Raw genomic sequence first — 72089 nt, forward strand, 5'->3', positions numbered from 1 at the left:
GGCAGTTGTTTTCCACTGCTTCCCTTGCAATACATGGCCTGCTCATTGCTACCATTTTTCCCTCCACTTGTCCTACCATGAGCCCCTTCTCAAATTCCATCCCCGGACTCAGAGTGGCACAGTTATCTTATCCTTTGCATGCACATGCACACATTCAGCATACCTATATGAACTGAGTTATTAATCTTTCTTCAAATCAAGTATTTGCTTCTTTTATCAGAATTGTCTTTAGTAGGCTCGGTATAAAACGTTGAGGTCTTTCAACTCCATCTGGTAAAAGTAGAAAACTAATCCTACAGGCAGACCTTGATACTTCCTTGGCTTTCTACATCATAAACTGAAAACGGATGTGGAGTCAATTAAGGCTTTTGTGACAGACTAGATTTGGGAGAGATGTGGAGAGACATGATATTTATTCTACTTTCGGCCCTGAGCTGAGTTTGGAACCAGACCTCCAGGAAATTCAACAGAAACAACTTAATTAAATCTGACATTCAGAACCAGACAGTTTTTGAAATGGCAAATGCTTTTCTACTCCAAATCCTTCATCACTAGGGTGGTGATAGATGGTAAACACCATGTTATCCGTAAAACTGATCACAGGGAAGCAGAGGTGGATGGAGCACATACACTCACAAAGGCAGATATTGATAAAAATACAATTGGTGAAGGAAAGATGAATTTTCCAAATTATATTATACTCTTAGATCCAGTGATAGATGCAGTCCTGTATAATTATCGCCAGTGCTGCAACACTTTTTGTTTAACCATTTGAGCTGGTATTCTTTTAGCTCTGCAAAGAGTGATTGTTCCTCTGAGCAGGCATCTGCTTTTTCCATTCTCAGGCTGGGGAGGCTTGGTTTACCAAGGGCTAAAGAGCTCTCCCTTTGAGAGCTGGCAGCAGAATATGTTGACATTGTCATAAACTATTATTACCCCTGTTTCATATTTAATTAACTGGAATCTTTCCATGAGGTGTCTGCAGCTATGGCTTTGCTGTGATCCTATCACATTTCACATGTAAATGGGCCTGGACTGGATCATTATTTGGATGTGAAACCTCCCAGTAATATACAGCAGCTGCAGAAAGCTGTCTTTTGGTGTTAAGACAGTGATGAAAGGAGCAGGACAATGGACTAGAGAACTTTGCATCTTGCTGCTGATTCACATGTAGCTTAATGTCAGTAATGGGTGAAAGATTTCACAAGAAGATGCTGGTTTGAAATTAATTGTAATATATATTTCCCTATGTCCAGATAACAAAAACAATCGCCTGCTGCAACAGGTTGTAACTGGGGTACCAAGAGTAGCCTCCAGCAGTCATAGGCTCCAGTGAGATAGGTCACTTCAGCCTGGGCACTCTCACAGGCTACGCTGTACGTACTGCTAATATATTACTTAGCCACATTTAGCTCTTTCTGCAGATTGAGAAACTTCTGCAGAAAGACTGAGAAACTTCTGCAGAAAGTGAGGTCTCTTCTACCTCTAACTTGTATAAATCTATATCTATCTGGCTTAAGCCTTTCTCTTTTGCTGGAGCAGAAATACACAAATCCTACAAAACGATCACAGCACAAACTGTTGCATTCCTTGGGCTGATGCAGTGTAATACTTTTGGACATGAAGAACTATGCACATCATCCTGTTGCCAAAGCACTACAACCTCTTCATGTTGCCATTCGAGAAGTCATTAACACAACAGGCAATTCCCCACGTTTCAAATAAAGTTAAGAATAAATTGCACAGCCTCCAAAGCAAAATATTGTGAAAGAAAAGGGTGATACATAAAATGCCACAATATGACCCCAGCATAGTTTGATGTTAATGAAAAACAGTGAAATGAAAGTGCTAAAAATCAAACTTATAGGTGTCTCTAAATACTTCACATTAGACTAATTTACAGAGTATATCAACCTAACAGACGTAATATTTGAGTAACACGGTACGAAGGAAACTGCTGTGGTTGAAAAAGAAGGAAACTGAAGCAGAAACCTATTTTTACAGGACAAAATAAGGACAATTTCACTAGCTACAAACCTATGTCTGAAACCCTTTGCCAAAGCTAACTTCAAATGGGATTGGTACAGGAGAGAATCTCCATCAGGGAGGGACAAAGGTTTTTCAGAAGGCTTCTTTGTAAAAGATAGTACACCTTCAGAGCCGCAGTAACCCCCTGCCTACTTCTGTTTCTTCTTAGCTTTTCCAGAAGAGACTGGCATCTCCACATAGTCCTGGATTAATCATCCCGCGCATTACTAGAAAAGTCCAAATGAAGCAATATCTAAAGCAAACAGGAATTCATGCACTTCTCATCTCTCACTACACACAGCAAGACCACACTCATTTCACTGAATTCAGGGCTTTCTCCTGCTGTTTTGGATAGGCAAGATGTTCTGTGCAGCCTCTACAGTAAGGGCTGACACTTCCACAATGGGTTTTTAGCTCCTATTTTCAAAGGTTTCCTTCAATAAGAGTATCCTTTTTGTGACTGAGCAAAGTAGAACTAGAAAAAACAGTCTCTCAGCAGGTGAAAAAATCTGCTGTAGAAACTGTTGCTAGCAAGCAAGGGTGACTGATTTGACTAACTCAACAGATTCAATTTGCATTATTAACAGTAAACATAATTACATGGGTGTATCAACCATACCTTCAGATAGCGCTGCAATTAGAGATTGATTGAACAGACTATGCATTATGAAACTGAAGCCACAATTATTCAATAGAGGATGTGAACATGCTGAGACGCTTGTGCAGTATTAGATTACAGTGTTGCAGGAAATGACAGACAGGAGTGATTATATTATAGCCAGCATATTAATGCAGAACCAGTGCTTCAGTGAGGAGCAATTAAAACCAACATATTTTCAGCTTAATTACAGTGGCAAGGTGTTGAAATTATTGACTCCTAGATATTAGAAACATTAAGATTCGTCCACTTGTTTTTCTTAATGTCTCAGACAGTGCCTTCCCATTTTCCTACATCAGCTACAGTCCTCTCCATTCTCTCCTCTTTCTGCTTCTCTTCAATACTCTGGTGCATTCAGTCCACTTATGCTATTCATTATAGCATTAGAACAGCCTTTCTTTCTATCTGCTTCAATGGGCTTTGGGACTGTCCCTAAGCGCTCTCTGACTTCAAGCCTCTTCTCAAAACTACTCTCTTTAATGAAACCTTTGCTGGTGTTTCTGTGCTGATGTGCTTTGCCCTCCAGCCTCCCTCCTGTAACTGTACAGACCGTGAGGAGATAAGCCCTGTAGATCAGGCGCAATGCCTTACTTGGATTTTGCAAAGCATGAGCACTTACAGCATGAGGTAAGTAGTTACAACAACTCTGCCTTTTTGTGGGAAAAAACCATACACATCATTAGTAGTTAATAATTCTTGGCAAACAACTATTACTGTCTAAGAATTTCATATTCACAGCCTGAGTAGTCAATATAAAAAACCTGAGTAGTCAAAAAAAAAACCCTACAAAATATAGATTGGCAAATATGTTAGAACTTAGGAACAAATCAACCGATTATTACATTCACCTGCCAGGCAACAAAAAGTCACCATAGCAACATAGTTCTTTGCTTGCTGCCAAAGTACTGAAGGACCTTTCCTTACAGAAATACAAGAGCTAATAAGTCACAGAATACCTAGTATTTTGCCAATGACTGTTTCAAAAACACAGAGAAAGACATTTTATTTTTCATTCACTGTTAGTTGGATTTAGGACGCCACTTTCACCTTACACGGATTTCACTCGTTGGAACCCTTAGGGCCAAATTTTGCCATCACTTATGGGAATGCATTTGGCACCAGAGTCAATAGGGTAATTCTGATATCGTTTACACTACGAGAGATGTAATTTCATTTCAGCCGTTCAATGATAAGATTGAGGTAATCTCCTTCATCTACCTCCCTTCTACAATACTATGAGGTTTAACTTCTTCGTGGAATTGTGTTTTGCTTTGAGGCTATTAAATGAGACCATATAGAAACAAAGTATATTACAAGCATTATTTTTAATATAATGACTTATTCTACTGTATTCTAAAAACACATATGAGCAAGCATTCCAGGTGTCAGGCTTTCCTACTGCACTGACAGATTCCAAAGCATTTTACTACCGAAATTTTTCTAGCTATTCATTTGCTTTAGATGTTTTGATTTCTGCTGGTCCAGTTTCAGATAATTCCTGCTCCAATAAGTTTGGTTTCCAGTAATACTCAAACTTCACAACACCAACAGATATTAGTGGGAGCTGTTGTTTCGAATAGGTAATTGAAGATAAAGTGATGCAGATGAGCTATCCTAATTAATAGATACTTCAGAAAAATAGGCTTAAAAATATCATCTGCAACACTCATCAACCCCCAGTGCAGCCAGCATCGAAACAGGAAGGGACAGATATTTAGAGCATGGCATCACAGTTCAACTTCTAGAACAAAAAGGGGAAATTAAAATTATGACGTCCTGTTTAGACGGCAGATAGGTGCAGTGTAATTAATCCAGTTGCCGAGAGTGAGCATTTGCTCTAGCGTTCAGCTGTCCCCTTGATAACTATTAAGCTAAAAAAGAAACGCATACTTATATTTCCTTATGCATCTTGTTGTTCAGTTGTTGACAATTTTTCCTTTTATGCCGATCTCCCTCTCAAATATACACACGTAAATGGAATACTTTCTTCCATATGTAACAGTATGATTTGAATGAACTGTGCCCTTTGCAGATTAGAAATTGCTCTGCTTTACTCCATTCTACTTGGCATGAAGCAGATGCTGTCCTTCAAATAAATCTTTAATGTAAATGTAATGTAAATCTTCAATTGCCTTTTTGGCTACAGGACCAAAACCAGCTTTGCTCAGCTTTAAACGTATTGTTGATCTGGAAAATCAACAAACTAGTCACTTCTTCCTGGAGCTAGTTAGGAATGTCTGGTTAGACATTTTTCTTTGGAAAGTAATTTTTTTTCTTCAGAAGTAAGACTGTCGAAAAGGCTTGTTTCAATTAATTTTTTTACTCAAGGAAAACTTAGGGAAAACATCAACATTGTCAATCCATTCTACTTGGCTTTTTTAAAGGAAAATTATTTTATTAATGCCTTTCTATTCTAAACTTTATTTAACTTATGCTTGAAATAGTCAAAAATAAGAAGGTCAAAATGAAATACAATGCTTCATAATTTCTCTAAACTTTCATTCCACTTACCTAATTTATTCTTTATCATCCATTTGATTAAAAACAGGAAATAATCTAAAACCTCACATATTTCAAAAATATCTTATAAGCAACCTAGAAATTTAAATCATTAATTAGGTCCTTAGATATCATGAGAAAAAATAGGCTTCCTCTGACTAACAAAAGCGTGCATTTTAAGAGAGATCTACAACTTCTTAACGAAGAGGAATTTTTGATTAGCTGGCAACCTCTTAATCTAAAAGAATGGGACCGGTTAAGGCAGACTATCAGCCATTTTTCATAGCACAAAAAGCTTTTTTGAATTATAAACTAAAGATTGTCAAATGGACTTTCATGGTGACAGCGCAAATAACTTTCATGGGTTAGAAACCCTCAGCCAGAAAGTTTTTGTTTATGTGTACCTGTCTTACCAGCTTGACTTAGGAGGGAGGACAGGTCAGTCCGGTAGTTAACTTTACCACAACCACCCTGCAAACAGCAGTGGTTCAGCACAAGTTAACAACCTGTAAGTGCAAGGGGCAACCCCAACCTATTAGAGAAGAACCAGCAGATACTGGGGAATACAGTGCTCGCTGCCCGAGTTTAACACTCTGCAGCATGCAAGCTAATCTCCTGCTGACAGCATCTCTGCCCACTCCATGCAGAAGCACCATTTTTAGGGATACCTTGCTTCTGGCTTCCACCTCAACCTCTGCACACCCCCATCCTTCTGTAGACCTGTGTGTACCAGTTGGATGACAAGAGTTTGGCCCAAAATGTGTGACCAAGAAAACCACAGAAAACCACAGAAAACCACTATTACTATTTTTACAGAAGCTGCTGAGATGGATGCTTTAAGTTCAATACATAGTCTGTTAAGTTAGCTTTCATGGCAACTTTTTCTCCCTCAGGGTATTGACACTATAACCTTTATGTCAAGATTTTAAGGTTCATGTATTCAATAAGATATCTCCTTTGCATAAGGATTTAGAAAAACCTTATTTTTCATCACGAAACACTTTTACAGAATACTCCAATCTTAAATAATAAAACTCTAAGCTGATTATTGCAAAACTTAACTGTATAAACATTTATTACCTGCTTTCAAAGAATGCTTACAGTAACCTTTGTTATCTGACTGTCTGCTAAACAAAACTTTACTAATCAAAGCTTCAAACTGAGTCTATATGGAATGCTGTCAAGACATTTAATTTTTTAGTATATCTAAATATTGCTTTAATGTGGTTGTAATCAAGAAATAAAATTTCAGAACAGAAAACTGAGCATCAGGATGTTTATGAATACAAAAAATGCCAATGCAGGTTGTGTGAATGGAGGACTTTGTATTCAAGAACATGGACTTCACCCACATTACTCCTAACTATGCAGAGAAAATGTGATTTTCTAATTCTTCAGGAAATCAAACTTTAAGGATTTCTCCTCTATGCTTTTCCATGGGTAGTAGAATCTACCCACTCTGGCATTTGTTTGACTTCAACCAGGTAACCAGTCTCACTAGACTCTTTGCGGCCACTGGTGGGAATGTTAACAAACACATCCATTAATGTTTTGGAAGGATAAGTCTGTAGTTACAGCCCTAGTCCTCCATCCCCTTACATTTCTTCACAGCTGAGTCAGGCTTACATCAAAATTTAATAAGCAAAGTTCCTTACTCACAGAAGCGAATCCTAGAGAAAATATGAAAGAAAAGACAACATCAAAGCAAACAGCAAAACATACTCCACATCCTACTGACTGCTCTAAAATTAAGGTCTGTTTCACGAACGCTCTGATCTTCACACTGAAAACTGCAGTAGATGTAAATATACTCTACCTGCTTGTTAACATCCAGAGATCAGGTGAAAGCAGAATATAAATATTTTTAGACTACACTTTCATCATGATGAAAATCTTTCTGCTGCTAGTGATAATCATAAACAACAAAAAAAACCACATCCTTTCACACCAACTCCCTGGGCAACGACGCAAAACCTTGTCACAGAGTTTTCATCCCAAAGAAGACAAAGTATCTGAAAATGCATTAAATTCATTAGTGACACAGCTACCAGCGCTGCAGCAAGTGGGTAGGGAGCAATCGCTACTGGCCCCAAACAAGGCTGGGACCTACTTTTTTAGGCGCTGTGCATACATGCAGTGTAAAAGAGTCTACCCAAAATAGTTTTTTGGCTCTGACTTAGTAGTGCAGAATTGCACAAAGGTGCAGAATTGGTGCAGGTGCAATTGGAGCACTGGCTGGGTGCAGAACTGGACAAAAGTAGCCCTTGCACTTTTACTTACTAGGATTATACCTAGCCTGTATATATTGTGTGTTACTAAGGTAATATATTGTACTGCCTTTCGTGCACTGTTTCGAACAAATGAGCACATGCTTGTGTTTAATCTGAACTTTCAAGAATCTCAGAAGTAGTTAATGAAAGTTTCCAATATACTTCCCCAGGAACGCTGCATACACGTAGAGCTCATTGTAAGCAATAAATGTTACGTTTATTTCGGGGGAGATGTTTCCTGAAAACTTTTGCAGTGTTCTTACACTGCTACCTGTAGGAAAACCAATTCTTGCTCCAAAAAAATTATGCTTTTAAATTAACTAGCTGATGGAAGAGACGGAAGGAAGCATCAGGTCTAGGGAAAAAAAAAAAACATTTTAACTTTAAATGCAAGTCACAAAGAATATTTACCACTCTTCCCACAGCAAAATTAACTCTTGGGGGAAGAGCTACTGGATTTTTATTCACACAATTAATTCCTATGTATATTATTGGAACAATCATAATGCAAGGTATCTGAAGATACAGTTGGAGAACAACCAGCACTAGTACCATTCTAAAAACATTTGTTGCAAGCAGTACTCACTGTACTAGTCCACACATGGTCTCAGTAGATCCTTCCATCAATATTGCAAAGCACTGTTTTTGTTCCTTGCCTATTTGCAGGCTACCTTCCTGAGGTCTAAAGCGGCCACCCTCTACAGTGTTCACACACCTTCATTCACAGCACCAGGCCACCCATTTAAAGCAGACTTTGCAATGTGTGTAAGGCTTTTAAGTCAGTAAGTGTCATTTATGAAATCGTGAAAGATTTGGTTATGATTACATATGGACAGTCTCGTGCTTAATACAAAAGCAGGTGAGAGAATGCAAATTGTAAGATTTCCACTTCTGGCACAAAAGAACCAAAGTGTTTTCGTCTGTCAGGGAAAATCTATGTCTTACTCTGTAGTGCTTAAGGGAGGTAACTTGAACTAACAGGATTAAGACATGCACTTTTCAGTGTATTCAGAATTTTCAATATAATTTTTTAATGGATAGTAACATTGTAGTGGCTGATTGTGAGCTTTAATATGTATCACAAGCTTATTGTTTTTATGTGAATAATGCATACTCAACTGCAAGAATATCTGAGAAATATCTCATGGGGAAAAGAAGGTTGTTTTCTTCTAGGTTTCTAGAGCTGAGCAGGCAATTTTACACATTTGAAACAAAAGCTGCTGTTATCAGATTGTTCACGGATGGCATTTCTTCTCCACTTCTCCCTGTTCAGGAAAATGAAAAGTGATATTCATCTGAAACGGTATTCCAAAGTTGCTGGGACTTAAGCACTGGTAAAAACGTGACCACTAAGTGTCTGCCAAAGGGATCAAAAACCACTTTATGTTCCTTCAGTAAACAGCTCGTTGCATTCGGGGGGAGTAATCCAGATATATTTTGAACGAAGATACATTTGCAGTCAGTAATAAACACCAAACCAGATGGCTTTAACTTATACATTATAGAGTTAAAACATATATAACGTTATAACATATAGCACCTATCGGCTACGCAGAACAAAAGAGAGGGGTTACGATGAACTGACGGCCTGTAAGAGCGAACATCGCAACCCCCCTGACCGAAGCCCACCGCTGAGCTGGGCCGGGGGCGCCGGCACGGCCGTCGGGGAGCTGCGGGCCCACGGGGCCCTCTGCTGCTCGCTGGCTACGCGACACCGCAAACGGCCGCCTCGCGCGGCTACTCTGGGGCGAAACGCGCGGTTTCAGGGTGCGCGGACCCGCCCCTTTACCCCCCCCCCCCGGCGGCCGGGCACCGCCGCAGCTAACGCGAAGGGCCCCTGCGCCCTCACACCGCCGCAGCGGGGGCGAGGGATGGCCCGCGCCCCGCCAGCGACACCGCCGCCGGCAGTGCGCCGGAGCGCACGGACCCACGGCGGCGGCCTCGCAGCCGGCGGAGGAGGAAGCCGGCGCCGAGCCGGGAGAACGGCGGCCCGGCCGCCCGCGGCGAGCAACTGCCGCCGCCAACGGCCGCCGCACGGGCCGCGGCGCTCGCGCCACCCACGGCCTGGCGCGGCTAGCCCGCGGCCGCGGGCCTCTCGCCCCGCCCGCTCCGCGACGGGGCTTGGCCCTCGCCGCACGCCGTAGTGACTCCGCCGCCGCCGCGCCGTTTTCCGGCACCGCCGGAGCAGCGCTTCCGGTGCGGGGCAAGGCGCGATGGTGAGCGGGCGGCGGCGGGCTCTCGGGGCGCGGGGCTGTGCGGGGGGCACGGGTCGCTCCCCTGGGGCTGGCGGGTGGGCGGGTGGCGGGGTCGCCGCCGCCGCCTCAGGCATCCTGCCGCCACCGGCTGGGGTTTTGCAGAGTCACTGCCGCCCCGCGCCGGGCCTCGGCGGCCGCGGGCGCCCTCCGGCGGGGCTGGCGGCGCGCGCTCGGCCGTTTAACTGCCGCTCGGGGGGCCCGGAGCGGGCGGGCGCCGGGGGGGCTCGTGCCGCTGCTGGCCGCCGCTCTGCAAGAGCGAACCGGCTGTTCGCGTCGGGCGTGCGCAGGGCCTCTGCTGCCAGGCGTCCCTGGGCTTCGCCGCTGGCGAGGCCTCCGCGGGACTCGGGAGCCGGTCGGGGCTCCCGCGGGCAGGAACGTTGAGCCGTCCCGTTGGAGGGAGGTGGAACAAGGTAACCGGTTTACAGGAGACCGAAAAAGAACTCTTCGTGGCTCGTGTTACTGAACGGTGCTCGCTGTTTTATGCTAGCGAGCAGTGAGCTGAAGCTATAGCGTGACGACACAGTGCAATGTCGTATCTGTCCAAAACGTACCAAGGAACGTGTCTTTCCCTACCTCGTGAGTCCACGTTTCCGCTATTTATTCACTGACTTTGGGCCGCTATTTGGAATATGTTAGTATTTTATTTAGATACAATGCATCTAACCATGATTTTTCCTTATGTGGATCGGTTGTTAGGTTTCAAGATTCATAGTAGCGTTTTCATATTGACTTCCTTGTTGTCTTTTACGTAGGGTCAAAGTCAGAGTGGTGGACATGGTCCTGGTGGTGGCAAGAAGGATGACAAGGTAATTAACAAGAAAATCAATGTCTTTTCTTACTACAAGTGTCTTTTAGAGGCCTGCTACAATAGGTTTTTTTTTTTTTACAGTTTTTTTGTTTCTGGTACTCAAAGCTGCACAGAAATACCCTTTTGCTCATTGTTTTGTTGAAATGTCTTGTTTCCACTAGATGCACGTTGGAGAAGTTGATTGCTGTTAAAAAAACTGTAAAAGAAAATTGTTTGGCGGTACTGTTTTATTTAACAAAATAAAACTGTAAATCTCTCTGGATTAGAAAAGGTTAGGTATCTTCAAAGTGTCATTTGAGTAACTGTTTTTGATATGAAAATAACACTGTATTTGCATCTGCATGGGGTGTTCCTTCATGTAGTGGACTCTTAGGAGCCCTTCTGTTTTCCTTTGGAGATGAAAGTATAATACTATATACTGGATACTGTATATGGAATGGGAAACTGAATGCATGTTACATACAGATTGACTCTCAACACTTTTGTTGCATTTTAGTGTTATCCTCAGGTCTGACTTTAATGCATGATTTTTTTGTTTGTGGTTTACTTCAGATTTCAGCCTTTTATGGTCTTTATTCACCAAAAGCTGGCAGAAATCTTCATGAAAGAAAGGGATGTAAAACAAGCAGGAGAGGGCTTTTTTAAGAACCTTCTTAAGAATATTGTTTTTGGCTATATCGCTACATATCATAAAGGAGATGGAAGCAAAACTTAGCTTTGTAATGTAGCTGTTCAGCTTAAGTTGAGCTCTCTCTTAATCTGAGTGCCTGATACCTGTGTGTATTTTTTTGTTAATGTCCTGGGTTTTTTTAAATGGAGTTCTCTTTATATTATTTTAAAGGATAAGAAGAAGAAATATGAACCTCCAGTTCCAACCAGAGTGGGGAAAAAGAAAAAGAAAACAAAGGGACCAGATGCTGCCAGCAAACTCCCCCTAGGTAAGCATTTGACGTGTCCCCAGCAGTCCTGTGTACTGCCTGGCCTTCAAGAATGGCGGAACAGTCCTCTTTCCTAGGCATGCCTGTGTATAGGCCCTAAGCCTCAACAGTTCAACCATGGAAAAAAAAAAACGTAATTTTAAAACATACACAATTTTCTAAACACACAAAATAATATTATTATTGTACAAGATGCATTTCATATATATGGATTCCCATATAAGGGAGATAGAAGCTGAAATGAGGAGAAAAGTAGGGAAAACCTTATTTTTAAAAAATACTTTTGATGAAGAATTACAGTGGGACAAGTGAAATAGTGGCCAGTCATTTCATTGGCTTGTATAAACAATAGTTTCTTATATCCATTTGAGTTATCAGGAAGCAATGCATACTTAACGTGATGAATTAGAATTAGTAGATTTTCCTCTGGAAATGGAGTTGCGTATTTTGAGTAACTTTATTATATTCCTTATGTATTTGATTTAAACTTGCCAAGAAAAGATAAGCTTTTGTTTTGCTGGAGCCTTACCCTAATTTCAGGGACTTCAGCAAGGCACTGGCAGTCATAAATCTGCCCGCGAAGTTATATTCCTGCTGATTTTTAACTTTATCTATAGAATTCACATTTTTCAAGGGCTTTGCTTTTAAGCTTACTGTAAGATTGCATACGCTTTGTTAACTGGAAGTAATGTCTTTAAAGTAATTATTTCTGATTCTGATTAGTAGATTTCTCAGGCTTAGGTTGTGGTTCCCCCCAGTTTGGCTTTTCTGTCTCGTTGTCTTGACAGTGTGCTGGAGCCCTCCTGAGAATCTATGGCTATTCTGTAGGCCTATGAAAGGGAAATAATATGAGGATTTATTGTTACAGTAGTGGCTACAAATTCCAGGGTCAGCTAAAGAGCTAATGATTGACAGCAGTCTTTGCGACATTGTCACCTTTTCCATTCTCCTGGCACTCACCCCTTCACTGAAAACTCTAGCAATCCGTTAGCACATACCAGCATTCCCACAGATAAGACCAACAATGTGATTTTTTTTTTTTCTCCTCCAAATATGTGAAAAATCTGCTGTGTTTAATTAGATAATACATTTTTATAATTGATGTAGGATAAATATAAAACTTACATTTAAATAACTAGTGCTTCGAAGTCCACTACTAAAGCTTCTCTTCTTTTGCAGCTTGTATAGAAGTTATATCAATCAGAAAAATTAAAGCAGAGTTTTTTTTGGTAAGGAATTAATGAATAGTTGGACCGTGTCATACTCTGTCTAAAATATTGTGATTCTACTTTGATTACAGTGACTCCTCACACACAATGCAGACTCAAATTGCTAAAATTAGAGAGAATTAAAGATTACCTGTTAATGGAGGAAGAATTTATCAGAAATCAAGAACAAATGAAACCTTTGGAAGAAAAACAAGAGGTGAGTTTTGAGTGAACTGTTACTTCTGACATTAAAATGGGTGCTGTAATGTAAATCACATGATTGAAAAAATGAAAATAGTGCCATGAACGTGTAAGCCAGTCAGAACATGTAAAGTTTATTATAATTAGTGGTTAAGTCTCAGTTATTGTACAGAAGACAGGATATTTTTTTCTCTGATGGATTATTGTATTTAGTCCAAGCGTAGGTTACTACAGATAAGGCAACAGTGATGGTTTTTTTTTTTGGTTTTCAGTGGTCTGTCAAAACGGAGCTGCTAAATCCCTAGCACAGTCCTATAGTCCATAAGCCTAAAATAATGGGGGATTTTGTTAACAGCCTGTGCTTTTGCTGCCCCCAAAAGCTGAAAGCAACCATAGCAAAAACTGTTTCTGTACTTTCACTGTGAACTGTTGAGCCAGTTTTGTATAGGAATAAGGCAATTTTTTTTTGTAAGTGCTTCTAAAATGAATTGGGCAATAAAGTGAATCTCCCAAACGTGTAAGCAGTTTTTAGCTGTGTCGTGCTTAAGGTATTACATAAACTCTGCCAAAACCATTAGCCTGAGTTTTTGACTTACATTTCTTTTTTTTTTTTTTTTTTCTTTGACAACAGGAAGAGAGATCAAAGGTGGATGATTTGAGGGGAACACCAATGTCTGTGGGTACCTTGGAGGAGATCATTGACGATAATCATGCTATCGTGTCTACGTCAGTAGGATCAGAACACTATGTCAGTATTCTGTCTTTTGTGGACAAGGATCTACTAGAGCCAGGCTGCTCTGTTTTGCTAAATCATAAGGTGAGTTTTCTTTATAAAACGGGATGAGCAAATGAAGTGGAAGTTCTTTTACTGTTTTTAACTGGCCTTTGTCCCGAGTATCTCAGGAGCATAGGCTCTGAAAATTAATACTGCATATTTAATGAATCTGAAGTGGGCATTAGGTTTGGGTTTGAGGTTATGTTGAAGTGCTGCTTGCTTTCTCTGACAACTCTTAATGCTTGAATTAGGTTCATGCTGTGATAGGAGTTCTAATGGATGACACAGACCCTTTAGTTACCGTGATGAAAGTTGAGAAAGCTCCTCAAGAAACATATGCTGACATCGGTGGCCTTGACAACCAGATCCAAGAAATCAAGGTATTCAGATGTACTAATTCACACTGTAGAAGAACTGGAATAGTAACAGCAGGGCCCCACTGCAGAGTGTGTAGTATTTTTTTTGCTAGCGCATTTCTTCATTTCTAGACAAACTCATGAATTGGAACAAATCTTTTAAGAGAGTAGTATGCCCCTTCACAAATTATGCACAAAACCCTTTTCCAGTTGTTGTAGGATCTGTGGAGCGCTGACTTTATAAAACCTCTGTAATAACATACTATTTTGCAACATATAATTTGTTAGGAAGTCAATTGACTGTTGCAGGACGAGAGGTAAATTCTAAGCACAGAGGTTGTCTCAAAGTGTCATTCAATCTAAGAAAATTGGGAGAGGTAGCTTGTGGGTTTGATTTTCTTTTTTTTTTTTTTTGGTTTGTTTGTTTATTTGTTTTTTTCAGTAGAGTCCAGTCTGAACCCTGTGAAAAGTAGACCCTTTTGAAGTGATTCAGGTTGGGCATTCAAAATCACAAATACTCTTAAAATACTAATCTGTAGTATCTGCTAACTCATGGTGGAAATTGTTATTAAAGGGCGTGTGTGTGTGGTGTCCTCGGTAAGGGTTTGTCAGGAAGACCTGTGTTCTAAATTCAGCATGGTACATTTAGATTGGAGGAAGGGGAACACTCACGCTGCTTCTCTCTCACATTTCAAGTAGAAACAATCAAAGGAGACCTGTTAAGAATAGCTCTTTTGGAACGTAAAGTCCAGTCTTTTTACAGGTGTTTTTCAAGGTCTGTCTTGAAATTAGGTTCTTTTTCCCTTAATTGCCTTTAGTAATGCAATTCTCAAGAACCTCGCAACTTCACTGTGGAGAATGCTCAGCGTTTATAAAAAATAGTTGCATTTGTTTTCCTATGATGCAGGAGTCTGTGGAGCTTCCCCTCACCCATCCTGAATATTATGAAGAGATGGGTATAAAGCCACCCAAAGGAGTCATTCTCTATGGCCCACCTGGCACAGGTACCTTATATTCCAATAACATATGTGCTGAGCTAGCACTGTTAAAATAAATTATGCTCGGTTAATATTAGCCATTGCCAAGTCAGTCATGAATCTTTTTGTTAAAACATGTGTTTTTGACTGCAAGCTAACTACGTTATTTCTTTGCAATTGAAAATAGGAAAGACTTTACTAGCCAAAGCAGTAGCAAACCAAACTTCAGCAACCTTCCTGAGAGTTGTTGGTTCAGAACTTATACAGAAATACTTGGGTGATGGTCCAAAGCTCGTGCGTGAACTCTTCCGTGTAGCTGAAGAGCACGCTCCATCAATTGTCTTCATTGATGAAATTGATGCCATCGGTACAAAGAGGTACAAGCATTCTAGCTTTCACTTCATGTAGAGTTATTTTGCCAAGAAGCAAACTTTTGCAGCCGAACTGATATTCAACTTCTTTACTGATATTTTGACAACGTTATTCTTGATGTAAGCTGTTTTTTGTTTTCTTAACAAGTAAAACTTCAAATAATTTATTTAAAACTAACATACATTACAGCCTTTTCTTACTAGCAAAGATATCTCCAGAGACTTGACCTCTCTTCTCTTAGCATCTGGTAGTATATATATGATACAACACGTTAAACAGACACTATGTGTAAGTTTATATAATACTTTCAGTACAAATCCAAATATAAAGTAATTTGATTGCTTTAGTGATTCAACATTAAAGCAATGCATTTACAGCATAGGTAGACATACAGCATGTATTGTGTTTCCCTGTATGTGACTAAATACTCATAACTAGGTTTCAGCAGTTTTAAGTTGGAAAGTGTAGTATCGTGGATGTGGAGGTTGGTAAACGTTGCTTATGTCACACTAAACTATAGTTCAGCCTGTATCCAAGCTGTACTGCTCTGGAAATTCATTAGGCTGGCTGGAACTGTACAATTCACATAATCATTAAATTATCCTATTAATATTCTAAAAATGTGTTTATGCAAATTGTGATGAATTTTTATCTTCATTTTTTTATGACGGGGTAAATGATGGTCTTACTGTAGTGTAGGCAAAGTCCCATTGAGTTCATATTACTACACATTGACACCATCAGCATTCTGTTTGGAAACAGCAAGCTTTTTTAATACCAGAGGTAATGACATTGGAAGTGCTTATAAACTTCTAGAAAAAGAAAAAAATGTCTTTATCACAAAATAAAAAGGTGTTCATGAATATTACTGCACAGCGAGTAATATTGAAGCTCTAGTGTAAAGGCAGCCTCTGCTCCATAAATTTCAGTGTGCATAGTAGGAATTGGACTGATGGCAAAGTGCATAATGCAAAGTGGAATGCAAAGGAGTATTCTTTGTAAATGTAATGCTGATTCAAACTTTAAAAAGTGTGTGAGCTTTTTTGGATGCATATTACCCAGTCTGATATTTGCCAAATGAAATAACTAAACCACAAAGAAACAGAGTCACTGATAATGTCTATTTAGTTAAGTTTGCAGAGTAAAACCAGGATCCACATTAGTAAGGGTGTTAGATACAGTTGTTGAAATGCAGTGGCTTTACTTTTTGAAGTGGATGCATTTCCAAGTTCTTCTTAAGAATTAGGTTTTCTTTGGGATTTTTTTTATTAATTACCTTTGTCAGAGAGAAATCAATTGTGCATGAAGACTGGGAATAATGCAGGGACAGATTTCCTTCATGTAATTGCCGTTACTTTCCATAGCAAAAAGAATAATTCATTGTATCTTTACTTAATGTTGTCATAATAGGATTCTGAAAACCCCATTTTCTATAGGTGCACATTTAAAAAAAAATTCAGTATAGTGTAAGTGCTTTAAAAAGAAAATAGATCACTTTGCTTGCATGTTTATGGCAGTATTTGTGAAGCATGTTCTTAAATTCACTACCTTATTTTCTGATTATGTTGCTTTTTCTCCAAGATATGACTCAAATTCAGGTGGTGAGAGGGAGATCCAGCGTACGATGCTAGAGCTGTTGAACCAGCTGGATGGGTTTGACTCTCGTGGGGATGTTAAAGTTATTATGGCCACAAACAGAATAGAAACACTAGATCCAGCTTTAATCAGGCCAGGTAAGAGTTCCACTGTTCACGCTTATCAGGTTCCTTTTATTCTAAAAGGACTTGCCGCAAGGAGCTTAAGTGCTTGACTGTTTTGAAATATTGCTCCTGGTTATTTTGAAGTTTGGATTTTGATATAAGGAAACCAGTCTAGTTCCCTTACCTATCTGACATACTACTTTTGTTAGGGAGGGGTGAGGGAGAAGTAATCTCTTATTTTTACTTATTTATAAATATATAAAACATATATGTGTACATACACAAGCACACACACACACACACACACACACACACATGTGTGTGTATTTATTTATTTATATAAAATACTGAGCCAAGAGCTTGAATAGCCATAGGCAGTATTTTCAAATGGCCGCTAAAATAGGTAGCAAAACAGACAACCTGCATAATTGTGTGGGGTTTGCTAAATCAGAAATTAGAAAGTAACAGATCAAACAGATATGCTAAGTAAAGTGTCCTTAAGTAAATCTGACTGTTGAAGAAGTTGTAAAGATACCTCTCTGCCTTACTTTTCTTGTAAGGCAATAGAGCAAAGATAGACTAAGATGAATTTGTCAAAGAACTTAATGCTGCTGGAGCAAATCATCCTCCTCTGAACAGTCACTAGATTTGTATGGACCCAAGGAGTTCAGAAAAGCCTCCACAGTATGAAGTAGCTGAGTTCTTTTACAAAAAAAACTCTGTTTCTTTTCATCCGCTTAGGTTTGCCCCTCCAAATCCAAACAGCTGCTGTTAGAGTACAAAGTAGTAAATACTATACCAATATTAAAAGGCATGCTAGGATGATCTGAAATACGTTGGAAGGAAACTTCCTCCACCTATCACATAGTTAAATTATAACCATTCCTTGAGCAGCCAGGGCAATTTTAGCAGCTCACTAGGCTAGTTTACCACTGTGTACATTAGTCTGGAATATTGTATGTGGTAGCATTCACCCCTTTTGGAAAAGGTACTGTAGACGCAGAGAGAAACAAGAATGATCTGGAGATGGAAACCATCTCTGAAAAGACTCATCACTTACTTGGAACTGTAATGACTGGAACAACTGATGTCCCTAGTAACAAAAAGGAAACATCTGGTAGGAACTTCCAACAGAACCTTTTACACAAAACACTTCTTCAGTTGAGTTTAACAGTTCTACACAGTACCTGTTTAAAAAGAGGTTATTTACAGGAAGGAAAGGTTCTTCATGCTGCCACAATAAATGTGTTTTGTGGCAGAATTATTAAACTCCGTGCTTCAGAGCCAAACCTAGTCTCAGAACAGAATGATTTTTTTTACAAGAACGTATTTGAATGCTTCTCTGCGGTATGACAAATTGGTTTTACGTTTAAATGTGACTCAGAGTTGTGGCTTTTTGTGCTTCCTCGATGAGGTTCCTTTACCTGCGGTATAACAGGCTTACAGAGCAGCAGCATATCTGTGTTTCAGCTATAACAACTTAATGTTAATTATGAACAAAATTGTCTTTGATCCCACTTGCTGCTCTGAAACATGATTGGTTGTGGTGTGCAGAAACAGCTACTGCCACTCCAAACTTGAAATGTACTTCCTGCTCCGTTTCCAATAGCTGCAAGCAAAAAACTAAGTCTGCAAACTTTTCTCTTGCACAGGACGTATTGATAGGAAAATAGAGTTCCCTCTACCTGATGAAAAGACCAAGAAACGCATCTTTCAGATTCACACAAGCAGGATGACTTTGGCAGATGATGTGACTTTGGATGAGCTGATTATGGCAAAAGATGATCTCTCTGGGGCAGATATTAAGGTCTGTATATCACCATTATTTACACTTCAAAACACAAATTAAGTCCCCTGACTCTGTATTTTGAAACTTCACTCATTTCCTGTAGTTACGTCAGTGAGGGACAGCTGGAATGCTTTAAAACATCTTCTGTGTAAATGCCACATCTACTCAGCTTTACAAATGGGAAACTTTTGTCAAAACCCTAATTATCAGATAGCTCCTGTTGATAGGAATATTTACCTGTGTTATCTGAATATGAAATGTTAAAACTGGAATTTTTGTGCAAGACTGTTAATCATTATTCATGGAACTGCAGGATACGAAGCATTTTAGAGACAATGTTGCAAGCAGATGTAAGATGAACTTGTAATTGAGGAAGTTTCAGATACACATAATGTAAAATTTCTAAAGTAGACAGCGTTCTTGCTAGAACTGTCCCACGAGAGAGCTTAACCAAACGTAATGTCACTTTCCTCTATCAGCTCCTTGCAAAAGTGTAACAGCCCCTGCCCTCCGCTCCTTCGTGGGAGGGAAATACTATTATTTTAAAGCTGTCTTTTGTCACAGAAGTGTTAATTCACTACAGAAGGACATAAGCATCCAGCTTTATATAAGCTGTTTTATGTGCTTCAGTGCTTCTGAACAACATCAAACTTAAGAATTTTAATTTTACCAACACTCTTCACTTCCATTAATACAGAATTAGTTTGAGCTATATGAAAAGTCAGCTATCTTTTGGGGTATGGTATGGAGGGGCTGCACGGAGCCAGTAATTAATTTCTTGCTTTCTTTTTTGCAGGCGATTTGTACAGAAGCTGGATTGATGGCTTTGAGGGAACGACGAATGAAAGTAACAAATGAGGACTTCAAGAAATCTAAAGAGAATGTTCTGTATAAGAAGCAGGAGGGAACCCCAGAAGGACTCTATCTTTAAATCAGCTCCATCTGCCTGGGGACTATCAGGAATGTTTCCTCTGGGTGTGAGGACAGCCTCCTGTATAAAACCAAGTAGTCTAGCTAATTCTCATTCTTGAAGAGGCTAAATCGTGGTGGATTGTGGTTTTCAGTCAGTGTAAACACTTCTTTTCTCAATAAAATATTTGTTTGAATTCAGCTGTGGTGTTGGCAAAGACCAGTTACTTAAAAAAATTTTTTTTTTCTGTTGCTGCAGTCAGACTTATTCCAGGAGAATTATCTAATGACATGACTGACAGTGCTTTTCTTAGTGATCCAAACCTATTGCTCAGACATATGGTAGTGTGTTGTGAAGAGCACACAAGCAGGTTCCCCACCTGTTAGTCTGTTAGGCATAACTGTGATACCTTATAAGCACTGCTACTATGTAACTGCCACTGTTCTTAGAAAAGTAACTACTCTTCTAAACTTAAACTGTTGGGACAGTTCACTAGCACAAAAGTCAACTTTGAGTGGCCCAGTGTCTTAAATCTATATATGTATAGATATATGTATATATGTATAGATAGATAGATTTACGTATACACACATACAATTTTAAGTAACATTTGGATACAATTTTAAAGTATCTATCTCTGTGTATTTAACATTTATACTTACAAGAAAGCAGGATGGACCTTTTCGGTATTAGTAGCCTTAGTGTAAAGATCAAAACATGTTTGGATAAACTGCTTTTGCCACTAAAGCATTCATCGATTTGTCTTTTCCAGTACAGTTCCATTATACAAGCATATTTTCTTTACTCTCTACCTTTTTAGAATGGCTTTAAAAAATAGCACTGTAGTAATATGCATGGCAAGACATAGCTGCTGTTCAGTTACTGTTCTTCTACAGCTGCTGAGCATTGTATCTGATAAAGATACATGCTTAGCCTGATCTGTTGAATACATGCCAAGAATGTAAACTAAAAGTCACATACTTTAAGTTAAGTTCTCCAATGTGCTTTTAGAATGCTGTCTTCCCCTCTAAGGTGTTACCTGCAGCTCCTAGCCCTATAAGAGCAAAAAAGACGAGGGATTTCTGTTTTGCTAATTTATATAGTTTTACACATAGTGCTCAGTAAGTACTTTGTGTAGCAAGGCTTCACTAATGTACCTCTAAGTTCTAGCTAGTTCTTTTCCAAATGCTGTACACTTGATTTTTAAATATTTGCTACAAATGTGGTAGGTAGTTCGCACACCTAAGATCAGCTTAACCTCAAGAGTAATGCTCAGTCTGTTTGTTTGTTAAAACCTGCACTGTTGCACAGGAGCATTTCCATGGGGCTTTATCCCATTTAGTCAGACTTTAATTGTATAGTTTGTTGCAAGATCACTGTAGCTGCTTAAAATAAATTCCAGTGAATAGCAATCTGGGCAACAAAAATTATGACAGAAGTATAAAGTATAGCATTTATTTCTTAAGTAAGCAAGTTATTGTTGAAAAGAATAAGAATTTAACTTAATTCCAAACCTGTGTAAACTGATACCACCCACCAAATAAAGGAACCCAGGGTCCAACTGATTTAGAGCACTATAAATTCCATGTATAGATCACAAGCACTTTACAGAGCAAAGACTGTAAGCTTTCTGCAGGAGTAAATGCTGGAGAGTGGTAGAAATCTGAAAGTTACTCATACAGCAATCCCCTTTATAACTGCTAGTGCTGTAACAACAGTAGCAGCAAGGTCACGAGAGCTTTTTCAAGTAAAAATTATCATGTAGCTCATCATTTTCAAAAAACAAACCCTGCATATGAATGGAGCTTTTGTATTTAATCTGGATAACAGGAACCCTGAAATAGAGATGTCTTTCATCCAGAGTTAGAAAAAAAGAAGTTTTATTACCCGTTCCTGCAAACCCAATGAGCTCTGCCTCCTTGGAAAGGTCAGGAAATAAATGTCAGTGATTTTTTAGGCTAGTGCTTTTAAATCATGACAGTTGACCTCATTATTGAGAGGCCCAAGAGCTTTATAACCACAATCAGTTGTTAGTGACAGTTGTTAGTTTTCTCCTGAAAAAACTGAGGGGCAGTTGAGGACACTCAGTGGCTGCAGATACTCTCTTTCAGAGATGAAGATCCAGTTTCTGAGTGCTTGGGTCTCTACTTGTAGAGATGCTAAACCTAGTCTTTTACGTATTTCAGCATCTTCTGCCTTAGAAAATAAACATATAACATAACTAAATTGTTGCCACATTTATTATTTCTCCAGGGTCTTGCCTGTAAAAAACACCGATTCTTGGATAAAAGCTACTATCAAACAGTTATGCTTTGACTGTTACGCCTTTTTTGGTGAGGAATAAATACAGAACTGCCCTCTACTTCTCTCATGACGACAACGTATATTTGGGCAAAAGGGAATAATCAATTACTGCAACTTGTTTAAAAATAAGCTGCTTAGAGACAAGCTATAGATACAACTTTAGTTTTAAAGCATTCTCAGACCCATTAAAATTAAGAAACAAAATAATTCAAATTCCAGCCAAATTTAAAAATATTCTGGTATATTTTCTATAAATATTCATATTAAAATGGTCATCTGTCCACACATACAAATACAAGTCCAAAATAGGTGCTGCTCAAGCAAAGATTTGGCTTTTACTAACAGTTTATTAACAGATATAACTGCTGTTTGACTTGGTAGTTATATATACACACACGCATACCAAGCCGAAGGAAATTACTGAAGTCTGCCAAATGGAGGACAGCAGAGCATCTATTTGGCAGATGTTTATTTCCTGTACTGCTCACTAAACCATAGTTGGCATGTACTGAATCTCCACTGAACTCTAGGGAATGTAATTTCAAACAACAGAATAAGAAACGTGGGCAATGTTCAACAGGAGGGTATTTATAAGAGGGTATCCTTCTGTGGAAGCCAACAATACTTCAGAGAAAATAGATGCATTTTTGCGGGCAAAATGCAGTACTTGATTCCAGGATACTTGCAGCTAGTAGAACTCCATTTTGGTAGCAATTTATAAAATAAGTTTGTTTTGTTTTGTTTTGTTTTGTTTTTTAAAGTACATAGTACCCAAGTCCCAACAGAGCTCTTAGTTGAAAACAGACAGTTCTAACTGCCAGTTTTGGCACTAGCTTCTGTACTTTTTCCATTCTTCCTCTCTTCTTTTAAACCTCTAAAAGGAGATCCAGCTCTTCCATAGGTACCCGCACTCTCAGTTCTTTTTCAGTCATTAGATCAAGTGCCTCTTGCAGCTCATCAGGAAAGTACTCTACTGCATCCATATAGAGTACCTAGAAGGACAATGTTAAAATTAAAAGATTTTTCTCTGCCATCTTTCTATCATAACAAGATACTTAGCAGAAAGGAGTATGTACACATGCAAACAACTCTGCAGCATGAATGCAAGAAAGTGTCATACATTTCTTAAAAATACACAATCAAAATCAGTACTTCTACAGTGACAGCAATATAGATGTCTAGCCAAGTCTTTTCCAACGCTTATTAAACCTCTTTATTCAAAAAGAAGAAATGTAGGTCAAAAGGTGTTGGAGCATTTGTAGCTTACACAGACCTCACTGGGACAGTGTCAGGTGCTCCTGAATAATTTCTTTACCTCGTACCTAAACACATTCTAATTTGCTTCTACATTTTTGCTACCAACACGCTTATCATGAAATACGTTCTGCAGGACAGTCACTTCCAGATCACATAGACAAGAATTTACTATCTCATTTCATGCAGTACAACACCTTTCTGTTCTGAAATGCAAACAGCATTGACTTCTACGCCTGTCTCCCCTTTTGGATGTCTCTCTTGTCTGCAAACAATCTTATACTATTTTTCCTTTGGAAAGCTCTCCTTTCATTTGCATGCAACTCATTATGGTAACTAATAAATTCTTTTTTTTCTTTTTTTAAATATAGAACTACAAAAAGTAGAGTACTGACTATAGTTTCTATGCTTACCTTTGCCCAAGGACAGTTCTGAAGGGCTCTGTAAAATAATCCTTTACTTTTTTCTTTTTTTCCTAGTGAAACCTGTGTGGAAAAAAAAGTGTTCATATTTCAATAAACAGCAATAGCTGAAATAATGAACAATTATCTCCAAGACAGAGAAATTACTACTGAAGAAAGTCCAGTACTCCTCTGTTGAGGAGTCCTTACTACTATGTACTGTGATAGTATGGAATTTGATCAGTTACACCGATGGTTACCTACATAACCGAAGAGGTGTCTTTATGGGGTTTCAGGGCTGCAGTCTTTTAAGACAAGTAATGGAATAAAGACCAGCAGAAAGAGTCTCTGTTTTATATTTCATTTAAAAATCAGTCCCTTTGCTGACATTTGACAGTATTATTGCAATGGGCAAGAGCGCAAACCATTACCCAGAACTTAGACCTGATACGTAGTATACTACACAAGAGCGTCTTGGACACAAGATCTTTTTACAACATGAAATTCTTTTTTTCCCTGGAAGACATAAAATAGCCACGTATTCTTGGATTGCCATCAAGTTGCTATCACCTTCCTTTTCTTCAACTCCACTTTTCAATAAAACATCCTTCCCATGTACATACGGTTTTAGTAAACTGCTATTATATATATCTACACAGACGAAAAGATAAATATTTACAAGCCGTTATTTCCACTGTCTAGAATGCTTGCATGTACAAACTCTGCCACCTGACAGTGAAGGTGATGATACACTATTTTTGTGCACTGAAGGGATCATGTGCCTCTGCCATGTCTTACTCAGAAGCTGGTTAAGGCTGGATCCCCTTATATTCTAAGCATTTCCTCTGCGCACTCATCTTCCACATTGCAATTTAGAGAAGTGTGAAAAGAATCAAGATGACAAAACCACCTATGTGAAGTGGACTTTAGTTACATATTTCCATGACGAACTATGGAAGAAACCAACATTATTACTTTCTGATGTTATTTCGCAGTGAGCCACTTAGTATAACCCTTACATGCAGCTGTACTTCTTTTAAGATTCAAAAAGATGATGAAACTTCAAGGCAAGCTGTAAAAGCCACAGCCTACTAAACATCACCTCTTAGTGATTCAGTTCTTTTCTCTCCACAGGAAACAAGTCTTTTCTAGTCACCCAAAACCATCCTCAATGTCCATTCACAAGAAGTTCACGTTCTGCCTCCTGCTAACCGCCCCCCCACCCCCCCCACCCCCCTGCAAAAAAAGGGAGAAAAAACACCCGCAATCTAACACCTGGATTTCCTGTAGTATTCAATTTCCTGCCAGACACTATGTTTTCCCTAATATTCAAGGCCATTTATTTTGGAGGTGCACTACACCTTTCCTCCACCAAAGTTAATCAAAAACTTGATCTGGGAAAGTTTTTATAGTACGGAGAAAATAACACAGAAGAAAATATTCGAGGAGTCCACATAAAATAGTCCTAATACAAAAATCTGGATCTGAATTGAGCTGAAAAATCAAGTTTCCTTACAATTTCCTCACAGACCTTACAGTATGTCTAAAACTAACATAAACACAAGTCATCTTTGTTCATTTCCTTTAAATAAACAAACAAAAAATCCTAACTCCCCACAATTTGCTTCCTCTTTTCTTATATTTTGTTCCCCTGCCTATTCGTCTCTATATTGTAACACTGGGCAGAAGCCATCCTTTCTCAGATGCTTTGAGAAACTCTTACTATATAATTTTTACCTATGCAAACTGCAGGCGCAATAACTTCCATGTATCTATGCTAAAAATCACTCCTCTGAATCCACATGAATTACACCTTTCCTAATATTCAAAACCGTAAGGAGCATTACGACTTGCAAATATATCACCTTCCAAACGATCTAAGTATGCAGCATTTAGTATTCATTTGTTATACAGTATTGTATTTGCAGTCATGAGAAATTCCACATATTATACATGTGACAAAACTGATGCTCTCCTCTTACCAGAAAGTTCAAATACATTCTCCACAGCAGCGGACAATGGGTGCCACTTTCACTCTGAACTGCGTGTTCAAATAGAGCTACAATCCGATTTGTTAATCCAGTTTCAGGAATAGTAGAATGTATTTCACCAACATCTGCCCTGAAACAAAGAGAAAGAGAAAACAAAAAGAACCCTTCAAACATGAGCCAAAGGATCACATCCAGATGAAGGAGGGTGAGATCAAGTACTCTCACTATTCACATAGTACTGTGTGTAGTCACAGCCCCATACTACAAACTCAGAATGTTACACAACGGATTTGTTGCACCCACTACTCTAGTCGATTGTTTTCCAAATAGGACAAATCAGTTAAAATATGATAAATTTAATATTTTTGTGAAAATTACTTCTAGCATGTTGGAAAATTAACATTGTCCAACTGGAGAAGATCATTTCTCTTTGAGTATAATAACCCACTATCATATAATCTGAAAACACTTACCTCAGTGTTCATGTAAGATGATGTACCATGCAAAGCTCTGCACAGCCACTGAAATTCTAGTCTAGCTCAACAAGCCTCCTTCTAGTGACCAAGCAAGCCTGTTCAAGTTTATCCTGGCACCTTTCTATGACAAAGTATTCCACACTATGCAGGTCTTGGATCAAGGCCTAGATTCAGCTCTGGATCTCGACTGTGATTACAATAGAGAACCATTTTCTTTTTCACCCAGTAATATAAATACCACAGGTTCCGTGCATAATACAAAAGGAGAATCTTAGGTGCATATTTTTCACTGAAGCATTGCTTTCTATCTACTGCTGAATGAACCAGACCAGCTTAATTCTGATGCCTGAGTCAGAAGAAAGCCTGCAGCGCTCATGGCAGTATCGCTACCGTCTGCGTGCACCCTCCTAGCCTGCCAGCTTGTTCCAATCATGCTTGACACTTCCTCCTAACTTGCCTCTTTTTTTCAAAGGCCTTTGAGCTCATCCTAATCTCAGCCATGAGGAAAAATGACGTAGTCTAGGCTGCATGGAATCAGGCATTTGAAGCACTGTATGTCACACTGTTTTATATATAGTACTATTTTACCTTTCACGTCCATTTCTTTAAATTAATGACATGCACTGAAATAAGCAATAAATAAGCAAATAATAATAAGCAAACCAGAAAACAGCAAATAAATAAGCAAACCAGAAAACAGAACAGGAAACAGTCACGCTTATTATAGACATTGTCTTAGTTTGTCACAACATTATAAAACATTATTTTTACGCATGACTGACAAGCCTTTTCTCTCTCTTTTGCAGCAGTGTAGCTCTGCTCTTGCAATATCTGACTTAGCCTTTCCTATAGATTATATGTGTATCGGCCCATGTTAGCAGAAGACAATCTGAAAGAGAACTAAATGCTGCAGAGAAAATCATCACATCAGAATTTTTACATAAAATTCTAGTAACATTAATGAAAAATCTAACATAATTAACAGAAAAACAAATAACACTGTATCAATCCTCCTTTACATTCAGTGGCTGCAGAATTCTTACGTCAATTTAGGGTCACGTTACAATGACAACTCAGGAATGTCACCGTCTATTGCGCTGTGCATGCCTACTGCCAGACTGTCGCAATCAAAGCGGAGGGTACATCATCGTTTTAAAGTATACTGATAATAGTGTAATTTCAGCAAGTGCTCATATTGTAAGCTTACAGCTATGTAAAGCTTCCTGATAACATTTTCCTAGAAATCTCTGTTGCTAAATGCAGACACAAAGAACAAAGCTGCCCCAGTTAGCAGAGATATGTTGGTAGCATTGGATAGGTAGCTCCAAGCAATGGCTAGACAACAGTTAAAAGAGACTACACTTTTAAGAATGAACACATACCTCTGTTCCCCACATCTACTCACTCTCATCTCCTTTCCCAGGAGCAAAAAATCTGCTGCGCCCAGACCACACTGTGAACTCAGGAAATTTGCAGTCTCTTCTACATAGCAACAGCTCCATATAAAGATTAAACTCTCAAGTAATCACTATGGAAACAGACAAATCTGCTACAACTGCATTCTGAGATCCAGGAGTAAAGCACGGCAGCAAGCTCAGCAAGAAACTGAAATGTAGCTCTGTATTACACTCCTTATTTCTGTGGTATTAAAATTCAGCAATTTCTAAGCTAATGAGGTCTGCTTTGGTCATCCAGGCAGACTTTTACTTATTTAAAAAATTACTTAAAGAAATGATATCTTGGTATCAGTGTCAAGTAATCAAATCAACAAACAATCCAAACTAGGAGAAAGGACGTGAGACTACAGCCAAGGTCTTGAATTCCATTCAGGACTTTGCCACTAACTCCCTGTCCAGTCTTGAACAAAAAAAATCTTCCCTAGCCACAGTTTCTTCATCTGGAAATGAAAATAATGATAGCATTTCCCTTCCTCTGTTAAGTGATTAGACAGACAGACCAAAAAAAAAAAAAAAAGGCATAATTGTAAGGAGCTCCAAGGTATTACCTTTGGACATTCTCAATGAGTTTTTTTCTCATCTGCTCTGCCTGGATTGCAAACAGCCATGGCTCTAAAGAGTCAGTAGACCTTGTGACACTATCAAAAAATCTTCGTGCTCTGCTAGCGTTGTGAGACTTCCTTTGGATCTGGATATATGACCTCCAAAGAGACTGGTTGCTAGGATACCGTTTCAGAGCCTCCGTTAGTGCCTCTCGCAGAGGATTCAAAGGATAAACACCAATTTTCATGTGGAATCTGAGTAAGTTTGTATGGAGCAGTGTGATAGCCTCAAGAGCGGTGGGGACATTTTGAATGCTAAGATTCTTTCCAGTATTTTCACGTTTCTTTGGATCAGGAACTTCAAGCTTTTCCGAAGCTCGTGCATATATTAGCACCGCAGCATCAATCCCAACAGTCAAATACTGGAAAATTGCATAACAACCAACCAAGTTAACCAGCTGATTAGAGTCATTGACCTGATCCTGATCAGCAACTGGGGTTTTATTTAAATAATCTTGCAACGCATGCTCATACGTTTTCCTAGCTTTCAAGATATTAACGGATAAAACTTGTCCACTATAAGGCACATATGGCCCACTTTCAGCCAGTTTGGTCAATGTATGAACAGCACGTGACATAACAGCTCCTTCTAGACTTTCTAGCAGTTCCACTTCCAGCTGAGCATAGAGGAGACTCAGACTGCAGAGCTGGGGATTCTTCATTCCTCCTGTCCCTGCCGTACAAAGAGCTGTATCAAATACCTTCCTAGCATCATCAATGTTACCAAGCAGCCATTCGAGGTAGGCATACAGTTTCCAGAGGGAAATGTGATTTCGGTTGTCAGGTGCTTTAAGGAGATTCTTGGCCAATTTTTTACTTTTCTTCCCTTGTACCTTCAACTTCTTCTTGTTTTTTGTTTGGAGACACTGAACTACCTGCAGCGGAGAATAAATAGAACAAATTCTGAGAGGTGTGGGAGAAGGAAAAAAAAAAAATCACATTATTATTTGATTTCATTACTGTGTTTGTTTTCATATCGTTCCACATTTCACCACGGGACAGATCTGTTGCTACTGAGTACTGTAAGTTGTCAGAGCTGCCTGTTATCAGCAATAAGCCACTGCAGCAGATTTCCGAAGGATATGAAATGGTCTGTCAACTTCTTCCAACATATCCAAATTACACAAGTTTATCAAACTCACTCGTAAAACTGCCATTAAATAATATCAAATTTCACTCTTTAAAAGAGACCAACTGCTCAAATAAGGAGCTGCTAACCTGAAATGGTCGAGAAGAGAAAAACAAATGATCCTGTATGGTCAGATGTAATTTATGACTAACGCAATTAAATCTCCAAGTAGTTTTTCACAGCACAAAATGTGCTGACAGACAAAGCCAAAGACTGACTGAGAAGATTACAGGAGACCTTCTCGTTAGGGTAGGAAGACTTTGGGTAAGGGATAGGGAACTTCTCCATAAGAGTAACACAATACTAAAATTTCTGAAATGTTCAAGTCAGGAGGATACACTTCTCTCTCACCTCCTTCTGTGGGCAGGCAGCAGAGGAGTTTTTACGTAAATAAATGCATTTTCAAGTGATGAGGTGTTATTTCCTTCAACAACACTGTAAATGTAATTTTTATAGGAAGCAGTAAGTTTCTTGATATAGCACAGTACTCATCACAGCACTGGGGATTATGCATTTTGTAGAATAGTCTGATGATGAGTTATTGACTCACTCGCTTTGACTTGCAAAAAATTACTTGCTTCCATTCTGTCTGGCATAAAAAGCATCATATAGCAGTAGAAATATAATAACATTTACTTAAGACTGCAAGAAATATTTTATTATGTGAAAAATCATATGCCATTGTGTAACATGTACTAAGGAACAGGGTTTTGTTTTTCTTTCCCAGTATAATCTTAACTAGCATGCCCCGACTTAAATACTCAGTCTTACAAGACTTAACTTTCTCAGTATCTATTTTAGTTAAATACAAACATTAATATATAAGAAAACCACACGTCACAAAAGGGATTAAATGCAGATTCCTCATTACCTTAGATATTTCATACTGTAACCAACAAATGGACAGATTACATTTTTCCTGTCCTGAAAATAGCAGGAATAGAACGTGAAAAACATTCTGTATGAACTCCTCTCCTTCCTTATAGTGGCCTATGTGATGTCTCCTTCTCAGTATTGTATCCATATGACCAATACTGCAGAACCCAGAAAGTTGCAAATCAATAGAAGTCAGTGGCTTTTCATCAGAAAGCACGCTGTCAAAAATGTTATTTTCATCCATGGCGACATAGAGGCTTGAAGGAAAGAGTCTACTTGTGCATGGGACTCCCAGGAATTGCAAAAATGAGTACAGTAGTTGACACTGAAGATCAGGAGTAGAAAGTTGGATTAAAGATGGTCCCAGATCATCAAATAACACCTAACACCAAAACAAACTCAGTTAATTTATACAATCAGATAAAATCAAATCTTTAATTTATGTAATTATTTAAAGAAGTTTTCAAATCAATAAAAATGTATAGTTACTATTAAATGTTAAAGGAATTTCATTCAAATTAACAACAGACAAGCTGAATAAATAATGCATTCTTCCTGTCAGACTCTAAATCTGCTAACAAGGTATTCCTTTCTTCTGCATTATCGAGGACCTCCAAAGGCAACTTATACGACGAGGTCTAAAAATATATAGTTTATGCTATTTAATTCATTTTTATTTGGAAATCAATGTCTGATTTGACCTATTTCCCAAGAATAAAAAAAAAAAGGCAACAAAATCTCTGCTTATTTAAAGCAGATATCATTTTAAACACAGATTTCTACATTTTCACATACAGACGAGGGAAATCACATAACAGCAAGGATAGACTATCTGCCTATAGCCCTTTCCAGAGTTCACCATGAGCTTGCCACGGATTTCAGCAGTCTCAGCAAGAAACCACAAGTGAAATGTGATTTCCAAACAGAAGAAGAAAATAATTATTCCTCCAAAACAGCCACTGGCAATGAAGTCGTATCTAAGGATAATATGTCTTAACAGTGACCTGTCTTTCTGGATCTTCACAGTCTTCCTCAGTCTGCTTTTTGGTTTTGTCTGGCCTCCAAGGTAACCAATGCCTTGCTTCCCGAGAATATTCAATATCCAGCCAAATTTGCCATTTTGGTAGAGTTTTATTCTTTATTTCTTGATCCTCATCTATCTCTTCATCATCATCATCTATAACAAAAAAAAAAATCAGAGTCCCCCAAAACCACAATTATTAAAGAAAAACTAATCTACCAAATCCAAAGACCAGACTTGACGTATGCACTGACTACTCTGACAAGGGAAACAAATACAGTGTTATTAGAACAGATATGAAACAGAGCTGAAAATTTTCACATGAGCGTTTTGGGTTTCGATACTAGGAGGTTTCCAAGCTTTTTGAACTTGGATACTGATCCAAGTGCATCAGTTTCAGCACTGACAGAGTGACTTTCTCACAGACCAGATAATAAGCCACCGACTGCTAGTGGTTTCCGCTGGGGGTCAATACTGGATCCAGTATCGTTCAACCTACTCATCAGTGAGCTGTATGAAGAGACAGAGCTCCTCCTCAGCAAGTTTGCCAATGATACAAACCTTGGAGGAGTGGCTGATAGCCCAGAGGGCTGTGTTGCCATTCAGAGGGACCTGGACAGGCTGGAGAGTTGAGCGGAGAGGAACCTCATGAAGTGCAAGGTCCTGCACCTAGGGAGGAATAATCCCATGCACCAGGACAGGCGGGGGGCTGACCTGCTGGAAAGCAGCTCTGCCAAGAAGGACCTGGGAGTCCTGGTGGACAACAAGTTGACCATGAGCCAGCAGTGTGCCCTTGGGGCCAAGAAGGCCAATGGGATCCTGGGGTGCGTTAAGAAGGGTGTTGCCAGCAGGTGGAGGGAGGTGATCCTGCCCCTCTCCTCAGCCCTGCTGAGGCCACATCCAGAGTACTGAGTCCAGTTCTGGGCTCCCCAGTACAAGAGTGACATGGAGCTCCTGGAGAGAGTCCAGCAAAGGGCTACTGAGATGACGAAGGGATTGGAGCATCTCTCCTATGAGGAAAGGCTGAGGGAGCTGGGACTCTTCAGCCTGGAGAAGAGAAGACTGAGGGGGGATCTGATCCATGTGTACAAGTATCTGAAGGGAGGGTGTCAAGAGGATGGGGCCAGACTCTTCTCCGTGGTGCCCAGCGACAGGACGAGAGGCAACGGGCACAAACTGAAACACAGGCAGTTCCGTCTGAACAGGAGGAAAAACTTCTTTCCTGTGAGGGTAAAGAGAGCACTGGAAGAGGTTGCCCAGAGAGGCTGTGGGGTCTCCTTCCCTGGAGATATTCAGAACTCACCTGGACACGATCCTGGGCAATGTGCTCGAGGTGACCCTGCTTGACCAGGGGGGTTGGACTAGATGATCTCCAGAGGTCCCTTCCAACCTCAACCATTCTGTGATTCTGTGACTGGCTGCAGGCTACTCTATCAACTGCAGTTTGCAAGCAACAGCCAAGAGCCAGTCATCTTTTCATGCAACTTAGTTTGCCCAGGCAACTTCAAACTTGAAGGAAAGAACCAATCTCATAGGTGCTTTATGAATATTGATGTGCATAAACCATTTTGAAAAACGCACTGTAAGTAAAAAGTATTACTATGATATTAAATATCAGAAAAAAGACTGGTAATGTTGCTCTAAACTACCTGAAATTTTCAGCAACATTTTAATTAATGTGTAATAGAACCAACCAATGCAGTCAAACACACACAAAATGAAGTGTTTAACCATATTCCTCTTTTATGATAATCATTTTAGACTGTTAGATGCAATTAGTGTATTTTTCCTGTGACAGCCATGTATTAATTCTGTGCTGAAACTGATGAGCACTTCCTGAAAAAACGTGTATGCTAATGGAAGGCTGGTAGAGACTTTTCACAGTTTTGTTGTTGTTGTTCAGAAAAAGTCCTCAAAGTTTATGGTTAACTACACTATTTTTTTTTTTTGAAAAAAATCATTCTTCTGATCTTACAAAGCCACTTTTGCACCACTTCCACATTCCGTTTCCTGACACTTGCCATCAACTGAGGTGAAACATTCCCCCTCCCCAAATTTCAGATTAAAACAAAGACAAACTGATAGTGGCAACTTTTTTAATTTCTGTGCTTCTTCTGTGATCTACACCCTGTCCTTTAGCCAGATCCACTATGAAAAATAGGAATATTTCCACCATTTCTAACCAATTAATCTCTAATCAGGTCTCTAAGACGGTCAAACCTTTCCAACTTTTGGACTGCACACCAATGGTAAAAATATTGATATCATATACGCTGGATCTGCTCAAGAGTCCACACCCATCAACACTGGAACTGCTGACCTCAGTTCAGGGGCAAGGAAATTTCATCTTGGCCCAGGGACAAGGGAGGCAGAGGAGCATTTCTCACATCCCCACTTCACTCGAAGAAGAGGAGAACTTGCTCCTTAGGGGTTGCTAATGCAGCAGGAGCAGCAAAAGCAGTGCTAGCTCATCTTTGGTCAGGCATGTTCCAGCCCCCTGCTCCGCTACAAGATGTATCTGTTTGAGGAATAGTCCATGAGATTAAGGGAAGGACAGATTACTGTAGACCAGAGGGCAGGGTGGGACTAAGCAGCCAGGAGGCTTTTTCTGTCTCCCTTGCTGAGGCAATAGCCTTCATTTCTGCATGGTCTCTATGATAGCAGCAGTCCACCCAGGTGGAGAAGCAATTACTTTGTCCTCTGTGTCACACAGAGAAAGGGAAGGTTTTCCTCCTAATTCTGCTATGTTGTTTGCTGTAAGAAACTGAACTCTTCAGACATATACTCTTAGAAACAGAAACAAACTATGAATCCGTCAGGCAACTATAGTCTAACGCTGTAATCCCAACTAGTCTATCAATACGATGAAGAGGATCTTAAGGGATAGTAGCTTCCTTCCACCGAAGATGGGCATGGGTCTCTACCTAAGGGCTCACATGTCTAGCTTTTTCAGAACAATGTGGGGAATATGCCATCCCTTCCCTCAATTTTCATCACTGGAAAGGACAACAATATTCCATGAGCAATATGGCACATAGAATACACAAAACAGATGCTTTTCCTCCCAAGCGTGATATAGTTTATCTTCATCTTGGAAAAAGTTTTTGAAAACTTGTATGCAAAAACATGAGAAAAAACAGCAAACGTGAGAAAAACAAACTGTTTAGAAGAACACATGGAGAACAACTACACATACTGATATGGGCGTACCAGACTTGGTAACAGCTATCCAGCCACCCTTTTCTTGTTGGTGCATCCATGCTCTCCAGCCTCTTGCTCCTTTCTCTCCAATTCGAGGTTCTCCACTATCCCAGAATGGTTCAAAGAATTCCACCTGCAGTTTAGGGGGAAAAAAACCCCAAAAAACACATATATAGAGAAATCATTTTGTACAAACACTAACTGGGTCAACTTTTTTTCCAATACATTGCTAAGGGATCTGATAATCATTTATCAAATTTCAAACAATTCTGGGTCACATATTTCAGCCCCTTATCATGGTATTACATCAAAGAGCACATGCAGTTATGGGCACTAGAACCCAAAGTAGGTGCACATGTGAATGCCTACTTAAGATGAGGAGCTTGAATGTACTGCATAAAATATAAGGTGACAAAAAGGGAACTGAGGCACTGGAACGGACTTTTAAAATACACCAGAAACATTTAACGAAAACACCCACTGTGGCAGATAGCAATGTGCCAGTGTTGAGTTAAGAAAAAAAAAAAAAAAAGACATTACTCAAAATGACACCAAGTCCATCTCCTCTCAAGCTTTGCCTGAGGAAAATACATGCTTGTTACTTAGGGATTCTCCTGTTCCATGAAGTCCACTGCAATCTGCATCGGCATGCAGCTTCTACATCTAAAGACCTTGTCAGATGCTGCATAAGAATCTGCAAGAACAGCTGAGTATTTAGGTTATGCTGTGGCACAGCAGAACTGTCATCAGCTCTCATGAACATAAAGATCATTTTTAAAAGGTATTTTAAGGTAAGAAAGGGAAGAAAATAGAAGACTTCTGTGCCATATGTCCTAGCAAATCCTTCAAGGATAAGCATATAAAGCCCCCAAGATGTGGCTCTCAGAATTCCTCTCTCTCCTTTTCCCAATTTCGCCTTTGCTCTGTCCCGATCTCCATGGAACCATGAAGAATTTGGCTAAGGGAACGATGACTTAGACAATCATACGCCTCTGGTCAATCAAGATGTTACAGCTGGGCATAAATTTGAGTGGACTGAGGAGAAGCAGCACAGATCAGTAAGGGATTTCAACAGCAGCTTCATGACACTTTCCAGGGAATCAGGCGGTCAGGGTTCTAGTCTTGACTTTGTCACTAGCTGTGTGCAATCTGCCATCTTTGGATTTATCAATTTCTCCCCCACTTTGTGTACACTTAGCTTTAATGACAGTCTCTCTCCTAGTATATGTATCTGTTATGTCTCACTCACAGCTCAGTGCCCAAGCCAAGGTCTGGGACCTAACTATTAACAGCAAGGTATCAGCAAATCTGTGGTTTACAGCAACTGCAAAACCTACATCTACTCCTTATGGATTTATTCTTTACACCAAGTGTGAAAGCGAACGGTGAAAACAGTAAGGAACCAAGTAATTCAAGACTGAGTCATAATGCCTCTGTAAAAGGGCAGAATTAAAGTTGTGCAATTAACTGTAAAACTGGCATTTTCCTATTTTTCAAGAACTGGATCTTCCAATCTAAACAATGTCCTTTTAATCAGAGTTCCTCACCATCCTGCTTTATTAAGAGTTTTTTTAAATAATACAGATGTTACAGTTTCTCAAATAACTGGACGAGTAACTCAAATTGCATTTGTGTAATTATACCAAAACTACCATCCTGCATCATAATTACCATTGAACTCTAAATCCTTGGCACTGTAAAACGACGCTACTACTATTTCAACTACAAGACTGCTCCATTCGTGAGCAGCAGCACTAATCTATAGAGAGCAAGGAACGGACTGCTGAGTCTCAAAAGTGGTTGCTAGGAGAGAACGTGAGGAGATGAAAGGAAAGAACCCGGCCCAGTTTCCGTATAGTAGCTCAAGTGTCCAACTGCTTTCCCTCCCTACCTCTTATCAAGAAGGAAGCAACACCCAAGAATTCAGTGGGTTATGGATGATGCTACACTGGCAAGAGCCTGCTTTCTGAATACTGACTGACTGATTATTATTAGGGTGCACCCCCAATGTTCTTCCTGAGCAAATCAAGAGAAAAAGTGATTTAATTCTTTAACAGAGTAAGCGGAATGAAATTTCACGGGACAAATAAAAGACAAAGTACGACAGTGTTCCTAATGTAGCTGTGAAAGAATTACAGAAAACAATAGACAAAGGAAAACCTTAAAACTGGTTGCAAGTATTGTCTGGAGCAGAAATTGATTACAGTTCCTTATCAGCTTCCTCCATCAGCATCAGTAACAAAACAAAGCCAGCAATTTTAGGGGAAAAAAAAGGCAAGGAAACTGCTAACTATACAATAATAGACAATACTAGTATACAATAGTAGACAGCAGTGCAAACTATACGACAGTAGACAGACTTTAGTCAGTCAGCTACATTTTTTCCATCTTTAGTTAGTAAGAAAGAAGACAAGAGATGACTGGTTACCACACTTCCATTATATAGAGTAGAAATGGTTATTTAGCACGTAGTTCCCGAATACAGAAGCATTTCTCTGCAGTGGAAAAATGGTGGGACTACCTTGAAGAATCCCAAAGTAAGTTGCAATTCAAAATGTTATTCCTTGTCCTTAAAAGTTCATCAGCAATTTTTTTTACAGCATTCTCTGTAATGCACAAGGACATAAACCCATTTAAATGGAAATTGCTACCTGTCCCCTTGTTGGCAAATCTTTTACACTGTCAGGTTTAAAGAAGGTGAAGTCAATCAGAGCCTGAAACAAAGACACCGCCTTCTCAGAATGGCCAGCCTGTCTCAGAAAATGGCACTGCTGAAGAAATATAGCTGTAAAATAAAGGAGAGAGAATTTTAATATTTCACCAGAAAAATTGTGGAAAAGTGTTTTATTACAGCTCACAAATATACAAAAGACATACATGCTCTGGCAAGAAGAGCTGCAAAGCTTAGCTGTTCTGGAACATTATCAAAACCCAAGACTAAAACATGGAGTAACTCTCATGAATGCATGTCAAAATTGTTGTAGTTTAATCAACTTTCACACCTTCCACTTCATATGTGCCAAATTCATGCCACACACGTACTGCACTTGTTGATGAATACAAGTTATACGTAAGACTCAACTTCATTTTATCTAGCATCTGTCACAGTGCGTCACAGCCCTCCTTGGAGACGCTGGGCATTATTACAATTCACACAGCAAGTCAATACAACAAATACTTTTTGCCTCATTTTTGCACAAGATAGTTACATTGGCAATCTATTTGGTAATAGCACATTTTCCTTCTAGCTGTGGTCATTTTCTTTTTCTTTGTGTAAGACTTTAGTTAAGAGAAGTCTGGTCTTTTGGCCAAAGCACTAATGTTTGGGAGTAGAGAAGAGTCCTACCTCAATTCTTCAATAAAGTATTTCTGTAATCATTGCTATATCCCTATTACATACTGAGCCTCGTGCCCCAGTTTACAAAGGGAAACAGAGCCTCAACTATTTATTTATTTATTCATATATGAATTCATATATTTCCAATTTCATCTTAAACAACAGAAGTGGAGAAGTAACAAATATTATAAAAACTTCCACTATTAGGCAATTCAAAGAAACTTCAAAGATATTCCATCACTCCAAATTACATTCAAGCCTCAACAAAAGCACTGTTTGTTTTAGGAATGAAGTACTTTAAATCATTATTAGTTTGCAAAAAATTTTGTTTATATCAAGATTTAAATAATTCACTGATAGTTTTGAAAATATTTATTCAAAAGCTATTGTTTCTTCACTAAATGCACGGGGTTTTGAGGTTTTTTTGCCAAGCAGGAAAATTTAAGTGTCTAGATACACACATGTAACAACACATGTAAGTTAGCATCTATTGATTGTGATGATCATCTCACTTTTTTTTTTTTTTTTTTTTTTTTTTACACAAGGAAATGGCTAATATTTTACTCCTTTTACTTTCTATTCGGATTTAGGTCAGATACATAGACAAAAAAATTTGAATTCAGCTAGAATATACAAATTAGGTATTTTTCTAGGATTTCCTGCAAAGGAACTGTTTTTCTTCTGATCACCAAGAATCAGTGAGATTTTCAAAGATATTTAAACAACAAAGAGTATGCACAAGCCTTAATAGACTTTTGCAAAGCGTTTAAACCAATTTAGACACTTTCTCCAACAATTTCAGTATCCACCTGCCACTGAAAATTTTCTTCTTTCCTCGTTTCTTAGCTTCCCCTAGATAAGTAGTAGGTATAATTTGAAAAACAGACGTTTTTCCACAGCAAAACTTGAGAATGCTTATTTTTCCATTTACTTTATAATAGCAGAACCTAGTAAATTTAAAATATTACAAATGTAAATCTTAATCAAAATTTGAAAAAAACCGGATCTAGACTTTTTAAACAATTTTTACTTTCTTTCTTAATTTTCATGATTTAAAAACCTTGCATATACTTACAAGCAGCATCGTATTGAATATACAGCACTACCGTATTGAATTGAACAGTAGATGGCATAGTCCACCACTACTGAAAAGCAGCTCTTAAACTCTGTCAAACATTGAGGATACAAGCGTACCATACATACACAATACTACTCCCTTCATAATTAATTTGTGAAACCCATTGTATATTTATCTGAATGGACAATTTGGTAATTTTACTAATAAGTCAAAGGACACTATCAGCTCAAATTCAGCCCAAGAATTACAGAGAGTTGAAGCACAAAAAAATTCCAGACTAGTGGAAGTCTCCCCATTCCTATTATTCGAATTCCAAAGGAAATAACAAAAATGTGCATAAACAAATCACTGTAGTGTTAACACATAAGAAGAAAGTAAGAGTGACCAGAAACAAAAGTAAAATTAAGTCCATTTTCATTTCAACCTATACATTGTCAACAAACAAAACAAGTTTTATGAAAAATATCAGTCAACCTAATATAATAAACTAGTTAAATGGATCCTACTGAAAATCAATTTTCTCATACCAATTGAAAAACAATATTTAAGCAAGCCAACTATGTTCCAGGAAGAAAATAAAAGAAAGAAGAAAATCCTTCCCGTTTGAGAAATAAAGGCTCAGCAATACATGTGTCCTGAGAAACATTCACTGTCATTGGTGTAGGAAGTGACTTAAGTGTCAGAAATCAGAGAAGGTAGAAGTAATTAGAGGCTATCAGGCAGTCCAATATCCACCTGCAAGCACAAGATTTTTCCTTTACAGCACATTTTCCAGTGCTTGATCCAAGATGACTCGAATGAACACTGTAAGAGATCTGAACACTTGAAATTAGTTGATAATCCAGCAACTCAGTCTTTAAGTCCAGACAGGATATCGCACAGTAGAGAACTGAACAGTGATTCCTTGGCCTACACCACGTATGAAGAAAGGTGAACTACATCCTCATAATATTCTCCTCTAGTTTTAGAACAAATTTTAAAAGAAAAAAAATCCATACTCATGGATATTTCCCCCCTCAGTGTTTTTATAGATTAATAATCACAACGACCCTTTGAGGTAGAGAAGTCAAATGAACTGAAACAGAATAGGTTAAGTCATTTGGCTCCAAATCAATATAAAGCTTGTGCCAGAACTAAGCATGAACCCATTTCTTCCCTGGATGCAGTCCAGCATCCTAACCATCTGACTTATTTTCCTTCCAGGGATAATTATATAATAAATTATAAATATATGTATACAATAAATACAAAAGACATCATCACATGACACTACAGTGTAGAATTCTGAATCTACTAACAGGATTCTCAAGAAAATTTCACATCAGACTTTCCATTATCCTTCAGTTTTCTGGATCAAGGTAATTAAGTATGAAACTTTTGAACAGGAGATAATTGTTTCTTTCATAGGCCAACCGTTTTTAAATCATTTTTCAAAGACAAAAGCACATCTCTTTGGTGTTGGCTGCAATTCTCTAGCCTTGACATTTGTACTATAAACCGCGCAGCACCACATTAGACTTTACTGAATGTTATATCACAAACTCTCCTGGGGAAGAGAAGCATCTGCTACATCCATATTTGGTTGGAATATTTGCTTTAATTCTCAGCTAAGGATTCAGGATGCCAGACATCTTGAGGAGAATAAAAATCTCCCGTAATACATAAGAAAACCTCTTCCTATAGCGAATGCAGTCAATTCCTAAAAAGAGCTTTCTGACCATAACATAAAATAGATAAAAAGCAGCTTACCTAACATAGCTTCTTCTGTGCCAGGCAGTAGTGGATGGGATACCATACTGCCATCATGTACAGCTGCTAACGTCGTCAAACATTTTCCATAGAGACTATTGATTTTTGAAACAGTAAAGGTACTGAACTGACTTTGACAGAACAGGAGATATTTCTTCCACAGGTCTGGATTATTGGGATGTAAGAAAATTAACTTCTGCCATTCTTTGATCAAAGCTGGCGGTTCCCAGAACTCTGTGCAAAGCTTCAGTCTGGCGAGTTTCAGATCAACATTACTTGGATTGCTTTCAATAGCCTTCTCTAAAATAGCCAGTTTCTTTTCCAATATTAACTTCAGTGATTTTCTCCTTACTTCCTGCTCTCCCTTACTGGCATAAAGGCCAGGTCCTCTCATTAATTCATCCTTAAAATAAAACAAAAATCACAACAACATTAGGAAGAACCACCAGTAGAATCACTAGAAGAATGTTGACCTTTATGAAAGTGAATCAACAGCTCGTTCTTTACCAGTAAACATATGCAGTTCTAAAAAAAGGAAACTACAATATAATGCTCTTGTATTTGTTACTACATAGCGAGTAGTCAGATCTGTCAGAAACATACCTGAAAAGAAACAAATTCCATCCAAGCATCAATATCTCTTGGGTTTTCTCTAACCTTCTTGTTATGCTCTTCCACTTTTGACATTAGAATGGAGTTAATATTTGTCCCAGGCTCTTGGAACACCTGCTGCTTTACAGGCTCGAGGTCTGTGCCCTTGCACCCTTTTCCTTGCAGCCACATTGTAGTAGATGGATCATAAATCCCAAGAGGATTCACCTCTGTTGTGTCAGAAGGATCATCAGTTTCCATTTGGGAAACTGGTATAAAAGCAGTGGGGTCGGATGGAGAACTTTTATTGTAAACAGGAATCCCATCTGTGTTCAGCATCTTCACATTGTTCTTTGTGAAATAGCGCTCAGGTTGCCTCTGCGATCGCTTCTTTTCTGATGCAGAACTGGCCCAAGTTATACGTTGTTTCTTCACATCTATGCCAAGACAGGACTCTCCTTTCCTTTTATATCTTGTATGGAAACATACAGTTAGCCTCTTAAAATACACATGCTAGAAAAGATACCTTCTTTTCAAAAGTAAGCTTGAATGGAGTACTTCAATTCAAAGTGATCCACATAACTTTCAAAGCTCCATGTACACATTAAGAAAAAATTGGTATCTTTATCTTATTGAATGCTCCAATTAAATTTTTTTTAGTACCATCAGAATTTTTATTATCATACTACGTTTCCTCTGACTTAAACGGTATGTTAGTGGAAGAAAAATAATTTTTTCCTCCTATGATTTTAAGCCATTCTTCTCATTTAGACAAACCTGGAGAAAGCACAACAGACGTAATATCATTTAAAGCTTCTAATAAGATGAGATCATCTTAAATTGATTAATCAGACACCAGTAGTTCAGTCCTATAATTAAATCTCACAAATCTAGTGTGAAATAATTATTACCTTCATTTTCCCTTTTAGACATAGAAACAGAGCAATAAAGAGATCAAAAAGTACAACTGCACAGATGCTAGCTGGCGCAGAACCTAGGATTTCTGACCTCAAACCCATGCTTTCATATATGTCCCAGAGTGCCACCTCCAAACGGCAGTTCTACAAGTTCACATACCCGCAGGCCACTACACAGTAAATACTTTTAGAAAAATGAAAGAGAGGCACTTTATTTAATGACATCTTTTGACTTTTAAAATATTTCCACTCAATATAAAGTTAAATTTTGACATAAACTATTCAGATACTTGTTATCATCTCTCTCATTCTCTCTTCAACATAAAAATTTGAAAATTAAACTTTTCACAACCAGACTGAAGTTAAAGAATCTTGAGATAGCTTGAGTTCCAATACAAACCAACATATTGTACCTTGCTATGTCCCCTCGATATAGGGATTTGTAGGCCCAGTTCGCAGGGTCTGATTTCTTGTCTATTCTGAACGTTTCTGCTGAGAAAGCCTGGATATCATCAAGCCAAACAAAGCGACTGCTGGTAAGATTTGATGTTTTATCATCTAGACTGAAGAAAAGGAGAAGTATTTTCTAAATATTTGTGCCACATATGCAGCATTTACAAAACCATAAAATGTTGCATTTCTGTACTTCATAGTAATTTACTCAAAGTCATGATACATGAACCATTATTGCAAAGTTAGTCATACACTGGCAAACAACTGGAAATATGCTAATGGGATAATAAAACAATTAGTTAAAAAAAAAGCAATCACTCATTGCATTTCCAGGACTTCCAGGATTATTAAAGGTAATAACCAGGTTTAAGCAATTGCTTGGTAAACTATAATCTAAAATTGTGAGTCTGATTGTTTTATCAAAGGCATGGGATAAAGTACAAAGCGGTTCATAGATGACAGTTCAAGAAATAAATTTAAGCGGAAATTGCCATCTGCCTAAGAACTGCAGGATACTTCGAACTCCTCATGTGAATTCATGTCCCAACCGAGTTCTATAGTCTTGAGAAGCTTTCTAAGATTTCATATGACATACTGCACTTAAAAGCCATTTTGTGGCTCAGGTTCCAAAGGGTACTACAGATGTTCTTCCACACGGAAACAATGTTATCAGCCCTGGGCATAACTACCATCCTGTGAGCCTGTAGTCTCAGCTTCTGGTGAATCTACCTTGAGAGACGTACAAAATCTGGGTGAAGTCTAGGCCAGCCTGAAGTACACCCAGTTGTAACAACAATTACTCAGTGCCACCAAATCCTCACTCCTTCCGCAGGAGCAGCAGCAGTACTGTGAATCAGAGCCACAGCTGCCGATACTAAAGAAATTACAGGAACTAAGGAATCAGAGCAAGGCAAAATGGCTGCTCAAATAAGCAAACATGATGAAACACAGGGAAAGGAGACTTATATGGAATGTGGATGAGAATTTCCATTCATCCTCACTTAGACTGGGACACTTTGAATGAGATGATCAAAACTCAAGAGAATGAGAAAAATGCAGGGCTAGATATGCCAAACTGGAGTACTCAGTGCATTCACACAACCTCTTTCTCTACTCAAAGATCATACTAGTCACTAGAAATCTATTTTCTTGTTCCATATAAAAATGATACCTCCACTAATTATATGGTATTTCAGAGCTCCTGGAATTAACAAACAACATCAGATAAAATAATTTCAGCCACTCAAGTGCCCACTTAGACGTAGCACGAACGAGAAGCATGAAGCAAACAGCATATATCAAAAAATGGCTAAAGGCTGGATGTAATAGAAAATAATGTTAAATTTATATAATTTTGTCTTATTATGAAAACAAAGGAAATGACAACTCTATGAAGAGGAAGTTATAATAATATTATAAGGCAAACATAACTGCCTTTAAAGTCTTTTGCATTAATTAAGAATAATGTTAAATACAATCTCTCTCCAAACTCTTTCAGTTAATCAAAGACCCATGAAAGGAAACCAGATGCTTACCAAAAAATAAAAAAATCAAAATAAGCCTCTATTTGTCTTTAAAAATATGTTTCATTATTGCCATTTCCTGTTTTGTTCTGAAGAACAATACTTCAACAGCATGTTTTAGTCACAGGTTTTCAGAAATGATTAAATAAGCGTTTCTAGTTCCACTTTTATTGTTTTGAACACAGGTTTACTTGTACAAAGCTTAGCAAAAATGATCCACCAGTGGAAAGAATTTCATTCACTAAGTCGAAGAGAGAGACAGAAGAACATACTGAATTTACATATGGCGCTATACTAATAAGTACATACTTTGCTGCTGCTGCTTTTTCACGATTTCTGTCACCTCCTGTGGCTTTGTCCTTGCTGCACTTAGAGTCCAGTTCTGATCCACTGCTACTGGAGTCCCCTCTGGTTTTCCTTTTTGTCTTCTTATGGTGGTGATGCTTTTTCTTTTTCCTTCTCTTACTTGACTTTTTTGGATTCTCATCTGTATCACTTTCCCCTGACAGATCTGATCTTGAAGTATTCCTGCTTGGAAACAACTCCTTAAATATTTAAGTAGTAAAATTGTAAAAAAAAAAAAAAAAAATCAAAAAAATCACCTTTGCATTCATTTTACCCTTTATCTTGATTCTGCCTTTTTTTTTTTTTTTTGGAGGTGTGAGCTAACAGCAATACATACATGTGAAATAAATCTGCATTAAATAAAAATCATCCTTATTTTTTTGGATTCTGGAATTGCTGACTACCAGTCTTAAAACTTTTAATTGTCAAAGGCATGTGTGAACTACATAAGCATCCATCTGTTATCATCACCAAATTAGAGGATGACTTGATTTTCAACCTGAGCTGATATGATTTCATAGCAACTTTGCTAAGCCAACTCTGGTCAAGTTATAAAGATCAGAAATCTTTCAGGGAGAACTGCAGAAGAAAAAAATGCAAATGTCTGCACTCCTTTTCCATCTTTCTTTATGATTTACATAAGAAATATTGAACACGTATTTTTTAAAATCACTTTCGGACTAGAAATTCAAATCTTATCTCTCAAGGAACAATTTTGGGTGACTACAGCATTCATGCTATCATATAATATAATGTAGTAACAAACACTATGTGCAACAGACAATTAACTTATTGAGAGGTCAAAGAAAAAGGAGTTATTTTTGCCAAGAAGTATGCATTTCATTGTACACACTACCGATACTCCCACACTTAATGATTAGCTGGAATAATAGAAGTCTTTGCTTAAGAGCCAATATATCTAACCCCTTAACTAAAACACAAGCTCCTTTTAAACAGTGTCTGAAATTTCCAGGAATGCTTCAATTAAAAAAGAAAGGAGAAAAAAAAAAAAGGAATGACAAGGCTCAATATTCATAATACATCAGCAAAAGAAAATGCACTGTTTCAGAAGCAGGGCACATCCAAAGAGAGGCTTGCACAAACCAGTGCCTGTATTTAAAGGTAGTAGGAAAACAGATGCCGCAGGAAAAGTGATGAGCCTGTCTTATAAACTAACAAACAACCTCCCTCCACACACAGTATGGTGGAGTTTCTACTTTTTATTGAACTGAGAGCGTACACTAGCAATAGATAAAAAGACAAATCAAACAGACATATTTCTCTATATACTTCTGACAAATTCTTTTCAAAGATTAAAGTATGGTGTTTTTATTATAGTATTCTGTTTGAAGGGCAATTTGTGAACTTCTTAGCTTCATAACATTAACAACCTGAAAATATTGGAAGAAAAATAAATGACTGATTAAAAAAGATTTCATTCACACAGTATATGTATATGTAAACATAAGAGGCATATGAAAAGATGTACTCAGCTGTGATTTTTACAATAAGGATATTTTCTATCACTACCAGCAACAGTCAGCATAAATAGATGAACTTTTTTCAAATCAAGCGTGATTCCAAACTCCAGAGGTTCCAAATTCTGCAGCTGAAACTTGACACCATTAACTATTAAGTCTTGGTTGTAGACTAGATATGAAGAATATAACACCTATTCTAGTGAAGGTCGCATACTACAACCAACTCTCCAGCAAACTTGCCTGCTAAAAGCTCATTTTTATCAAAGAATATCATCAGCCACTTCAGTGATCAGTATGTTCTGTACAGCTGCATAACTTTATATATGCAACATTTCATTAATTCATATATTCAGCTAGTTTTAGAAAAGTAAAAACTTTCCTATACTTGACTGTAAAACGGCTGATTGAACCGGTTTTCAGACAGAACTCACAGAGATGATACTTAATCTTTACATTATTTCGAGGGTCACTTAGGACATTCAAAAGCTAATGAAGAATCATGATCACGCAGTTCCCTCTCTCCGCCACACTAACAGTGATTTAAATGCAGCTGGGCGAAAAAGAAAATGGGAATGCAATTATATAAGTATAACTTCTCATTATTTTAAGTTAAAGGACAGAGAGGCATTATTCATGCCTTTATACATGACTCAGTTTAGGCCTTTTAAATAGGGAACAGCGAAATGAAAAGCAGCACTACAAGCTCCTGATTTTGGTCACACATAACAAAAAATAAGCAGGACATAAGAAAGAGGCTATTTAGAAAGATATTGAAATATACTCTACCTTATTAGTGGCGATTTTTCAGGGGCGAGTTTTGCAACTTCTGTAGTGCGCTGATGCAGTAACAGTGCATCTTCTGTTGAGAAGCTCGGGTTACTAAGCCAGTCCAATTCTACAGGTAAAGAAAAATGTGAGATCAATACAAATTAGCTTCCTGTGCTTTCTAAAAGTTGGGGATCCGTCTTATCAGCAGACAGCTAAATTCAGAGTAAATGTCACTAAGTCATTCGTAACAGTCGTGCATTTTGGAAAGTCCATGAAATTTCTATTTAGCAGATCACTATGTCTCAACAAAGTGAAATACTGGGGAACTGGAATGTTCCCATGACATCAGGCTAAGCTTTAAGTTAAAAAAACAAAACAAACAACCTCCCCAAACCCTAACATGTAAAAGTTCATACTAGAAAAAGATAATATGATACATGCAGTGCTATACTTTATACGGTAAACAGTAATAGTGGGGAGATTTGTTTTTTAAAGATCCCAGTCTGGACAGTAAAACTGAAAAAATTACAGAAGGACTTAATTAACTGAGAAGTGCAGTTAATGACTGCAATACAATTTATGTAAATTTACAACACTACAAAAATATACTGTATGGAAAATAACACAATGTTATTGAAAATTCTTATCAATAATGGATGTCCCTATCAGGTTTTTTTTATATAAGGTCACAACATATCACTAGATGCTCAGTTCTCTAACCACTGAAATAACATTACCCTTTCACACAGTGTGGGGGGAAAGCTACCTGACATTAATTTTGATATATTAGTCAGTATTTCACATTTTACATCTAGACCTGAAGCTTTTAGATCCGCATCTAGATGTTGACAGGAGAGGGAAGGGGGATTTTTTGCTAATTTGATTTTGGTAGTTTTAATAATATTGAAATATTTATTTAAATTTGCTCAGAGATTTAATTTCTGGAATACTTTCAAGTATGTGCAAGTAGTCTTCTGCAGTCATAAGAAATGTTATTAAGCACAGGCACAGAATTTAACTGCAGCCCTTCCAGTGCCATACCACTGGAGACAACAACAAAAGGAATAAACTTCATATCCCTGCTGCTTCGACATGCTCTTTACAATCATCTTTGCCTCAGTGATCTTCCTGTTAGTTACACTCTTGTTTCTGCGCTTTTGATTACACTGACCTCTAGTTCTTAAACAGCATGGACTCAATTGTCTGCCAAGCCAAATCTTTCTCCTCCTTCGAAAGTATTTCAGAAAAAACTCATCATACCAAAATTCTTTCTTCTGTCTCATGTCCCTGAACGTTGTACACAAGAGGACTTAAAATGGAGCAGGCTGCAAAATAGTTTACTGTATTTTAAACTCATCAAGAAGTAAGAATCACCAAGCAAAGCTCCAGCCCTCATCTCCCAAGGCATTGTCCTAGCTGCCCTAGTGAGAGTGACCTTCCCTGTTTCGTGTGAACCTGGATCTGCGTGCAGTGAAGAACCCACAATCCAAGGAATGAGAACTGGCAAGGACCAAAGACACTTCCCAGAAGTTCCCCAACCAGTACGCCACACAACGCTGTCCTGCATCGTTCTTCAACTCATCAGAATACATAACACAGACTAATAAATAAAAATTCAGCTGTATAGTTTCTATAGGTATTACTGTATCCTTCTGCCCAGCAACCAGAATGGCCATACGTAGGGCAAACGCTGTATTTCTTCACTGCAAATCATCAAAAGAATAATTTTGTTCTCCAGGAAAATACTTTAAAGATATTAAGTTAAAATTAGAGTAAAACTGAGCACTTAAAACCATGATCTTGACTTGTCTATTTAAAGCCTGATATAAATCCATTATTTAATTCAATTTAGTGTACAATAATCCATTCTGTCACAGAATCCCTCATTTTAAGTACATGTCTTTGATTCTTCATCTATAAATCTACCGCAGAGCATTCTTCCAAAGCACTCGGTGAGCTTAATGATGAAAGACTTATGCTGGATAATTTCCAAGCAACATTTGACTCACCTGTCAAAAAAATTATTCAGTCTGCTGGGGAATAAAGTGCTGTACAATAATAAGCTAGTTTCTTACTTAGTTCCTATAAGGATTATATTAAGAACCAACCTACAATCAGAATTATTTCTAAAAAGAATTGTACTTAGCATTTTCCAAGAAATACCAAAATGTTTTTCATGGATAATTCTGTAGCAATTCCATATTAAAAACACACACAAATTCAAAAAAAAAAAACCCAACACATCTGATAACTCTATATCAAGGTAATAATTCAATAAACGTCACACTGTAGAGTTCTGCCTTATACCTGACACTAACATGATCTTGATTTAAAAAAATTAATATCTTCCAAAAATTTAATTATTTCTTCTCACTTTCATCATGGAGAAAGGGTATAAAAGAACACAGGAGCAAACTGTATCCCTGAAGTATTTCTTCATCCCTTGCATCTGTATTTAAGGAAGCACTAGAGTGAATTCAGAGCAAGTACATTGGTTCAGATTACTCCAGATTTAGATAAATGCAACTAAACTCGATACTCGGTAATCTGTGCATATGGCCTTTTGTTTATTTATGGAAATAAAGGAGAACTTTAATTCTCTCTTTTAAAAAAAAAAAAAGCCTTCCTTTTGATTTGTGTAATATCACCCAGATATACTTAACAAAACAGAAACATTTATTGCTTGGCAGGGTCACTTAAGTAAAGGTATAGGACCTAACAGTACAAAACCAGAACTTACTAGTCAGAGAGACCGCCTTAAAATCATTACAGTTATTCCAAAGATGTATTACACATATTTAATTTACATTTGGCCAGATCTCTAATAACAACCTTCAGACATAGAAATGTTCTTTGCAGCCTTAGATATTCTCTTTATTGTTAATAAATTATTGTTTCCCTATGTAACGTTTAATAACTTATTTAATAGTAACATTTATTTTGGCTGAAATAACACATATTCATTGCAAGGTAGTTCTATAGTGATCTGAACAAAGAATTATGGCTCCAAATGACACTAGATATGTTAATACCAATACCCATGACGCTTCTTAATAAAACACTAGCTTAAGTTTTTCTTAAAAAAAGTAAGCTAAGGCAGAATTAAGTTAAATAATTTGCATTAAGTTATATGGAGCTGTTGGTGACAAAATCCAGAATTCAACAGTTGCAAATTTCAAATCATTAGGAAAAAACTCCCAAGATACGTCTAACATTTAAGGCCTTGCTTCAGGGTCTTTTACAATGCTGTAGGTGTCAAAATAGGCTTTTCATTGATTTCAAGAGCATAATATCAGGTCCTCCAAAGACTGATGCATGTAAGTGCATTTTTCAATATTACTTGACAGTTAAAACACTGTGGACAGACTGAACACAGAGGGCAGAGAAAAAATTCTGCATACCAAAGACCATGTTAAATTGTTTAACCTTGAGCCTTAAAGCACTACAACTGCAAAGAACTTCCAAATGGATATACAGATCCTTAGCAGGACCAGAAGTCTTTGAAAATTGGAAAATAAAAAGCATCATATACATTTCTCTTTAAAATATCATTATTCATCACATTGACAATAATCAACAGAGAGAAAAATAAACAAAGACAGCAATAAACCTTCAGCTCTTTTAAAAGCCACAACAAAACATGGGGTTGATCAACCATATAAACTTCCCCGAGGCACAAAACATACTTGCAGACTGTAAGTCAGTCTAAACAAGAGACTACACCTGAACTAGCAGAAGAGTTGAAAGAAGTTATTTTTGTACTCATCTGTTTAAAAGACTGTTCTAAGACAAGAACCACATTCTTAAACAAAAAAGGATGAATTGGGAAAATATTCAACTTCCCTCCATCCCCGCAAAAAAAAGTTAGCAATCCAACAAACTTATCCTGCAGCTCACAGAACGATGAAGCCTGAATTTCTGAGTTGTGTCCTACGTCCTTTATACTCCCCACCACTTCAGCCACTTTAGGTATTATCCAGCTTGTCTAAACTGTTCTACAATACTTTCCTAAGTCCTTTAATTATTGGAGGGGCAAGAGGCAGCTTGTGCTGCATCAGGTTCTGATCTCCAAAAACGTTTATTAGCTGGCTAATGTGCACATGCAAGCCCATCTATACTGATAACACTTCACGTTACAGCTTCTCCCTCAGCAGCAGCAGTTATGTAGATTTGTTTTTTTATAAGTAAATTTGGATTTTCACTCCTTTATTTTTGCCTCTTCTCTCTCCCACCCACAACAAATCTGACTGAAAGGGTTAAAACTCCTGAGGGAGAGACGTTGGGAAGTTGACTGGCAGACAGATGCATGGCAAGCACGTGCAAGATTCACTTCCATAGGAAATTTGCTTTAAAAATAGGAAAATAACATATATTATCACCATACACTGCTATTAACGAACTTCTAAAATACAGTTTTGATTTAACTTTACCTGAAAGTATCTGTTATTCCCTTACATAGGTGAAGTCACTCGTTAAACTTAGTACAATATGCTTACAACACTAAGCACAAGCAGGATAAAGTTTGATGGTTTCAATTACTGTTTTAAAGCTTCAACAAAGGAAAACTGACCTTGAGAAATGGAGTCAAACGTTAATCCCCTGGCTGCGCCTGTAGCTTGGTTCTACCTGAGCAGATGAGATCCAATTGCATTTTTAAAATACTGAAGACTCACCCTGCAAAAGCCAACCCCTGTAGCACAGTCAATATGCCGCTGCAGATACACCAGGGAAATGTTTAGAATTCTCCAACTACAGTATTTTCTGAACAATTTCATCAAACTGATCTAATACTCTGGGAAGAACTGAACAAATTTTTCCATTATACAACACGCAAGTTAAAATGTTCTTGTAAATAATCGCCAGTGAATCAGTTAGCTAGATACAAATATTTCAAACATTAAAATGCATTCCCAATTTTAAAATTTTATATTTTGTTTTTAATTATTTTTTCTTGTCAGGTGTCTAAAAAGTTTAGTATTTTCAGAGACAGGATTTACGTTCGTAAAGATCTTTTGTGATAAAATGCATGCATTGTTTACATCTACTCTACTATCCTCATTCATGAGCACAACAGTAGTAGTAGTCCCATGGCACTCTCTTTATACCTTCCCAAGCCAAAGACGACTTACGGTGCACATCCACAGAGACAATTTTTAAGGCAATACCTTCTCCTGCCCTTCAGGATCCTGAAATTCTGCTTTTAGTAAAACTCATCGCATCATCCTAATTATAGGATAGTTCAGATTGTAAATAACGCTGTGCATTGTGCTTACTACTGTCAGTGAGGCTAGTTACTACCCTTGCTCTGTGCAGTAGCACTACTAATAAATTTGCAATTTCTCTCTTACCAAAAAAATAATTAAGCTTTACAATGTACCTGTAAGGAAACATGTATGAGATTATTTTGTGCTCCGGAGGTGGCTGCAACTCAGCAATCTAGCAGGACAGCTAGAGCGTACAGCAGTACTTCTGTTTCAGACACCACTTCATTTATAAATGGTTTAGGAAAGTTTATAAGAACAGACATAAGAAAAAAGAAACATGGCCAGAATATTAATACATCATTACCTCAACTTTTATAACACTACAAAGCAGTCCTGAATGACTCCAAAAGGCACCTCAATTTTGCATATCATGTTAAAAACAACATGATCTCTGTCTGTTGTGGACTTTGGCTTCCTACCAGCTCTGAGAATCATCTATCAGAGAGATACCAGAGTTGCCAGTCAAGTTCTCAAGTTCTCACAGGCTGAACGTGTGAAATTTGATATATGCCACCATAAATGTGGTTCTAAGTTAATACTTAATTTTTACAACTTATACTAACGTGTGGTAGTTAAAAACAAAGCACAATATTGGCTAAAACATAAAATGTACAAGGGATGTTCCCTAAGGTTTTGTCAATAATACTCTGAATAAAGAATTTCCAATGGACCCCAAAAATAACTCAAGAAACAGCACTAATAACTGGAACCTAGATCTGAAAGTCAACCTTAACCCTCTTTTCTGTGTAAGTTAATCTTCCAGACAGGTGGTCTGTGGTGACAAAGAATATGCATAACGAATCTAAAGGCTCAATTTCCAGACTTTTAAAACATAAGCAAAAGTCTCCACTCCTAGAGAAGTCCTGCTGTACCTCTGCTTGGCACAGCAGCTCCTCTCTTTCTAAAAGCTGTAATTTGGGATCTTATTATGTTCACAATTCCCTGCATCAAGTGTCACTACCAGAAAGGTTCCCCAACATGGCTAAAATGTCTCTGTACTGGCAGGGTGAGTATCAACAGCTTCAATACCATCTGGCGGAAACACAGAACTGGTTAAGACACAGGAAGACATTTGCTGTGGGGTCTAGATGATAAAACACACCCAAGGGTGGTAGAAGATTGCAAACCAAAAGCATAGTTCCAATTATCTCCTGACTGAATAAATGTTGCGACTGAATGGATACCTTAGAGTCTGGTAATACACCACATAGAGTGCTTCATTCATTTAATAAAGTATAACTTGCTAGAAAGCAATCATGACAGCCAAAACAACAACCTGAATCATAATCTTACTCATAACCTGCCAAAAATATCCTTTACAACTGAACTTTGGCTTAGTAATTATCAAGCAAGTAAGGTAATTGAGAAAACACAGTATTTTTTAAGTTATGCAAGACCAGTGGAAAAAAACACTGATGTTTTCTGCATAAAATAGAGCATATCATCTCCAAATGCACATACAAAGATAACTTAGACGCTTGTTATTTTCAACATTAACATGCGCTTAATTCTCAAAAATAAATGTTTCTACAACCACGCCTACAGAATCTACCAGCAGATAGCTGGAAATAAATCTGAACGTGCCTAGAGTGCGTATGAGAACGTCTCACTGAGAACCCAGCCTCATGTTGACGCAGATGTCTCTATTTCCAAAGTTACATCACAAAAAAAATAATTCTATTCCAACCGATGGCAACTTTATTCATATTGAAAATGACATGTATTGCAGAGAGTAACAAACACAAAGTTTTCTTCCAGTTACCCACTGTATCAGAGAACACAAGACGACTGCTCTTATGCAAGAATACCTAACACGTGCACGAAGCAGGTCTGCATTGATCTGGCTAAGGAAAAGCGACCCGGCCGTAAACACGGCTCCCAAGCCTTCAAACATGTCTCAAATCACCGTTGCTGGAGAGCCGCATGCGCCGCTGTTAACAGCTGCGGCCCAACGGCAGCGCCCACCTCGCCGCGCGCGGCGCCCCAACGGCTGCGGCCCAACGGCAGCGCCCACCTCGCCGCGCGCGGCGCCCCAACGGCTGCGGCCCAACGGCAGCGCCCACCCCGCCGCGCGCTCCCTCAGCACCGCCCCGTGGGCTGGCGCCGCATCCCCAGCGCGGGAGCGGGGCGGGCCCGGCCCGCAGCGCGCAGGCGCACGGGCGACGCCGGCGGTCCGTGCCGTGCCGGCTGGTGGCCGGAGCAGGCCCGTCAGTGCACGACACGAAAGGCTCGTGGAGGGTCCGCCACGGTGAAGGAGGCTCCGCGTGGAGAGGCGAGCGGCTGGGAAAGGGCTTCCCGAGTGTCGGCCCGCGGAGCACTGCTGGGGGAAAGAGGGCTCTCGCAGGACTTTACCTCTCCTGGAGCCCTCGCTGTTGCTGGCTGGGGTCTCTCCGGGCTCGGCGGCGTCGGCAAAAGCCGGGAAGAGGGCCATGTCCCAGCTTGCCGCTACTACCACTTGCCCTTCCTACTCCGCCGATCGGCCGTGCAAGATGGCGGCGCCGCGCCGAGCATGCTGGGGGATGTAGTTCCTCCGCCCCGGCTCCCAAAATGGCGGCGGGGGCGCAGAGGCTGCTGCTGAGGGCGTCGTGCCTTATCCGGGTCTCCACGTACCTTGCTCCCTCCACCGCGATCCCTGAGGGGTTTGCAGTACTGGAGGAGGAAACACCTTTTCGGCCCTCGGGGAAGAGGAGGAGGGAATGAGATTTCCACAGCCAGAGTTGGCCTGCTTTGTCCTCCACCCTGTTTTCCCTCATTCGGCTCCCTGGGGGTAAATACCGCAGCAAACCTCCCTCGGGACGAGGTTACTCAGCTCCTAAAAAAGGAGACTGTTCCTTTCAGTCGTACTCATTTATCTCGGTTTCCTCTATTCCCACGTAAGTTTGAAGGTCAACTAGCCAGGCAACCTGTCTCAAATGCTAGTGATGAGCGCCGAGGGAAAAAATAGCAGGGCAACTCCTTTTGGGATACCCTCTCACCTCTTGCAATCAGTGATTTAAAATTTCCTGACCAGAGGTGACATCCCATCATATTTTCCTTGTGTTTAATAGCATCACTGGGCCTGCCCTCCAGAACTGGAGGAACTGGAAAAATAATCACTTTCATGCTTTTGGCCTTCTTTCACATTATGTTCCACATTTTTATTACACATTGTATGAATCTGTGTGTCTTTTTATCTCAAGCCCAGTGCCGAATTACTGCATTGCGTGTAAAAGTTAGTAAACTGAGTCTCTATTCACTTTTTTCACACAGTTTTATATGCCTCCCACTTTAGTTTTCTCTTTTCTGGGCTGAAAAATCTGCCTTTTTTCTTTGCGTCTGAAAGCTACTCTGTTGTCCCCGTTGAATTTGTCTAGATTTTCTAACTCCTACATTAATACTACTGTGTAACCAGAATTAAATGCAGTAATCAAGCTACAGGTGTACAACAGGTTTATGTATTACATGGAATTATACTGACCCTAGTTTGTTCTCTGTTCCTTTCCTAATACCTTCTGATGATTCTGTTTGCTTTTCTCCTCAGCTACAATGTCTTTTCAGAGCCCATTCCTGAGTGGCGAAAGATAATAAGTAACTATTTTTTACTGATAGTAGGATTATTTCCTCGTATACAGCCTTTGCACTTATCAAGGTGATTTTTCTGTCATTTTATAATTTACTTGCAAAATACTGTGAGACCCATCAGCAACTTTTCTCAACGGCTTTCCACTTAATTATCCTGAATACTTTTGTACCATCCGCAAATTTTGTCAAATCTCTGTTCACTGCCACAAACTATTTGTACAGGTTGAACAGTCACATCCTATAGGATTCTACTGGGTAACCTCCTTCCTTTACTATTTCTTAATCTTTCTTTCCTAACTTTAATCTATTATTAATCTGTAAGAGATTATTCATTTTTATCAAAAGGAGAGAAGAAGATAAGGACAGAGGGAAGAGAGGATTCAGAAGAGAAGAGGAGGCCTCAATACCAATAGACTGGAAGTCATAAAAAGGGTGTGGTTAAAGCAGCAGGGCCCAACAACCAACTTGGAAAGAATTTGCTTTAAAATTTAGCCTTCCATACTGATAGCATTGTTTTTGTTCATGTCTGTTAACATCTATCAAGCTTTGAAGTAAAACATTAGAAGGTGAAAAATGAAATACATAATATATAGAAATGTATATCTACCTAAAACTGACACAGAAGATAGGGAAAAAAAGTCTAAAACAATCACATTAACAATTTATGACTAAATTGTAAAGAGACAATATCCAAAACAGTATGTATTTTGTCACACGCAATTTTTTGCCTGTTTCCTGAAAAAATTTACATAATCTCTCTACGTGAGTTAACGTTTATCCTTCTTGTTGCCTGTCATAATTTTTTCCAGTAGCTTTAAAATTCATTACCAATTTCAGCCAAATTTAACAGGAGGTTACAGGTTGTTACACTCCTGCAAATTCCATGAAAACAGCTGGCAATGTAGAGCAGGGTTTTTAATGAGGGGAAGACTCCAAAGCGAACGCATTTCTTACTGAACAACAGAAAACCAAAATATGGGAGCCTAAACCACTGGGAAAGTTCAGTCAGAACAAGCTTCATTACTCCTGCTCATGGAACTATTTGTTACAATCCTATTTGAATAGGTATTGAAATGTGTAAATGTTTATTCTATAAACCTCAGCCCTAGGAAAACTACCACCAATCTATAGAAAATGCTGTTTTCTTAAGAACCAGACTCAAATGCCATTAAAGATACTGATACTCTAGATGCAGAATAAACTGAGTGAGTTTCATGATAAAACCATTTAGTTTATTTGTTGAAATGTCATTATTCACATTGTGTCAGCTGTTCATAATGATGATATCTGACAATTTCTCAACAAAAAGAATACAGAAAGACAAAATGTGCTTTTTGTGATTAAATTAAATGACCAAAGAGTTTTTAAGAATCCTAAGTTAAGATTTATGTCCTGCATCCCTGGAAATTAGCTATAATTATAAATAAAAGAGAGGGATAAATTAACTAAGGGCTTTATTGTTGTTGCCATGCATGTATTATTACAACATCAAAAAATTAAACACATATTGAACAGTGCCACAGACTTCGTGCAGGCAATACTTCCCATTATCAGAACTGGAAGTTAAATTTGTATGAAAATTGATTTTATATTATTTATTGTGTATTATTTATTTATCATTAGTGAAAATCAACTTTGTAGTCAAATGTTAGGTGTTGACATTCCTCTGACTTACTGAGTGAACAACGCCCATCCTGATGAAGTAGTTGTCTTCAATATCTTTGGCCCCACATATAGCAAGCTTTATTTGGCAGCTTTTGTCTTAAAACCCTGCAAAATGCATTTCAGTATTGTTACATGAATATTTTATTAAGCCTTTAGAAGCACAAATTACTGTTATATTAACGAAAATGTTGTTTGCCTCAAGTTGGTTGAGCCTAACTTTTTTTTTTGAGTTTAGTAAAGATCCTGAGCAAAACACCTTTGATATCCGCCATCGAAAATAAAAAAGAGTTAGCTAAAATACGCAGCTTTGTTACTTCAGTTCTATCCTAATAACGGCAAATTCTCAAGCCTTTTACGATATCTACAGAAATACACAGCAGCTTTATAAATTACTTCCTCTTAATAAGGCACAATAAGACACAAGGCAAGCTTTATAACATTCAAAAAAACCCTGCAGTTTGCTCTTAATATTGTATCTACCTATTTAGCGTATTAAATTCTGGTATAGCTAATATCAAGCCTTTTTAAGAGCTTCTTTTCTTTGAAAAGCCTTATTGTTGGCTACTGTACGTCACCTGCTAAGACATGTAGTTGTCTAAGTCACTCTGATACTTGCGAAATTTTTTTCTGAAATTTTAAATGCTGGTGATAATTTTCCATTGATTTGGAGCCTGAATTCTTTTGTATTTTTTGACAAAAACGATAACATTCTCTTTGGGGGCAAAAAATCTCTCACCAAACCATGATATTACTACAATAATTGTAGTAGTTATTTGTGAGTCTGACTTCCAGGAAATAGGTGCCACGTGGAGCAGTCTGAGCTCCCTTACCAGGGCCTGGCGGGCCATTTAGTTCTTGGCTTCAGACATTTACATGTTCCTTCTTCATGCTCTCCACACCCTCTGTCTTTCACTTCTTTCATATTTTCTGTTGCTCTCGCCGTATTTTCTGCTTCTTCTATAGTATATCCTGTAGTGAAGTAAGTTCTTCCACTTTGATGATCTAGGAGTCCCTGTTAGGATTAGGTTAATCTCACTAGAAGATATAAAAAGACCATCCTTCTTACAAAGGAGGACCTGTTGTCATATGGAAAGGGTTACAGCATAAGCCTTACAGTGAAAGTGCTGGAAACAGTGTAATTTACAGCATATATCATGGTTATCTTGAACAAAAGCACTGGAAATAAAGGCAGCCATTTTGAATAAGGGCTACATTGAACAGGTTTAAAGAAAAAAGTATCGCTAAAATACTAAAATTTCATAAGATTATAAGAGCAGAAGTTACATTAAGTAGGACAGGAAATGAATGTTGACTACAGAGCTAGAGGGGTGATTAGATGTATTTATGTGCACTCTCCTTGGCTGTCCTGAACCACTTCTTCTATGGAATAGATTAGCAGGCTTCCACTTTCTGTTCCACCAGCCTTCTCAGGTATCACTTATGTACAATTCTACTGGCATAGTGTGATGGACTTTCATTATAGGAATGTTTATGCAGCTTACTCTAATAGGAAAATAAGTGTTTTTAATATGACACTCCTGTGATGTTCCAACAGTGAGAGAAATTGGGGAAATGTAAAAGGAGGGTGTTTGTTATAATTGTATCTCACTGCAGTGAGACCTATGGGACACAGTGAGGTTTCTAATAACACAAGTTCCTTTTCTGATAGTGTGCCAAGTTTCCAGCCTTCCTCTATGTTTTCCCAGTCTCTTCTCAGGTTTCTTTCACTGAAAAATCCTTTCGTCTGTGCCAACACTACTGAGATGCATTGAGATCCACTAATTTTCTAAGGGCTAATTTTTTATTGAGACCCACTCAGCAAGCAGAAACGTGACAGCTCCAGTTTCAGCTCCAGCAGGTGCTACACACTGCCGTCAGGCCGGTAACTTCAGCACCAACCCGTGGCGGGTCTCACTGCCAGAACAGTAAGGAAGAGAGGATCTCCTACAGGAGCGCACAGGGTTTGGGTCTTTAATGATGGATGCCCTGGCGGTCCTTGTAGCTATTCACCCCAATCCATTCCCCTTCAAAGTTCTTGTTCAACTTCCATCCCTGCCTTTGCTCCCTGGTGAGGAAGAGGGCTAGAAGTGACTGAGTTCAGAAATGGTCCGACAGTCACAGCTCCCATATAGGCAGCTCTCCTCCCTTTCTGTTTTCTTTCCCAGGCAAACAGATTCATACTGCAAGCATTGAGCGTAACGCAGCTGGAATGTTTCAGAGAGTAAATGATGAAGAGCTCTCTATCATCTCATGCTTTTGTTATTTTTGACGGGTGCATCTCAAGAATATATCTTCCAAGAAAAAACTCCTTTTAAATGTTTTGATATTGTTCTTTCAGCCCCCAAAATTGACAGATCGAAACTGAACAGTTTAATGCAAAAGTATAATAATTTTAAATCCATCTTTCAAAAGTGCTTCTATTGTATTTTTAAAGGGAAGGGAGCTGACTCATGTTTAGCAACAAAATCCAATTACCAACTTTCTCTTCAGATTTTAATTGCATATTGTATTATGTATACATTTAGTATCCTAGATGAGGATAATGTATAATGTTACTATTAAATTTGGTGTGTCATATTTTACCCGCAGAGTCATCACATCTTGCAGGTCAGTTTGTATGTCATTTCTAGAGTCTTTTATGCAGAGATTTTGAAAATCATATTATTGCTCATTGCAAATACACAAATCTGTTGCCTTTTTCTTCTTATAAAGTATTAAATAATACATGAATAAAATCTTAGCAGCCTAAATCATTAACAAAACAGGGATATAAAATTACATGGAAGTTGTGCATACCTTGTCCTTCAAAAGGATACATTAGAAAGAAAATAAACCTATATAAGTTGTTCTTCTTCATACATACACTGTTGCTAATATTTTTACAAAGGCTATCAGGCCAGTTTATGAATGATCTTTCTAATGTTTTATTTTAACAAACCTGGTGAGGTGACTCATTTACCGTTACGAGTTCTATCTGTAAAATTTTCAGTTTTGATAAACATTGTGTCAAATGCTTTCTGGGTAGGTGAACTGTTACAGGTATTTTTGTGATGGACATACGCAATAAAGATAATTGGTTCAGTTCAGATACACATTCTACACTTAAAATCCCTAAGGGAGATTTTTTCACTGCATTATTCAAGCTGCAAAGAAGTGCTGGCCTTTAACTCTGAATTGAAGTCATGGTCAGACTGACCCTGTATTTGTGTATGAAATGTATGTATACCTTTCAATAAAACAAAAAAGAAATAATCAAATTAATAGAAATTTCAGCTTTTAGGCCAGGCTGTAGATAGGCCTGTTACGTTTTTAGACACAAACCTCAGACTTGTAAAGTATTTTTAGTTCTGCTGCGTGTGTGTGTATGCATGCATGTGTGAATATAAACCTATGTATGTATATAGCTTATAAAAAGTAAGATCTTGATATTGTCCCCACTGCACTTACTGGGAATTTTGCTGCTCACTGGGAACAGAATTAAGCCCAGAAGAGGAAGGAGGTATTTCGCAGGCACAAGCACAGCATTCTGTTTGCTAAAACTTCCCACTAGCATTTTATACAAGCTTTCTCAGAGTGAAGACTACAGGACTAGGTCCAATTTTAAAAAATTCTGAATGATAAGATCTCCCTGTAGATCCAAAATGCAATTTTATCCAGTTGCTGTTTGTAGAGAAACAGAGGCAAGAAGTTTAATTTGGTTCCTGCAAGAAAAACGTCTTTCTGGCCTTTCTCTCTTGTACCCTGGAGGCCCACTATCACTCTTTTTAAAATAACACAGGAATAGATCTTCCTGTAAGAAAAATGCATTTGACATCCTTCTTCTATTCATAAATCAAAACAAATAAGTACCGCATGCCATTCAGACAGAGAACATTTAACTCACTGCACCATTTTAAGGTGGCGTTGTGGCTTCATCTGAGGCCACAGATGAAGCTTCCAGTTACTGTATTTTTTTTTCCGGGCTGGAATTGAAGAATCAAATGGTTTAATATGGGGAGAGGTAATAATCTCCCTGATAAGCCTTTGGAATGCAGCCTATGAAACACAGTTAGCATGCTTAAATAATCAGCATTTTTAAATAAATAGGTGTTGTCTACATGAAAGGATTTTCAATGTTCTATTATCCATCTCTTCCTTTGGAAGCAGTTAGGAATTCTGCTGGATTTCCCATGGGTTTCATGATTTCTTATGTGAAATTCATTCTATTTTCTCCTTAGCCTGTCCTACAGCAAAATTTATCTAGCCATTTATCTCTAGTATCTAACCTTTTGTGAACATAGGTCAGGAACGGACGGTCTGGATCAACTGGGTTCAATCTTTTCAGGCAACCTTATCATATAAGCCTGCTCGTCAACTCCTTTTTGTAATCTGTTGGGCTCTTCTACCCACAGCTCATGTTGTAAAAGAGTTCCAGAAGCTCAATTTTCTGATGGTTAGAAGCATCCTGATTTCCTGTTTAATTTCATTCATGCTCTGTTTATATCCATTTGTATCTGTGCCAGCATTGTCCTATGGCTTAAAATAGCTCTTCCTTCTCCGGAGTGTTTACCTGGATGTAATCTATGCACAGACAGTAATCATATGCCACTCAGCCTTTCTTTCGTTAAGCAATTTTAAAACCTCTTCCTGTGAGACTGGTTGTCCAATCCACTGAACTTTTTGCACTTTTGTCAGTTCATAATCAGAAGCAGAATTGTACACTGTATTGCAGACTCAGTGATACTTTACAGAATGGCATATTACTTCTCAATCTCTATTGAAAATCTTCTACAGTATTGCATTTATCTTTAAGTTGGCTGAATAATACTAGCGACTCTTAATGAACCTGTGATCAGTTATTACAGTCTGGCATTTCAGGTCTATCACTTCCTCTTATTTTATCAGAAAATCTTGTTATTAATCGCTAAGGACATGGCCTTGTATTTTCTATTAAATTTACTTCTATTACTCCTGGCTGCTAGGTCACCAGTTCTCTAGGAATGACATTCTTGATACAGCTTGTTGAGGACAAGGCCTCTCAGTTTTTGTCACTGGCAAGTTTAATTAGCACCATTTTTTTTTTTGCCACTGCCATTATTAACTAAGATTGGTCTAAATGCTGGTATAAGGAGCTCCACTTGAAACCCTTCTCCAGCTTCATAGTTCTCTTTTCAGCACAAACCCGTTGTTATCAGCTCTCTTTTAGCCAGTTCTTAACCCAGCTTACATTTATTGTACTACTTCCCATTTCAACTAATAATTTCAGAAGTACTACACTGTCGAGAGCTTTACTGAGATAAAATCAATTGGATCTACCAGGTTTCCATCTATAAAAGTTCTGTTACTGTTAAAGTATACTCACGATCTACCTTTAGTAAACTTGGATTGAATTTTATCCCATCTTCCATTTATATCCGTATTGTTCATTTTCTTCAAAATTGTTTTAAAGCTTCATGTATTACTGTAGATTAATGCAATAATGGCAAGTGTATTAAGTATTTATTTTAAAAAAGTGAATAGGATGGCTCTTTTCTTGTTTATAGCTCCACCATAAAACAACGGATGGATGAAACTTCATGCACTAATTCTCTCATTAGTCAGTAATGCTCCCCCATTTGAGTAAGTTGAGCTCTCCTAGTTTAGCTTCCAAGTTATGGTTCTTTTCATTTCTGCATGTTCTTTTCTAACAGAAAACCTACCTTTGACCTTCCTTTCTACATTTCTGTCCTTCCTAAATACCGGAAAAAGTACTCATTAGGCTAGGGATGTACCTTATATATTGTCTCAGTGCTTTGTGGCCCCCTTTCTTTTTATGGTAGCTTTACCTTTATTGCTATTTCTTTTGTCTTACTCTTTTGCAAGATCTAGTTATGGTTGAGGTAAGGCAAATGTTCCTTGATACCTGCGCCTCCAAGTCATAGCTTTCTTCATTCATTTCATTCATTCATTCATTCATTCATTCCCTTTGTCCATTCCTTATAGGCCCTTTTCTTGTTTCTGCTCTCACTGTTGAGGTGATTATTCATCCAGTTTCTATACTTGGAATGTAAATTCCAGATATTTTTTGCATCTCTGAGTTAGATAAATTCCAGATCTCTGTCATATTTAAGTCTGATTTATTCAGTGCATTCAACTACATCAATTACCTTGTCTAGTCTACCAAAATGTGTTCTGGAATGAAAAAACCCTCCAAAGTTCTAATTATTGAAACAACTTTGTTTATTCCTCTATTTCATCTGGACTTATCACCCAAGTGGGGATAGAAGGGTAACTGCTCTGTTTTTTCTATAAATGCAACCTGCTCTCTCTCCACCATTACTACCTACCCAAAATTAGTCTAAAATAGCATCAGTTTGTGCTCAGTGAAAAAAATGCTTTGTTTGTCACTTGCACGAATATTTGGGTTCTACTAGCATGTTTTCCACTGTATATCTGTATGTGTGTATTTTTGAATCTTTTTTCAAGCTCAGAAAGCTCCCTCATCCCCATATTTCACCAACAACCAAGCTGAAATGCTTGTGGGAGATTTTCATTTGCACTATGTCTTTTTGCACTGCAAAACTAATTCCATTAAACTAATTCCATTAGTTTAGCTATGAGCAAGATAGCAAACCTTCCTCCACAATTTTCTAGAAAATTTCACTTTTGGAAGTAATTTTGCATAGGTATCCATTACTGGTATTGAAAAGTTTTATTACCAGATAATTTGGGTAATGCTTCAGTTGTATGCAGTATCATCTCCCTGACAGAATGCTGATTAATGTCACTGGACAGTCAACATGACAGGAATTGAAACTAGTTGATACGCATGCAGTAAAAAAAAATTCTGCAACATAATGAACCGGCATACTGCTATCCTGAACTATTATACTCTCCTTATGGATGACAGCACTAAGTTATGATAATATATTAACTGAGACTAATCAATTATGCATGTATTAAAAAGAAACACTCTTTATCTGATTAGCAGTGAAAGTTCTTTTATACAAACTGCAATTGTTCTACTAAAGTGCAACTACTTTGGGGGTGGTCAACTATATGCTGGACAACCTTGAGAAAAGGAGAATGCATAGGCAAGTGCACTTGATAAGCAGTATAATAGCATCAGGAAACTTAATTTTCATGTAGATAAGATAGGACATTAATTTTATTTTTATGATCTTTCCTCAAAGGCACTAGCATGCTTCTTCCATACACTTCCCTCTCACCTCACCTGTCCCTCAGTGTATTCCTACACCCATCAAATTACATAAAAGACAGTTCTTTTGGCTCAGAAGGCTGGAAAAATTGCTGTACATGCATTAAATTTATTAGGACAAGCAATAAGGGTGATGGTAATTCAAACCCAGTTGTTAGTGCAATAAAATAGGCTAGGACTGAATAATTTTGAAGGACTGAAGGACCTGGGAGTCCTGGTAGACAACAAGTTGACCATGAGCCAGCAATGTGCCCTTGGGGCCAAGAAGGCCAATGGGATCCTGGGGTGCGTTAAGAAGGGTGTTGCCAGCAGGTGGAGGGAGGTGATCCTGCCCCTCTACTCAGCCCTGCTGAGGCCACATCCAGAGTACTGAGTCCAGTTCTGGGCTCCCCAGTACAAGAGTGACATGGAGCTCCTGGAGAGAGTCCAGCAAAGGGCTACTGAGATGACGAAGGGATTGGAGCATCTCTCCTATGAGGAAAGGCTGAGGGAGCTGGGACTCTTCAGCCTGGAGAAGAGAAGACTGAGGGGGGATCTGATCCATGTGTACAAGTATCTGAAGGGAGGGTGTCAAGAGGATGGGGCCAGACTCTTCTCCGTGGTGCCCAGCGACAGGACGAGAGGCAACGGGCACAAACTGAAACACAGGCAGTTCCGTCTGAACAGGAGGAAAAACTTCTTTCCTGTGAGGGTAAAGAGAGCACTGGAAGAGGTTGCCCAGAGAGGCTGTGGGGTCTCCTTCCCTGGAGATATTCAGAACTCACCTGGACACGATCCTGGGCAATGTGCTCGAGGTGACCCTGCTTGACCAGGGGGATTGGACTAGATGATCTCCAGAGGTCCCTTCCAACCTCGGCCATTCTCTGATTCTGTGATTCTGTGTAATTTGAATGGTCATGTACCTTCTTCAGGGTGTGAATGGAAATAGACAGATATAGCTATAGATACATGTACACATATCCTAATTGATAATTTTTATATATATGTGTACATATATATATAAAATTACTTTCTCTCAGCTCTTCGATTTTGTTCAAAGCTGCTGGGCTTTCAGGAACCATGGTACCATTTTGAGAACTTTCATTTCATTTCATTATCTGAAATATCCTCTTCCATCTGGCCATAAGAAGGTCCTTTTTGCTCAGAGGACTTATCATCTTTTCATTTAGAAAAGGGTACCTGCAGCAGTCTCTGCTAGGTTTGTCCAATTTAATTTTAGAAAACACTATACCGAGGGCTTGTGAGTTGGTATTCCACATTTGTTAGCAAACAAATCAGTAACAATATATTGGAAAAAAAAATCTAATGGTTACATTACAGAAGCACTTGAACAGCCTTAATCATTCATGAAGGCCCCATTGTGCTAGACTAACACTACCCGGACATGTGCCCTAAAGAGTTTAAAGCCTAGACTAGAAACCATTCTCTTGCTATGGTGGGTGGGGGGGCTTGGCTCCTAGAAGTAAGTATTTGGTATTGCTACTCAGTAAATAACTATTTAAGAAAGCTAAATTAATAGGATTAGCAGTTGGAGACAAGCCTGGAGATAAGCATGTTCAGATAATCAGTGAGGTGTCAGGGACATGGATGACTTGGGGGGAGGCAGAGAGAAAGGGAAGAAAGACACAAGAAAACAGGGCAGGGACGCAAGAAAACAATGCGAGGGGTTGGAGTTCAAAAATGAGAGCTGCTGAATGCCATTTGTAAATGAACAACTGCAGTCAAACAGAGGTTCCTGGTAATAGAATTTGTTCTTCTCAGGTCAGGAGAAATATAATCTTTTCAGGTGCTCTCTGTTGTTGAGGGACCTCTTCCCTGGGGATGCCGGCAGTGTTGTGATCGCCAGACTAGGTGGGAAGTTTCTCCAGCAGCGGACTCTGACATCATTCCTCCCTGTCTGGGAAACAGTTTGACAGCCAGCAGTTCCTCTGCTTGTCAAGGGAATTTTCTGATCCCTAGCAAAGCTCCTGCTCTGTATTTCTTCCTTTCCTTTGGATATCTTTCCCTTTTCAATGAAGTTTTCTGCACACAAGGACTCTCGCTCTCCTAAGGACAACCGTGGCTAGATCTATCCAGATGCCACTCCTCAAGTTGACCTTTGGAGCCTGATGATCCTTTTTTTTTCATTCCCCCCCCCCCAATTCAATTTTTTTCCCCACAAGGGGACCGGAGCAAGGGGAGACAGTTCTCCACAGTTTCTGGCCCTACGATACCATGTCTGTGGGGCAGAGAGCCCCCCGCAGCCATTTTATTTGTAGCCTTTCCTTCACTGAAGTCTTTGACGAAGATGAGTGCGAAAGCCAAGGTTCTGTTGTCTGTATTCCAAACAAACCATGAAGTGGTTTGTGTCTTTGTGAAGCCATTTAGTTTTTCGGAGAGTACCACACTGTGTGGTTTGTAATTTTGCAACCCTGCAGTATTCTAAGCAGTGATTAAGTAATAAAACAAAAAGAATATAGTTTCCATCCCTATTTTATTTACAGGGGAAAAAAAAGCCTTCCCTCAAAAATTCCAGATACCAACCACCATTTTTCATTCTTAGCATGTCAGCTGCTCAGAGCAGACATGTTTGGTGATCTTGGAAGCATTGCTTCGACTTGAAATTATTTCTAATTTACAATGGCATAGCTATTAAAATCGGTGGAATTACAGGAGTATAACTGCCCTGTGGCTGTTTCACAATAAAAAATGGCAATAGTAGTTTAAAGCTTTCTAATACCACCTCTTCCCCTCATCTGTGCCAACATAATTGTTTGTTGGGCTTTTTAAATACACGGCTTATAAAAAAGTTGCCAACACTGAGTCAGGGAACTGACTGGTTTTAGAAAAAGTGTTAGTTGTTTTTTTTTTTGGCAGTAACCAGATATGCACTGTTGCTCCATGAAAGGCTGTGCTAGCACAGCTGGATGGGTGGCATGCCACAGACAGAAGAGGAACCAAAAAGCAAAGGAAGCAGGAACACCTCAAGCTGATGTTGCTGCTTGAACAGCAATACCGTAACAGCCTATACAAGATCAAAAGTGAAAGTGGGCTTCTAATGTCCAGTGAGGCCATCCTCAACTATCTATCATTAGATTATCTGCATTGCAGATTATCCATGCCACAAATGCAAAAACGTCTCGCATCCAGCAGTTATTAGCTGAGGCTCAGCACTGTACAAATGTGGCCTGCAAGTCTGTGCCTGGTCTGGACACAATACAGACACCTCAATGCAGGACAGAGCCACAGACAGTAAATTCTGTCAAACCAAAGTGTATCCAAGAAGCAGCGGAGGTTTCTCCAGACTGTGTTCCCAGAACGAGGAGTGACAGCCAGCATGCTGCAGTCACACCTCACTGCTTCCCTCAGAAACATATCAAATCCAGCTGGGCTTCAGGCCAACTGGAGCTGACTTCATGCGGAGACAGCTGAAACGATCCCCAGCATGCAGGATTATGGGAGGCCTTTTAGGTCAGGTGAATATGATACACATGTAAGGATCCAGTTTGGATATCTGACCCAACAAACTCTCCTAGAGGGAACTAAGGAGATAGCACTGAGACATCAGCAAGAAGCCCAGCCAGTTTCTGGAGGAATGTATGGGAGCAGAATGAAAAGGCCAAAATGTCATAGGTGACACCACTAGTGAGGCATTTACACTACAAAGTGTTACTTGCAAAGGAAAACAGGAAACATTACAATTATGAGTAGGATGTTCAGAAGCGTTCCATCCTTGGCTTGGCTCCAGTCCCATGGAGCTTGCTGACACAGAGCATCCAGCTGAAGTTGTAAGGCTGCTATTTTCTGGTTGTCAGTTATACTGCTGACACAAAGCTTACAAGTACTGCAGTTTCCTGCGAACCGTGATAAAACAATCAACTCTCAGGGTGGAAGTACATTTTAGCATTAGATAGTGGCTTTGCAGCTGATTATTCTGTATTATTTATACTGCACCATAAATGTGTTTATTATTTTGGATCAATATAAAAGACTAAAGATTGTGCTATAGAAGAGCCAGCCAATGTATGATGCTTTAGTTTTAGGTGAACAGAAGTATTTTCACTCTAATGCAATCGCTCTCTGCCACTTTGCCCTTAATAGCTCATCAAAAATTGAAAATTAATGATTTAAATACTTTACAGATATTCAGATAAAGTGCCACAGAGTGTGACTCCCTTAAATCAGTCAGCTTTGAGCCTTTAGTTTTTGTATGTTTTGTCTGCTGCATATAAGCTGTCACAACGAAGCAAAAAAATATATCGTTCTGTTCCTATGTTGCAGTCTTGTGTGATGTTATGTTCTCTAATAATATCAACTCTTGTTGGCCCACCTGGTCAGCCAGTTTTCAAAATCTAGGAGGTCTCTCCTAGACCTCTTTCCATTAGAAAGATAAACTGATGAACTTTGATACAATCCCCTTTATTTATAAAGAATGAACGTAACAACCTGTTTTATGGAACACAGAGAAATTCAAAGGAGTAGGAGCAATTTCTTTACTTTTAGTTCCCAGACTCTCTCTAGGTAGCTCTATTCTAAAAACCTTTCTTCCAGTGTTTCTGATGACACACAGAATCACAGCTCCTTTCAGATCACTCCCTCAAGTCGGAAATTGTTTCTAAATCCTTGGAAGGCCAGTTGGACTGTCTGAACCTCCTACTGTCTGTACCTGCATGTGACCCAGTGTTAGTACAGCATTTTCTACCACTTGATATTTAAACTAAAGTCACTTTGAATTGTTCCTTGTATATTCAGAATGGAAAGTGGTTTGCATGGCCAATACTTTCAACAAAATGGCCAAACTGTCCAAATCTCAACACGGTAGCATGTTTTTTGTACTTCATTTTTACATATTGTCAAACAAATGCCTTTGGAATTGCACAGAATCTCTTAGCTTAGCCCGATATCACAGGCAATCCCATGCGGCTATCCAGTGAAGCCAAGAGAATTGCTGTAGGGATGGATTTGGCAGTACAGCATTTTGAACCGAGTTCCCTAAAGCAAGAAATCAGTACAAATGTACAAATCTGGCTGGGTTTGAAGGTTCTGTTTTGCAGCCATCTGTGCAGGCTTCTATTGTCAAACAGGAGTAAAACAAATTCTGGATGAAATGATACTCATTTATGTATGTGTTTAGGTAAAAAAAATTACACAGAATTAGGAAAGCTGAAAATAACAAGAAAAAAATGTTTTGAGTTATGAGAAAACCCACAAAATAGTACACTTGAGTAAAAACCTAAGCATCCAGCATAAGACATGTTGACTCTGCTACTGAACTTCTGAATCCTGACATGATGTCTTAGGCTAAAAGATACAGTTAGCTGAGGACAGTTTACTGTTTGTTCATTTTTCAGACAAAATATTATAAAGCTGACATGTTGCCTCCTTTATAATGATACATAAAATCTTGCATCATTTTTGTAGAGTAATGTACTCAATTACTGTTTGCCAAATCAATGAGTAATTACACAGGAGAACATACTGCTACAGAAACCCGCTGAGGTCAAGAACTTAGTAAATTCTAAAAACGTACATGAATAACAAAATACCCAGAGCTGTGGTTGTTAATAATTCTGGAAGGATTATTAAATGTCATGCTTCAAGTTTAAGAAAATCCCTTACTATTGAAGATTAGAATTTGATCTCTTATGGGGACAGACTTGGCTCCTGTTAGCAGCAGTAATTCTTGCATTTCTTCTGAAGCACCTGATCTTGCCACGACTGTAGAAAGATACTTAATCAGTGAATCTCAAGTGTGATCCAGGATAGTATTTCCTGTGTATCAACCTCTGAGCTTCCTGTGACATTCTTGCTGTTTGGGAGGTGAAAAAATGAAGGTGGTAGCCAGCTTTAGTTATTGTTTTTCCATTTTGCTTTATTAGTCACAATCATTTTAAGGAGGAGGTATGTAAGTTATGACACCAGTTTATGGATTTTTCCTGGCACACAAACTCAATTGTTTTTTAATCTGTGCAGTCAAAGATTTTTTAAATGGATCTTTGCACAAAAGCTCAATCCCCATTCTGCTCTCACTCCTGTTTGGGACCAGCTTCTGATCAATTTAAGCAGTGGAGTAAAGTGAGTGTTTTAAGTGGTCACTGCATTATCAACGGATTACTCACAAATTCAAACAAGATCTGTTAAGTTCTGTTAATTAGCAGCCCTATTTTTACTTTTTTAACTCCCTCAAATCCATTTACGATAAGTCCTTTCCCTTGTCCCTTACGTACACAGAGGTGATCACTTGCAAGGAACAGCCCAAGCAGCAGATACATACACCTAAGGAGCAGTACCAGCTCACCTGATCTGTGGAGTAAGCACTGCCAAAAAATTAGTTCCAAGCAGTCACTAAGCATTCACACTGCAAGCCCTCCCTGTGTCTCCAGTATGCACAGAGCAGTTACTCTGAAGCAGTAAGGGTAACCCAGGGTAATCTTCTCTACATCTGGAGTTGAGTGTTACCAGCAACTGGTGCCAATCAGCTGATGGGCATCCACTTGCAGCTGTAGAGGTTGGCATCGTTGTGCCTGCTGCTGGAGCTTAGCCAGAGCTGTCTTTTCCAAGACTCTGGGAGCAAGACAAGGTAGGAAGAATGACATTGATGAAGTGGAGGTGGACCAGGGAATAAAGCTGGCCTCTTTTTGTGGAGATGAGGGAGGCAGGTTAAAATTTAGGGTTGAGGCTTCAATATGTGATGCATAGCTAGAGTTATGTAAGTGGCACAAGTGGGTAGGTCTGGAAGTGTACTTCTTCCTGTATGTGCAAGTATACCAGCCTGGGGACAGAAGCTTATGATACTTGTTGCACCAAAGGGTTGCTCCTATCCAATGGGCTAAGTTTGCGAGTCCTTGTTATGTATCACAATCTATTTTGTTATCATGGAATCTATGCTAAAACTGATAAAAAACAGATGAGAATTTGCACCTAGGAAGTTAGCTGTATATCAAAATATGGTATTGCAATCAAGCAAGACCAAATGGGGGAGAAAACTTTTTTACAAGCGGGAAATAACGGAGGAGGTGAAAAGTGGGTTCATTCTTACCAAGACCAGTTGTGCTAGGACGTGCATTGTGGTGGTAGGTAATGTTTCACATCACCAAATTCAGTTCACAGTAATCTAAATAGCAGTTTCCACTTCATGTCTTTTCCCAGCAGGAGTATCAGGATAGATGTGATGTTTGCAAGGGTGACTGAATGGAGAAAATATAACGTAGAGTATTCGAGTGGAGAAAACATAACATAGAGTATAATGTAGAGTAGAGTACAGGTAAAACTAAGTGAAATCAGACACACACCACAGTGTTTAATTTTCAGGAGCTACCAGATTTTCCAACAACTGGGAAAACTTTGCAAAACTTTATTCAATGCTGGACAATTTCCATATCTTAAGTGTACTAGTACAATAACTGACAGTGTCACAGTCACTTAAAAGAAACACTTTCCTAGCTCACCTCAAATTTTTCAAAAGCCAAGTAATGAGGTCTTCCTGAGGAATCCTTTCTAACTAAAAATAACTTTGCACCAGTTATACAATATTGTATAATATTACTTCATATACTAATTATAACACAAGCAGCATTTGTGCTTGGCTGTCTGAAAAGTCACTTATCAAGTTTATCTGACATCAGCTTTTACTAAAACACAAAACAAAACCAAACAAAACACCATCATTTTAGCAGCTTTAATAGCTTTGCTAAATTCTTATCATGCGGGCTGAAAATTTCCATGCTGATTGTCTGCCTTGGCCT

General features: G+C 38.7%; 2 protein-coding genes across 3 annotated transcripts; one reads left to right on the plus strand and one right to left on the minus strand.

Moving 5' to 3' along the window:
• The first annotated feature begins 9552 nt into the window (after positions 1-9552).
• On the plus strand, positions 9553-19944 carry PSMC1 (proteasome 26S subunit, ATPase 1). Of its 2 annotated transcripts, none has more exons than XM_068946795.1 (11): positions 9553-9671; positions 10463-10516; positions 11360-11456; positions 12757-12881; positions 13497-13682; positions 13892-14020; positions 14904-15000; positions 15161-15350; positions 16927-17078; positions 18698-18852; positions 19631-19944. In XM_068946795.1, the coding sequence occupies exons 1-11, from the start codon at positions 9669-9671 to the stop codon at positions 19763-19765; spliced, it is 1323 nt and encodes a 440-aa protein (XP_068802896.1). In that variant the 5' UTR covers positions 9553-9668; the 3' UTR covers positions 19766-19944. The 2 variants fall into 2 exon arrangements, with proteins under 2 accessions (XP_068802896.1, XP_068802897.1); XM_068946796.1 differs by lacking the exon at positions 9553-9671 and adding an exon at positions 9875-10120.
• A 1227-nt stretch (positions 19945-21171) lies between these two features.
• Positions 21172-55872, minus strand: NRDE2 (NRDE-2, necessary for RNA interference, domain containing). Its single transcript, XM_068946794.1, has 14 exons — positions 54315-55872; positions 46717-46825; positions 44414-44632; positions 42542-42691; positions 41224-41683; positions 40621-41023; positions 37108-37241; positions 34466-34589; positions 31239-31411; positions 30230-30616; positions 28176-29104; positions 25686-25824; positions 23716-23787; positions 21172-23040 (listed from the first exon to the last, which is right to left on the minus strand). Exons 1-14 carry the CDS (start codon positions 54391-54393, stop codon positions 22915-22917), a joined length of 3504 nt encoding a protein of 1167 aa, XP_068802895.1. The 5' UTR covers positions 54394-55872; the 3' UTR covers positions 21172-22914.
• Between the last annotated feature and the right edge of the window lie 16217 nt (positions 55873-72089).

This window comes from Struthio camelus, chromosome 5 (assembly GCF_040807025.1).
Source record: "Struthio camelus isolate bStrCam1 chromosome 5, bStrCam1.hap1, whole genome shotgun sequence".
Taxonomy (NCBI): domain Eukaryota; kingdom Metazoa; phylum Chordata; class Aves; order Struthioniformes; family Struthionidae; genus Struthio; species Struthio camelus.

Excerpts from the sequence above, each read along its gene's own strand:
- NRDE2 (XM_068946794.1), bottom strand. The coding sequence starts at position 54,393 with ATGGCCCTCTTCCCGGCTTTTGCCGACGCCGCCGAGCCCGGAGAGACC. Across the intron at positions 30,617-31,238 it reads GTGAAGATCCAGAAAGACAG|GTGTTATTTGATGATCTGGG; the intron begins GTCACTGTTAAG and ends TTTTGGTGTTAG. Across the intron at positions 25,825-28,175 it reads CTCATTGAGAATGTCCAAAG|GGCAGATGTTGGTGAAATAC; the intron begins GTAATACCTTGG and ends TCTTTGTTTCAG.
- PSMC1 (XM_068946795.1), top strand. Across the intron at positions 10,517-11,359 it reads GTGGCAAGAAGGATGACAAG|GATAAGAAGAAGAAATATGA; the intron begins GTAATTAACAAG and ends ATTATTTTAAAG. Across the intron at positions 15,001-15,160 it reads CTATGGCCCACCTGGCACAG|GAAAGACTTTACTAGCCAAA; the intron begins GTACCTTATATT and ends AATTGAAAATAG.